At 39.9% G+C, this 72,089-nt stretch overlaps 1 long non-coding RNA gene across 1 annotated transcript; it reads left to right on the top strand.

The window, feature by feature from the left end:
* Nucleotides 1-35,956: 35,956 nt before the first annotated feature.
* On the top strand, nt 35,957-56,630 carry LOC142182668 (uncharacterized). Its single transcript, XR_012711553.1, has 2 exons — nt 35,957-36,459; nt 56,000-56,630. It is a non-coding gene; the product is annotated as an uncharacterized LOC142182668 (long non-coding RNA).
* The last annotated feature ends 15,459 nt before the right edge of the window (nt 56,631-72,089 follow it).

Here is a 72,089-nt window from a genome sequence, read left to right as displayed (position 1 = left end):
ATAGCGTTATATGTTTCCCAATCCTCTTGTAGCTCTGTTTTGAATGATTCCTTCTTGCATGTACCAGTGACGAACCCTAGCTTCCTCTTGGCTAATGTGATTCTCATCGACCTCCGTCATAACCTGTAGTTCTCGGATCTTGTCAATTGAACTGGAATCAATACGGAGCTCGGAGTATCTGATGGATGCACAAATAGCGGATGGGTATGATCTATTTTATGACCCACCATTGATAATCGCTTATTTGAGCTCTCAATTTCTCAATTTGAGAATACTGAACTGTGAGAAGAAGATGACGAAGAAATGGAACACTCCTGCTCTGATACCATGTCAAGTGGCTTCCATGGAAGCTTTATTGTTAAGCAATCAGTAAGAGAGAAATGATGTGAGAGGATGAAGCTTTCTTCTTCTTCATTAAGAAAGAAAAATATACATTGGTGTGTATTATACACAATTAATAACCGACCTGCAGTGTATCGAATTAACTAACTGTCTAATTACATAATTATCCCTCACTAACAACCTAACTAACTAACAGCTAAGTTGGACTATCATCAAATTACACCTTTAACAGTTTATTCATCTCTATCATGGAGTATGCCCACTTACAAGAATATAGTGATCGTCCTCTCCAAAATGAGAAAGAATTGTTCAATTTCCGCCGTTCATCATTGAGAACTGTTATTGAACGTGCTTTTATTGTTGTCGAAAGCCGGTTTCATGTGATTGATAATGAACCATTTTGGGACTCTTAAACATCAAGCGGAAATGGTGTTAGCATCATGCATTTTACATAATGGCATAGTTGATAGGAGGAAGAATAGGGCACTTTAGAATATTACGAAATAGATTTCTTATAAAACTGGTTGTAGTATTGGTTTTATTTCTCTGTGTTTCCATCTTGTGGTCTACCGATCTTATGGTGAAAATACTCAGTTCCAAAAGATTGATATTCCACATCGAGGATTAATTTCAAAGTGCACCAGATAACTTGTGTTTGCTGCAGCAGTACTTGAAAAAAGAATAGTCTTGTTGTTTTCTTAAAAAGTAGCTTCTGGCATAGCGTAGAAGGTAAACACAGCTCTACGAAAATTCGTTGATAAGTAAAATGTATCCCTTGCTTATGCTTTATGGCGGCAAAATGGACAAGAAAAACAATTATACATTCATATTATCCACTAAAAAATAGGTTGGATAATAAACTTTTAATAAATAGGTCAAATTTGGGTAAGATCCATGTTATCCACTTAAACAATGATAACCAATGAGTTTAACATTTATATTTGCAAAGACTCAAGTTAGGGAAAACTAGATATTCTCCCTAAAATAATCATATTCACAAGTCATTATCTGCCAGTTAACCAATTTTCTATCTCTATTAAATATGGTTCGGCTTGGATATTTTATTTACTTTTACATTATCCGTTTTCGACTCGCCCATATCCAACGTGACACGTCCATTTACCACCCTATATGGTATAGATCAGGGATTCGAGCCGCAGAAGCAGTCACTAATGCATGCATTAGGATAGACTTTTTACATCACGCTCATTCGAGTACTGCTCTTCTCCGGACCCTACGTGAACGCGTGATGCCTTTGTCCAAGACTATCTGTTTTTACATGATAGATTTTTTCTTGAGGTAAGGCTGATGAATTATTTTCATACTCTTGTTGTAGTCTGGTTTACCCTGCGGTATTTATAAAAGCTGTTTAGATGATCTTAGATCCATATTTCAATAACAACTTAAGATTAGAGAAAACGTATTTTCATTTATAGAACAACAACCAAATGTAGACTATATAATACAAGCATGATTAATAAGATAATCGATAAAATGACATAAAAATGCAAGTTCACTAAAACAAATCATCATTTGTTCCCAGTACAAAATTCCTCTAAATATTTCAGAAACACAAAAGCTAATTATGTAACCATTCAGCGTATTTGGTGAGATGAAGTTGACCAGTTGAATTAACATAACCCAAATAAATATCATCTTTCTGTACCTGCCACACACATTTGGTAGTTTCATCTGGAACATATTTATCCCCTCCATCTATGCAATTATTTGAGTTATTAAATACTTCAAATGCTTGTTCTTTAAAACCCCACCAAAAGTGACAAAAATATAAAGTTTTTGCAAACCAATTCTCACAAAATGACCAACTATAGTCCTTTCTCACGCCAGGATATTGATGTCCAAAATCATCATCTCCAGATGCGCAGTGAAGTTGTAATTGTGGTGAATTTCGAGGAAGATTATTGAAAATGTGCACTTCGTAAAATAAGCATTGACTTTCTGTAATGTTATAGGGCATGATAAGTAACAAGAAAAGGATTTTCACTAAGAAGGAAATCATGTTGAGAGAGTTTAAGTATGAAAAATATCGTTTCTTTTCACCTTAAGGATTTGACGGTATACTTTAGTTGAATATATATAAGACTGATTTCTGCCGCTACATATAATGAAAGAAATATATCTTTTATATTATTTTATTTCCATGATCACTAGTAATGGAAAGTGAATCAATCAGTTGATTTTTTTTTTTTTTTACATAATTTTATTATTACCAGAAATAATTTGGTTGGTTCGGAGGATTCTCTGCGGAGGTAATTGCCAGCCGAAATTGGTTTTTATAAAATGTCTTTTTAAGAACGTTAGATATATTACGGGAAGTGTATCCATAAAATGATAACAAAATCAAGCAGATTAAGATAAAAAATTATTTACAGTATTTATTAAGAAAATCATTAATTGTAATAATTTTAATTATGAAAAAATTCCAACAAGTTTAATAATTTAGAGATTAAAGGGATCCGTTGGATGAAAGGTATGCGAAGATAAAGACTATATAAAATGTTGTTCTCTTGCTTTAGCTCGATTAATTGCTGTGTACCAGATTAAAATTCGAATCATTTTCCTTTTTGCTGTTAAGTTATAGTAGTAGTACATTGGAAACATTGAACTTTGGTAAACGTATTCTTCTTCTTTTTCTTCAAAACTAAAGAGAAGAACTTGTTCATGCTTGCTGTCTATATTCTTTTTTCTTCTATTTGAAAACACCATTATTTTTATTTTGTTTTATAAAAACAAATATGCGGACAAAAGCAATTACACTGCCAAGGAACATCTACAATAAAATTTTACTACAACACAAAGGAATATGTGGAGGACAAGCCACGTAAAATTGATTTCAGGGCACATTCAAAAATTTAAGTCCCTTCCTAACAGAAAAAAAAAAACAAAATGAAAAGACAAAATTGTGAAGAGGAATAATTAACTAGAATCATTTAAAGAAAAGTAAACTTCCAAAGTACTGACCTAAGTTTTTGAACCTATATATAGAGCATTAGAAAAGAAGCATAATCCCGATTCGGAGTTTATGGGTTTTGAACTTGTGTCACGATCCAAAACCAACCGTCGTAATGGTGCCTATCGTGGAACTAGGCAAGCCACTACTCAACATCTCAACAAAGTAAAAAATTTTTGAAAATAAAGACGGAAGCGATTAATATTTAAGAAAAGCCTTTTTGAAACAGAAGTAATTCAAAATACGATACAATCTATCCCGAAATCGGAGTATCACAGAGTACATAAGCATCTATACCGGAGTACAGCCTACTAAAATGTCTAGGGAATAAAAACTGAAGTCCTGATAGAGATAATGAAGGAGAGTCAAGGCATGCGAACGCCATGCAGCTACCTCGATAGACTCCGAATCCTAACTCCTCGATCAGCAACCACCGTGACCCGAAGCACCTGGATCTGCACACGAGGTGAAAGGTGTAACGTGAGTACAACCAACTCAGTAAGTAACAAGTCCAACCTTTGGACTGAAAGGTAGTGACGAACTCAAACATCACAGTTGAAAATAAAAATAATAGTGCAGAAACGTAGGCATGCTTTCACGTTAAATAGATAGCTCAAAACAGTAAAATAGATCAAATCTGAATAATGTGAAGAATATAACTTTTCTACTTCTACATGCCAATGCTCATGTTGTATGTGATGCATTATGCTGATAGCCTCATGTACTCACACTCTCAAATGCTCAACCATTTGGTACTGTATATGGCCCATACGGCCCAGGGAAGATCTAACCCGGAATATATACACATCACTGACCATCAGTCACCCAGTACTGAGTAAGGCCAATCCAGTCCATGGAGAAGATCCATCTCCAGGTATATAATTCTTTGGACAAGATCCATGTCCAGGGAAGATCCATCCCTCAAAAATATCAACCGTGCTCACTGAGGGTGTGTACAGACTCCAGAGGGGCTCCTTCAGTCAAGTGTTATCATAAATTAGTATAACCGCTGCAGCATGCAGCCTGATCCCGTAACTGTCACTCATAATCGGGCTCTCGGCCTCACTCCTTCATCAATCTCTCCAGTCTCACTCACTGACTCACAATGTCATGAAACTAGCCCGAAAATAATAATATGATATATCAATAAATAATAACTGAGATTGAGATATGATATGAAATGAATGAATATGACTGATAACGAAATATCAATAAAATCAGTAAGATGACAGCAAGAAACGACCACTATGGATCCCAACAATACCGGCATAAAGCCTAAACATGATATCTAGTATGATTGACAACTCAATTACTTTATCACAATACGGATATCAACAAGATAGAACCATTATATAGTACTATGGAATCGACCAGGTCACAATTTTTATGGTGCACGCCTGCACGCCCGTCACTTGGCATGTGCATCACCTCAGTACCAATCATATAACACATAATTCGAGGTTTCAAACCCTCAGAACCAAGTTTGAAAGTGTTACTTACCTCAATTCGGGTAAAACTCTACTCCAAAGTACCTTTGCCTCTCAAATCAGTCTCCAAACGTCCGAATCTGGCCACAAGCAGTACAATACAATCAATATAGGCTAAAGGAATCAGTTCCACAAGGAAAATACGAAATTATAGCCAAAATCCAAAATCGGCTCCAACACGGCCCCCGAGCCCACGTCTTGAAATCCGACAAAAGTCACAAAACCCAAAATCCCATTCACTCACGTGTCTAACCATACTAAATTTACCAAAATCTAACACCAAATGATCATTCAAATCCCTAAAATTCATTCTCCAAATCCTTAGCCTCAAACCCCAAATTTTACCTCAAAACCACACAATCTACGTGGGAAAAATAATGGAGAAAGAAGATTATTAATCAAAAACGAGTACAAGAAGCTTATCTCAATAATCCCCTCGAAAATTCTCTCCAAAATCGCCTAAGTCCGAGTTCAAAATATTGAAATGAAGCCAAAATCACGAACCCTCATTTTTAAACATTTTGCCTAGGCCTTTCGCACTTGCGGCCATATTTTCGCACCTGCGGCACCGCTTCCGTGGTAAACTATCTGCATCTGCGGAAACCACTTAAGTTCCCAGCTACCGCACTTACGCTCCCCTATTCACTTCTGCGCAACAGGTCCGCTTTTTGTGGCCTCGCATGTGCGGAAAGGACCTCGCACCTGCAGCCACTGCCAAGCATCCTCTCTTTCGCTTCTGCGGGCACCTTCCCACTTTTGCAGGCTCGCATCTGTGGTGCCCACTCTGCAGGTGCGGTTACACAAGTAGCAACAACATTTCAGTCGTTTCACCAACTCAAAACCAAGTCCGTAAATCACCCAAAATCAACCCGAGGCTCCCAGGACCTCAACCAAACATACTAACAAGTCCTAAATCACGATACAAACTTAGTAGAACCTTCAAATCACCTCAAACAACATCAAAAATACGAATTACACATGGATTCAAGCTTAATGAACTTTGAAAATTCCAAATTCCACAAATGACGTCGAAACCCATCAAATCACGTCCGATTGACCTCAAATATTGCACACAAGTCACAAATGATCCCACGGACTTACTCCAACTTCCGGAAATCCAACCCAACCCCAATATCAAAAAGTCCACCCTCTGTCAAACTTTTCGAAATTCCAACTTTCGCCAATTCAAGCCTAATTCTACTACGGTAACTCCAAATCATAATCCAGACATGCTCCTAAGTCCAAAATCACTTCACTGATCTAACGAAACCATCAAAATTCAACTCCGAGGTCGTTTATACATAAGTCAACATTCGGTCAACTTTTCTAACTTAAGCTTTCAATTAAGATACTAAGTGTCTCAATTCACTCTAAAATCTCTCCAGACCCAAACCAACTAACTCGGTAAGTCATTTAATAACAGTAGAATACAGGAGGAGCAGTAAATAGGGGAACAGGGCTACAACAATCAAAACGACTGGCCGGGTCGTTACAACTTTCCATCAAACTTGTGGCTCGTCTTACTGACTAAGTTCGCAATTAAATATTTATACATATTTTTGATGAATACCCTAATATAAATATAAGATATAAGCAAAAGTTAGAAGATTTGTCAAAACCGTACCTAATGCTCTAACTCCAACTCTAATTAGCACGATTTAGGAGAAACAGAGTTTCCACATATGTGACCAGTGGTGGACCCAAGATTTAAAGGTCAAGGGTGTACGTTTGGATCTAACCAAAATCTGCTTTGTATATAGGGTGCTCGCTACTAATATATCACTATTTTCTGAAAACATATGCATGTATACGTAAAAAAAATTCCGAACTTTACGGGTGCCGGTGACCCCTCTCAGAATAACATAGGTCTGCCTCTGCCAGAGGAACACCGAGGATTTGAAGGTCTGGGGTGAACTTCTGGATTCAACCAAAATCTGCTTTGGATATATGGTGTCCACTACTAATATATCACTATTTTTTAAAGATATATACATATATACATGAAATTTTTGCCGAACTTTACAGGTGCCCGTGACCCCTCTCGATATAGCATAGGTCCGCCTCTAGAAATAAGTAGAAGAAAAAGAGATAAAAATCTTGAGCAGTGATGTGAGCGGAGCATATTACTTAACATGGGGTGAGGCATAAACTCCAAGACATGGGGCATAAGTCCCTTGGATCTTTAAAGTTTTTAAATTTATAAATTATTATAACCATAAAAATATATAAAATACATTAAAAGTTTAAAAAATTAAAATAACTTATATGAAATAAAATATCTAATAATTTCTTATAAATATAAATAATTCAATACTAATTACTATGAGATAAAAATCAACTATAACGTCGCATCTTTCGAACAAGTAAAAAATTATAAATTCTTAAAATATATTATCAAACTACACAGTTTACCTTTCTAAAAGCTAATAATTAACAAACTTCATTAGTACAATAATTTAAAATATTACTCCTTATGAATAAATATAAAATTAGTTGCAAATAGCAAAATAATAAAAGTCTGATAATTTTGAGAGACATAGAACTAAGTTATAAAGACCTACAGTAACTGAAGATGTAAATCTTTACTATCTATTTTCAGAAGAAATATTCAAATAATATGCACCATCGTGATGTTTTCAAATTAGTAATATCCAATATCATGACTTATTATTTTGAGTTAGCGTCAATCTTCATATTTCTATAGATGAATAGAATTTTAATTATTCATCTGTTAAAGAATTTTGAATGTCGGCACTGCTAATTAGGAATTTGATGCATGATTTGTGTTAAAAACTGTTAGACGAGCCCTGACTGTTGAGCATTAGACGTGTTTTGGGTGCAAATCGGGCGTTTAGGACGTACGTAAGTCTCACAGAACTAAGCCGCAAACCTGAGACTCACGGCCTTTTGATATTCTCCAGCCCAGGGGCGACCCGCGAGGCAATCCCAAGACAGCCTGTTAAAATACTGATCTGGAGTTGTATCTCATTTTGGAGAAGATATAGGCATTTATAATACCTCTAGGAATCTATTGGAATTAACAGAATCATCTTTTCACAACACATGCAACCTTTTGAAAATCAATAGTCACATATTTTGAAGGAGTTCGATTTTTTTTTTTTTTTTTTTTGGCGGTAGATATCTGCACTAAAAAATCTCATATTGAGATTATGACTGAAGTTTTCCTGAAAATATTTTATATTTCAAATTGAAGATGATTTAATTTAATATGTAACATATAGATGAAGAGGGTGTACACTTTTGGGTGAAAATAATTTATATCCACCAAGTTTGCTTTAAAAATCAAACTCCTCCTTTAAATTTGAACAATTATCATTTTTCTCCTCATATCAAAGTTCATTTTTCAAAATGCCTATTTTACTGCCTAAAATATTTATATCTTTTTTTGTTTCTTTAATATAATGATATTTTTTTCTTTATTTTAATCTATGCTGTGGACTTGCTTATATACAAATAAAGATTATTTTCGAAACAAAAAAGAGTGAGAAGCAAGAGTTATGCTTATGAGCTAATGACGACATTCAATAATGAAATAAATTAGAAAAACATATAAAATAGATAATTTGATCATACCAATAATTTTATTAATAACAACGAAAACTCAATCTATTTATAAGATTGAGAACTAAAGATAATGTAAATTATGCAATGCAGGTAATAAAAACAATAATACATGCACACGTGCGCGCACACACTGAGACAGAGAAAGAGAGAGGGAGAGACAGAGACGTGTTATATGTATGCTTACACGTAATATTAAAATAATAATAATAATAATATTGTAGTGGTAATTTTTGTAATTAAAGCAAATTACGATTATTCTATTTTTAATAGCAACATTTGTGATATACACGTAGTTTGACCCAAACGGTGTTATATATATATATATATATATATATATATATATATATATATATATATATATATATATATATATATATGATTGAAAATATCAAGGGTAAAGTAGGCTTTGCGTAGAATGGAAGGAGAAGAATGACAATTTCTCAAAGTTGGAGGATGATTTTGTTTTTTTAAAGTAAATTTGATGGATATAAATAACTTTCACCCTATAATTTGTTAAGAAACGCTCCACAGAAGGATAAATTTCTCGAGGTAATAAATTAGTCAACCAATAATTCACCAAGTTTTATTATCTTCCCATAAGTTCACAGATATAAATATCCATAAGTGATTCAGTGCTTTTAAAAATGTTACAGTTTCTGGAATCCAAAATTAAGATTTTGTTACTAGATCTGACTTCACTCCAAAAAAAAAAAAAAAAAAAACTCTCTAAATCTGCATCACCCCTCAAACCTTTTAACATCGATCCATATTTTCTCAAAATGAGTCACCCTTCTATCATCATCTTATTGTTGTTATTTATCTTTCCCCTTAACCTTATATCAGCTTGTTTTCTGTGTACGGTATAAATCGAGCTCGTCTACGACATGGTAGATCAGGATTGGATATGGTAGATCGGGCTTTGAACACGAGAGACTGAAGATCGACCCCGGTCCCCACCGGGCCAGAATCCGATATCATAATGTCCGTCCTCGAGAACATTGAGTTCGTGATCCCGGAATCGATCCTGACCCCGAACGAGCTCGAGGAAATATTGTCAGTATAACCTACAGAAGACCGAAATAACAGAAGGCCAAAATATCCGTGAACGATCGGATATTACAGCGGGAATCTCAGCACGTATCAATAAGGAACCAGAAAATCAGTGAATCAGGAGATTTTTATCTTTTATAGAATTGTACCTAAAGTAGGAGTCTCCTATTATACAAAGGAGGTTTGATCACTTGTAAAATACATTGTAACACGCATTCCGAAGCAATATATTATTTTACTCTTTAAGCTCTTATTCAACTGTCTTGTTATTGATCGAAGTTCATCCATTTCAAGGGTGGTCAATCTCCCAAGAAAGTAATCGTTCAATTCGTGTGGGTTGAACTTATTTTATCATTATTTATTTCAAGTGCAATTCAATTGCTTTGTGTCAAGTTAATCCACGTATTCCTAAAATCACTTACAAATTAAATTATTATTCGATTTTAAGAGTAAACAGTTTGTTGCCCACCGTGGGGCTAAGGATAATAGTGGTTATTTGATACAAATTTCATAACACACACTATTTTATACTTGTTTTTTGAAGCGTATCTGATTTCAGGTTAAAACTAAACATGCCAAACTCTTAATCAGCACCAATACATGTTGATAAGGAGTCTGACCACCATGGAGAAAATGACAATGTAGCACCCAGAAACGAGGTGCCCCGATTCGACCTCGGCAGAGTCCCGGCTGCAAACGCGATCAACGTTAGCTCACATATGGCCGTCAAGATAAATTTGCCCACCAATCCTAAGGACAGCGTCCGCAGAGATGTTCGATCGGTTGCATAAAGCATAAACATTGACGAAGATTGTGGAATCAACTTGCGGGTAATCTTCGAAATATTACAGGCTCAACAGGTGGCGATAGCCCAACTCCAGAACCAGAGCCGCGCGCCGAGTATGATTGCGTCCGAACCATCCCGGGAAGTTGTATCCAGAGATGAACCGGTCTCAGAAAGATTGAATGAGAAGGATTCTAGGACCAACCCGGTAATCATGAACATGCTCGAAGAACTAACGAAACGGATAGAGTTGGGGGAGAAGAAAATCGAGGCAAACGATACGAAGGTGGAAACCTACAATTCCAAGGTTGATTAAATCCCAGGAGCGCCACTTATATTGAAGGGCCTGGACTCCAAGAAATTTGTGCAAAAGCCTTTTCCTCCAAGTGCAGCTTCCAAAACGATCCCTAAGAAGTTTCGCATGCCCGAGATTCCTAAGTACAATAGAATGACCGACCCAAATGAGTATGTTACCTCTTACACATGCGCCATTAAATGGAATGACTTGGAAGATGATGAGATCGAATCTGTCTTGCTGAAGAAATTCGGAGAGACACTTTCAAAGGGAAGAAATTCGGAGAGACCCTTTCAAAGGGAGTTATGATATGGTACCACAACTTGCCTTCTAATTCTGTTGACTCATCCGTTATGCTTGCAGACTCTTTCGTGAAAGCGCACGCTGGGGCTATCAAGGTTGAGATCAGGAAGTCGGACCTTTTCAAAGTAAAACAGAAGGATAATGAAATGCTCTTAGAGTTCGTGTCCTAGATTAAAATGGAACAGATAGATCTACCACCGGTCACTGATGATTGGGCCGTTCAAACTTTCACCCAAGGACTCAATGTTCGAAGCTCAATGGCTTCACAACAGTTGAAGCAGAATCTGATAGAGTATCCGGCTGTTACTTGGGCCGATGTCCATAACCGATACTGATCGCAACAAACTCAACCTCACACAACGGTAGGAAGAGCGGGCGCTAAGAATTTTACCCGAATAGTGGTATCGGGGTCAATTTCCACAGGAAGCTTGGAATGGAGTTGCGTATTTGTTCAGACTAGGAATGTGTGCTTGCTCCTAATTGTACTTCTAAAAGTTTTTTGGGGTTTTTGTTTAATAACTACTATTATCAACTACAAATTTAGGCTAATTTATGCTAAAGAGAGATGTTTTAAGTTGTGATTAATATAGAGAAAGGCACTAGGGTCGTGGCATCACCTAGGTGGTTAACTAACGGGTAGAGACTACTAATAATAGATTGACATATTTGGGATCAATGTTATAACCGTTGCACAATTATACCCACTCTCACACCTCTCGGAAGAGAGAGCAATTTTGCCCAATTGACTCTCTCGAGACCAATTGGGTAGGCCAATTAGACCAAGCAATTAGGGTTCAAGTAGGGTGATTACTCTCTCGAGGTTTAACCCGTTAATTGGGACTACCATTTCTCATGGGTCCACCCCAATTCCTTGTTGGGTCATTTTGGGGTCATAGACTCTCTTTCTCAAGAAGAGTCAAGACCCACCAAGCTAGAATCAATGTTTGCAACCAACAATCCTTAATTAAACCATAAAATTAACCCAAATAACAAACACCCAATATCAATCTATCATTAAGAAGCTACACCCATTAATTACCCACACTAGGGTTGAGCCACAACCCTAGCTAATGGGTTTAGCTAGACATAATTAAAGAAGAAAATGAAGAAATAGAAGATGAAACAACCATATTAATTAATTGCTAATGTTAAACTACAATAATCTATGATGAAACTAAGCTAAAAATGCCCAAGATTGGCCAAAACATAAGTCTCACGAGTGCAGCAGCTATCAGATGTACCCCCTTTTTCCTAAAAATGGTAAAATGTTCTATTTATAGTGGGCTGGAAAAACTGGACAAAAATGCCCCTGCGGGGTTAGTGCGGACCGCACAAAGTTGGCACGCGGACGCACTGGGTTGCTTGACCTCTGAATCTTGCTCTCTGAAGATGGTGATGCGGACCACACAAAGATGGAATGCGGCCGTATGACAACTGGCGCGGACCGCACAAAGTTGTTGTGCAGCCGCATTAATAGTTTGGCAGCTTCTCTGAACTTCTTGGACGCGATCTCATAGCAAGATTGTGCGGCCGCATGAGTGGGACGCGGGCCGCATGAAGTGGGACGCGGCCGCATGAGCTTGACTTGTAGTGTCACAGTCTCTGAACTCCTATGGTGCGGCCGCATGACATTATGGTGCGGTCCGCATGAATTCTATACGAAATGAAAGGAGAAATGATCGAGGCTAGAGCACATGGGAGTCATGAACAAGAAAGATTTCGACAAGCCTATCGGACCTAAAGAAGCACTATGGTTATCGGAATATAATTTTAATATCGATGTTGCTGCTATCATATCAGCTATCGGACGCATCAAGGATACCAAATGGCCTCAACCTCTACAATCTGATCCAGCCCAAAGAGATCCTAACTAGATTTGCAAATATCATGGCACTCACGACCACATAATAGATGACTGCAACAGTTGAGAGATGAAGTAGCCATGTTATTCAACAATAGGCACCTTTGAGAATTTCTGTGCGACCGAGCCAAGAATCAATTCTGAATTAGGGATTCTAGCAAACAGATCGTACAAGAAGAACCTCAACACGTCAACAAATCGCACAAGAAGAAGCTCAACATGTTATTAACATGATCATCGGTGGAGTCGATGTCCCTCAAGGGCCGATGTTGAAGCGCACCAAAGCGTCAACCACAAGGGAAAACAGACTCGAAATTACATGCTATAAGGAACTTTGTCTTTCAATGACAAGGATGCAGAAGGGGTCGTGGAGCCCTACAATGATGCACTGGTAATATCTATACTCATAAATAAATCTCGAGTTAAGCGTATATTAATTGATCCAGGTAGCTCGGCCAACATCATCCGGTCAAGAGTCGTAGATCAACTCGGCCTACAGGATCAAATCGTGCCTGTTGTCCGGGTTCAGAATGAATTCAACAAGGCATGTGAAACCACTAAGTGGGAGATAACATTACCAGTGTATGTCGTTGGGATCATCCAGGAGGCCATGTTTTATGTGATCGAAGGAGACATGAGGTACGATGCGCCATGGATCCACAACATGAGGGCAGTGCCCTCGACTCTTCACCAAGTGCTGAAATTTCCAATGCTATGAGGGATTAAAATAATATACGAAGAACAACCAGCCACAAAAGAAATGTTTGCAGTCGAAGAGGTGATTTCGATATCAACACTCGCAATGTCAAAGGAACCGAGTTCGGTCACGAGGCAGGAGGCTAATTAGCAATTACCGATATCGACCATGACCTAATCGGAGAAACAAGGAACTGATGAAGACGATGATTACGAGGTTCCTAGAACTTTTATAGTCCCAGATGATTCTGACACCACTAAATCAATTATCGAGGAACTTTAACAGGTCATATTGATCGAGCATTGACCCGAGCGGAAGGTATACCTGGGCAGGGGGTTAAGTCCCGAGCTTAGGAAAAAACTCATTCAATTTCTTATAGCAAACATATATTGTTTTGCTTGGTCCCATCTTGATATGATAGGGATCCCACCAGAGATAACCACTCACAAGCTAAGCTTGGACCCAAAATTCCACTCGGTCAAGCAGAAGAGGAGACCTCAGTCCGAGGTCAAACATGATTTCATCAAGGATGAGGTACCTAAACTCCTTAAAATAGAGTTTATTCGGGAGTTTAAATACCCGAATTGGTTAGCAAACATAGTGGTAGTCCTTAAAAAGGGAATTAAATTAAGAATGTGTGTAGATTATAAAGATTTGAATAAGGCGTGTCCCAGGGACTCTTTCCCTTTTCCCAACATCGATCACATAATCGATGCCACGACCGGCCACGAGATCCTTAGTTTTCTCGATGCTTATTCTGGGTACAACCAAATACATATGAACCTGGAAGATTAGGAAAAAACCTCCTTCATCACTAAGTACGGCACATACTGCTATAGCGTGATGCCATTCGGATTAAAAATGTTGGTGCCACATATCAATGCCTAGTAAACCGGATGTTCGAGGAACAAATAGGAAAATCAATTGAAGTTTTCATTGACGATATGTTGGTTAAGTCCCTGGGAGCAGAGGACCATCAAAAGCATTTGCTGGAGACCTTCAACATATTGAAGAATTACAATATGAAGCTGAACCCAGAGAAATATGCATTACGAGTCGAATCAGTAAATTCCTCGAATTCATGATATCCAATCGGGGGATTGAGATCAACCCCAACAAGATCAAAGCCATTGAATATATCACAGTTGTGGTTAACGTGAAGGTCGTGCAAAGATTAATCGGACGCATAGCCGCCCTAGGGCGATTCATCTCGAGGTCCTCCAATAAGAGCCACCGATTTATCTTGCTATTGAATAAGAATAACAACTTCCAACAGGCCTGAGAGGAACTCAAGCGATATCTATCTATCCCACCACTGGTTCACACGTCGAAGGCAAACGAACAATTATACATGTACTTGGTAGTATGAGAGGTAGCAGTAAATGGAGTCCTAGTCCGAGAAGAGCAAGGCATGCAATTTCCAATTAACTTTGTTAGAACGACTCTATGTGAGGCCGAAACTAGGTACCCTTACCTAGAAAAAAATGGAGCTCGCTTTGTTAAGTGCCTCAAGGAAGTTGAAACCATATTTTCAGTGCCATCATATATGTGTTGTGACTACTTACCCATTGTGAAATGTAATGCACAAACCCGAACTCTCGGGATGATTGGCCAAATGGGCCGTGGAAATCAACGGTACGATATTGAATATCAACCCCAGACAGCCATTAAATCTCAAATTTTGGCAGATTTCATGGCCAACTTTATGCTAGCCCTAATACCCGAGGTCGAACGAGAGTTATTGGTAAACTCGAGGACGTCTTCGGTAATCTAGACCCTCTTTACAGACGGCGCCTCAAACGCTAAAGGATGTCGATGCCCCCTTTTTCTATGTGACCGTGGGGTCAGAAATCGGGTATACAACATTGGGAAGACAACTCTATTCCCTTTCGAGAATTGGGTTTAGAAGTTGAAGAGTCACCACCTAATGATTATAGTGCATTAGGACACTTTAAGAAGGGTTTGAGATGAAGAGACCAGAGATTAGGGTAAGGGCTAGAAATTATCCCGAGGGGAAGGTGTTAGGCACCCCTCAGGATCCACAAGTGTGGTTCCCGGCCATGCTACAATTGTGACTTTACAAGTAAATAATCAAGGCTCAAGTAAGGACTTGCATACAACATTGCAATTAGGTTGAAACTTATGAAAGTAAGTAGAAAGAGAGCAAGGATTTGAAAAGTTTAAACAACTCTAAAGGAAGCGAATAAATAAAGGGGTCCTAGGTTTGTGATTAATATGGATCACATCAATGTAATATCCAGTAATCACTCCTCAGAAGAGAGGTCGCACGTGATATTAGCGCACCGCTCATCATATCCATATTCTACCCTTCCCACCCCGTTAAGGTATTAAAGCACGAATTGTGTCGTTACTTATTGCATGCTAGTACCTGTCCCAGTCCTATCAGTCCCGGAGGCATTTAGGACTACTAATCCTAAAGGGAAAGGGATTTGGGGATTTTATGGTTTTAAAAGGATAAAATTCTAGAGCGACAAACAAAACACATAAAGCAGGTATGGGAAAACACATAACAGTTGAAAGGCTCAAATAAACCTCCTCAAGTAAGAAAAGCATAGAGTTTAGCATGTCTTACATGTACTGATTAGGTCTGCATTAAACTTAAAAAAAATGCGTGAGGCAGACTTGATTTATTACATACTTCAGATAAGAAATCCGAATCAGACATGCCTGCTGGTTGGAATCGTCAAAGACTGATGCACTTATGGCTTTTACCCTAAAGCTTTCCTAGGTGAAACCTATAGGCATGATATATAATAATGCAAAGTATACTGATGTTAAGGAAAAGCCTTACTGATTTTAGGAAAAGGGGATCTGCAAATTTTAATATGGGTTTTAGATTCGAAACGAGGCTAATTCAATTAACTGATCCTATAGGCATGGTTTCTAAGTGTCATTGATCTTAAACAGTTGCAAGAATCTATAGACATAATATCTAGGCGTTACTGATTTTAAACGTTTATCGAAGTGCAAAAGTCCTATAGGCCTGGTGTCTAAAATACTGATTGTTATTTAAACCTATATGCATGTTTGCCTAATGCTAGATGCATATGCAGAATACAGAAAGTCCTATAGGCATGGTGTCTATATGAGAATGCAGACAATCTTATGGACATGGTATCTATATGAGAATGCAGAGTTTCAATGATTTATAAAATGCAGAACTTTAAAACATAGTAATTCCTATGGGCATGATCTCTAGATGAGATGTAGAATTTTATAAATGATAACCCCTATAGGCATGATATCTACCCCTTGCATGCATAAAAGTAAACCCCCATCCCTTCTTTACTAAATCCCCATGAATTTAATACAAATTATTACAAACCAGTGAATTGAACTGAAATTAAAAGTACATCAGAAACTAACAGTTGCATCCGAGGAACCTAATTCAGACTTAATGTCTAACAATTGGGGATGAACCACTTCCGAGATCAAGGTTTCCAAAGCCTTCTCTTATCTAGGGTGTCTCAGAGATCCAAGGAATTTCAAAAATTCCAGGCAGTGCTTACACCCGAGATATTAATCAGAAAGAGTTATAGTGCAGTGTGAAAGAGCCAGCCCTCAGGTGTCCAAGTTCAGAGGGAGATCATGGATCCCAAAGCAAGGCTCACAATAGGGGGCGGAACTTAATGTTCTAAGAATGAGTGCAAGTGCAATAGAGGGGTTAGGGAGTGCCAAGGCAGGCTGGTAGTCATACCTAGTCATAAGGTAGACTGGCACACCCCTGACCAAGCCTGTTCAGCAAACAAATATGAGCACAGACCTGTTGAAGGTTAGGCTATGGTCCAGACAATGATTAGGACATTGTTAGACCATAGTCTTAAACTCAGAATACATATAAAGGGGAAGGGGAATGGGAATTGGAAAGAATTTAGAACTCAGGGAGTCCAGCCCCATACACATGAGCAACAATGTCAAGTGTTGTCATGCTTTCTGGACCACTCAACATACAAAGGGAATTGGGGGTGGGAATTAAGGTGAGCACAGAGAAAAGAAGTAAATAAACTTGCAGAAATTACAGCATCGAAACAGTAAGACAAACAGAGGAAAGGTTGAAGGATAAACATGTAGTGGAGAGGCAGAAACTAAACAAAGATAGACATACCAGATGCAGAAAAAGTAAGCAAAGAGAAAAGCAGGATTTCTTTCAGCCAAATCACAAGAAAGCTTCAAGCTTGTGATATTAGAGAACTCGAATGTTTAAGAAATTCTAAGTATATTTGAGAGAAGTAGTGACATGTTCTGTTAGAACTTCCTTTTGAAAGAGAAAAAGGTACAGGTATTTATAGCTTTGAAAACTAGTAGAAAACAAGGCAACGGATAAGGTTTCAACACAAACATGGAAATAATCACAGTCAAAATCAATTAATACAGCTTTTTCCCTTTAATCAAGGGATATCTGCTCAACGGATACTAACAAGATTAATATAAGGAAAGAAGATCAATTTGTAATCAGAATGATTGTTACCATAAAAGGAGGAGTAAAACCATATAGTAAGGGATTAAGTCTAAATACAGGAGTGTACTTATTTTGGAAAGGATCTGGTAAGGCCAAACAAAAAGAGAGAACCAATTAACCCTTAACAGGCGAGTAAAAATCAGAATTTCACAAGGAAAAGTTTTGAAAAATCAATCACGAGTTTGAAAATCAATCGCAGAAGGGACTCAGTATATAAACGAAGTACACAAGTAATAGACATGTGAGGCCAAGCTATGGCAAGATGAAACAGCATACGGTAATAGCATGATAGTCATTTAGGTCAAACTTCATTAGCTTAGTAATAGAGAAAAGATCAGAAGCATGCAAAAGTTAGGTGAAAACCTTTCTGAAAACATAGTTGAATTTGACAAATAGCAAGAGCTCAGAACAAAGGAATCACATAAAGAAGACGAGATGCTGCAGTAAAGGAACCAGACGGAGCGATTTCAAACAGGCGAGTTGCACAAACAAACTCAAGACCTCGAACAGACCCCAAAGAACTAGGGTTTTCGAAATCAGTAGAGTTTAGAGGCGATAAGCAAGTGAAACAAATAAACAGTCTCAGAATCTCAAGTAAAGCCTCCAAAAATTAGGGTTTTCAACACCAATCAAACTTAGAGATGATAAGCAGATGAATCGATCAAAACATTAACAAACAGACTCAGAAAACCTAGTTTGAAATCAAAATGTTTTGAAAAGGAAATTTGGGGAAAACGCTTAAAACATCACATATAGCACAGATCAAGCACATATCCAAACAAATAAACGAAAAAAACCTCGAATAGGCTAGGGTTTCTGAGAACCCTAGAAACGAGTAAGGCTTGGAAGAAACAAATCAGATCTGGAGTCGATAAGGTAAGAATCAGGCTCAGGAGGCTAAGACACACTGGACCAAGGCCGGAGATGGTTGAGAACCTCGAATCGACGAAGGTCTGAGTGAAGACCCTTGAAGTCTGGCCTCGAACCTTCAGGTATCAAGCATGTGAGAGTAGTAGGGGTTGAGTATAGGTCGTCCATGGTTAGAACAACCATGGATTCCGGTGGATTTGGGGTTGGAGGTAGCAGAGAGTCATTAGGGTTTCGAGAGAGTTCGAGACCGTTTGAGAGACGAGAGGTTTCAAAAGCGGCGGAACAAACGAAATGAAGGGATTAGGGTGTAGTTGGGGGATTAAAAAAGGTAAGGGACAATCCAGGTCGTTGATCCAAATGATCAATGGCCTGGATTGAAAGCAAGGTCGGGCGGGGTTTTCAGTTGGGTCGGGGGCCGGGTTAAAATGAAATTGGGCTGGTCCAATTGGGGTTAGGATTGGGTCAATTGAGGGCCAAAATTTAAATGTAAATAGGCCGTAATTGCAATGAAATGAGGCTAAATGTTAAATAGCCAGTTTTTCTTTTTATTTTATAAAAAATAGTAAAAAAAAGATTTTAAAAGCAAATTAAAAGTACTGAGCCAATTAATAATATATAAATATTAGTTTAAAAATGTTGGGCCTAATTTTACAATCATAAAAGGCTGTTAATCGTAAAGTAGGCTAAAATTGCAATTATATGCAATTTAGCTTTTCACATACCAAATAATTTTGTAAAACTATACAAAAATTATCTTAACTATATTTTGGTATAGATATGGGAATGAAATAAATTATTCACCAAAATTGATGATTTTGGGAATAATTATGGGTTTTGCACTGCTAAATAGACAATAAATTGATTTCAAAAATCTTTAAAAATTAGGGAAAAATACCAAAACTCTTAGGCGTACTTATGTATGCACATATATGCTATTTTGGAAGTATTTTGGGTACAAAAATACCTAGGAAAAAATTGGGTATCAACAACTGCCCCTCTTTACCTGAGGAGGATGAAAGAGTTGTCAGGTAAAGATAAGATGGCCAATTTTGACCGGAAGTGGCGATTTGAAAGGAGATTTGACCGAGCTCTAGTTTCTGAGCCGCCTACATATCCCTGGTCTTATAGGAATCAGGCCATATGTAGTTCAGGATCCATTGGCGGAATATGCCGATGGAGATTTGAAACGGACGATGTTTTAGATTGAGAGAAGCTTTCTGAAAAACCGATAGACTGCGGGAACCGGAGCGGGATCGCTCCTGCTGAGACGGTCGTTGCCAGCCGGTGTACCTGCAAGTGAGCAATACGAGTGCATATTGTGCGTAAATTTAAACGTGATGCAAATTCCCATTGGACCATGAATGTTGTCCTCGGACAGTTAGGATGACGTCCTCGAACCATGATGTCCTGGGCCATGAAGCGTATGGTAAAGGATTCGCCGGCTATGAAATGATGTTCTCGGGCTATGAGAATGATGCCTCCAAACTATGATGCCTTTGAATAATGATATGCAAAAGGTAAAATGGAGTCCTCAGGTCATGGCATGGCGTTCTTGGGCTATGCAAATGGTACCTTCGAACAATGACGCCTTTGGACAATTTGGCGATCTTTCAGCCCATGAAATGCAGAAGGCGGAGATCTTTTAGCCAATGCAAGACGTAAATAAAGGTGGCGGTATTTCAGCCGATGCAAAATAAAATGGCACTAATTCAGCCATGCAAGAGAGATAAAGTGGCAATATTTCAGCTATGTAGGATGGAGGTAGTGCTTAACCTCGGAAGGCAGAAAGGTAGCCTTATGCAAAATGCAGATAGAGACAGAGCTTAGTCTCGAAAGGCAGATAAGTAGCCTTATGCAGAATGCAGATAGAACCAGAGCTTAGTCTCGAAAGGAAGATAAGTAGCCTTATGCAAAATGCAGATGGAGACAGAGCTTAGTCTCGAAAGACAGATAAGGTAGCCTTAGGAAATGCAAAAATGTAGATGGAGGTAGAGCTTAACCTCAGAAGGCAGAAAAGTGGCCTTATGCAATGTAGAGAAATGTAGGATGGAGACAATGCTTAGTCTCGAAAGGCAGAAAGGTAGCCTTATGCGATGCAGAGAAATGCAGGATGGAGACAATGCTTAGTCTCGAAAGGTAGAAAGGTAGCCTTATGCGATGCAGAGAAATGCAGGATGGAGACAATGCTTAGTCTCGAAAGGCAAAAAGGTAGCCTTATGCAATGCAGATGGAGGTAGAGCTTAACCTCGGAAGGCAGAAAGGTAGCCTTATGCGATGTAGATGGAGGTATAGCTTAACCTCGGAAGGCAGAAAGGTAGCCTTATGCAATGTAGAGAAATGCGGATGGAGACAATGCTTAGTCTCGAAAGGCAGAAAGGTAGCCTTATGCGATGCAGATGGAGGTAGAGCTTAACCTCGGAAGGCAGAAAGGTAGCCTTATGCGATACAGATGGAGGTAGAGCTTAATCTCGGAAGGTAGAAAGGTAGCCTTATGCGGTGCAAGAATGTAAAATGATGATTAGTAGTAAGATCTCTTAGCTGATAGCCGATTATGACAATATGACTGCTGGGGAGATTGTATACGGATAGCAATTGCGGACAAGTAATGATTCTGAGAAGTTGCATTCTTGAGAGTGCATAAATATACCTAATGATATTGCGAATTGAGTGCCTGCATCCAAAGAAAAATCGTGAGTTCTGTAAGAGGAAAGGTTAGTTCGTCTTCACCGGGCCCTTGACATTGTGTGTTATTGGGGTAGCGTCGCTAAACAATAGCAATTCGGATAATAGTTATGCATGCTCTAGTAAATATATAATCAAAAATAGTTTTCTTTAGATGAACCAACGACTGCGGCGTGGTTCAAGACATTGCAACCTCTTTCTCTCCGGAATTTTGAGGGTCCTCCTCAAAATTCTGCCCCAGTTTACTGGGATGGCGCTTCTCGCGATGCATGAACTAAAATTAACTTCGGAATTTTGAGGGTCCTCCTCAAAATTCTACCCCAGTTCCAATAGCGGGGAAAATGGAATTTTTATTAAATTATGATCGAACCCATAGGGCTGCCTACGTATCCCCTTTTAAACGGGAATCATGTTAGGCGTAGTTCAAATTACATCATTAAGGGAATCATAAGTGGTCACACATAATATCATTTCACTGCATCTGAATTGATTGGCTTTGGCCAGACTTCTCCATCCATCTCTGCAAGAATAAGGGCTCCTCCAGTTAGAACCCGGTGAACCATGTACGGACCCTGCCAATTGGGAGAGAACTTCCCCTTGGCTTCGTCTTGATGTGGAAATATTTTCTTCAACACCAGCTGCCCTGGTGTAAACTTTCTTGGCTTAACCCTTTTGTTGAAGGCTCTGGACATTCTGTTCTGACACAACTGACCGTGGCAAACCGCATTCATCCTTTTCCATCTATAAGGGCTAACTGCTCGTAGCGACCTTTTACCCATTCTGCATCATCCAATTCTACTTCTTGTATGATCCTTAAGGAGGGAATTTCTACCTCGGCGGGGATGACCGCCTCTGTACCATACCAGCATGTAGGGAGTTACTCCGGTGGATGTGCGAACTGTAGTGCGGTATCCCAATAAGGCGAATGATAACTTCTTATGCCATTGCTTGTGCCTTTCGGCCATCTTCCTTAGTATCTTCTTGATATTCTTGTTGGCTGCTTCCACAGCTCCGTTCATCTGAGGCCTGTAGGTTGTAGAGTTCTTGTGTTTGATCTTGAAAATTTCACATATTGCTTTCATCAAGTTGCTGTTGAGATTGGAACCATTATCGGTAATGATTGACTTCGGAACTCCGAACCGACAAACAATGCGGTCGCGGACGAAACCCGCCACAACCTTCTTAGTGACCGCCTTGTATGATGATGCTTCAACCCATTTGGTAAAATAATCGATTGCTACTAAGATGAACCTGTGCCCATTTGATGCAGCAGGCTCGATAGGTCCGATAGCATCCATTCCCCAAGCGGCGAATGGCCATGGTGAGCTTGTTGTAGTAAGCTTGTTTGGAGGTGCCTTTATCATATCTGTGTGTATCTGACAGCGATGGCATTTGTGAACATACTGGATACAGTTTGTTTCCATAGTCATCCAAAAATACCCTGCTCGGAGAATTTTCTTTGCTAAGACAAATCGTTCATGTGCGGCCCACAGGTCCTTGCATGCACTTCGTCCAATAGCCTGGATGCTTCTTTTGCTTCGACACACCTTATTAAACCCAAATCGGAAGTCCTCCTGTACAGGATTCTTCCACTGTGAAAGAAGTTGCTGGATAACCTACGAAGTGTGCGCTTCTGAGTAGCGTTGGCAAGTTCTGGATATTCCCCTGTTGTCAAGTACTCTTTGATGTCATGGAACCATGGTTTTCCATCCGCTTCTTCCTCAACGTGGGCACAATAAGCTGGCTGATCATGAATCTTTACTGGGATGGGATCAATGAAATTTGTATCTGGATGTTGGATCATGGACGATAAAGTAGCTAATGCATCAGCAAACTCGTTCTGGACTCTGGGGACGTGCTGAAATCCTATATTTGGGAACCTTTTCCTCAACTCCTATATGTGATGCAAGTAGGGAAGTATCTTAGAGTTCTTGGTTGCCCACTCTCCTTGAACCTGATGTATGAGCAAGTCTGAATCCTCGATCACTAGCAATTCCTGAACGTTCATTTCAATGGCCATTTTGAGCCCCATGATGCAGGCTTCATATTCGGCTATATTATTGGTGCAAGGGAACCTGAGCTTGGCGGATACCGGGTAGTGATGGCCGGTTTCTGATACTAAGACTGCTCCTATGCCAACTCCTTTGAAATTTGCAGCTCCGTCGAAAAACAATCTCCAACCATCATAGGATTCTGCAATATCTTCTCCTATGAAAGATACCTCTACATCGGGAAAATACGTCTTTAGGGGCTCGTTTTCTCCGTCCACGGGATTCTCAGCGAGATGGTCCGCCAAGGCTTGCCCTTTGATTGCTTTCTGGGTCATGTAAACAATGTCGAATTCACTTAGCAGGATCTGCCACTTGGCGAGCTTGCCAGTGGGCATGGGCTTCTGGAAGATATACTTCAGAGGGTCCATTCTGGATATGAGATAAGTAGTGTAAGCACAGAAGTAATGCCTTAACTTCTACGTGACCCAAGTCAGAGCACAACAAGTGCATTTTAAAAGAGAATATCGGGCCTCGTACGGTGTGAACTTCTTACTGAGATAGTAGATGGCTTGATCCTTTCTCCCTGTTTCATCATGTTGTCCTAGAACACAACCGAATGCTCTATCCGATACCGCAAGGTAAAGCAATAGGGGTCTTCCTGGCTCAGGCGGAACCAAGACCGGCGGCGTTGACAGGTATTCCTTAATTCTGTCAAAAACTTTCTGGCAATCATTAGTCCATTTGGTAGCAACATCCTTCTTCAACATTTTGAAGATAGGTTCATAAATGACCGTGGATTGAGCTATGAACCGGCTGATATAGTTGAGTCTTCCCAGGAAACTCATCACGTCCTTCTTGTTCTTTGGCAGCGGCAATTCTTGGATCGCTTTGACCTTTGATGGATCCAATTTTATTCCTCAACGACTCACGATGAAACCCAATAATTTTCCAGTAGGGACCCCGAATGCACACTTGGCGGGATTCAGTTTCAGATTGTACCTCCTCAGCCTGTTGAAGAACTTTTTTAGGTCTTCCATGTGATCCCTGGCTTTCTTGGATTTGATGATGACATCATCCACATATACCTCGATCTCTTTGTGTATCATGTCATGAAAGATGGTAGTCATGGCTCTCATGTAGGTGGCACCAGCGTTCTTCAAACCGAACGACATCATTTTGTAACAGTACATTCCCCATGGCGTAATGAAAGCCGTTTTCTCTGCATCTTCCTCATCCATACATATTTGATGATACCCAGCGAAACAATCAACAAAATACTGCAACTCATGCTTGGCGCAGTTGTCGATAAGAATGTGTATGTTAGGCAAGGGGAAGTCATCTTTGGGACTGGCCCGATTAAGATCCCGGTAGTCAACACAAACTTTAACTTTCCCATCCTTTTTTGGCACTGGCACGATGTTGGATAACCATGTCGGATACTCTACTACCCTGAGAACCTTGGCTTTGACTTGCTTGGTAACCTCTTCTTTGATTTTCAAACTCATGTCGGGTTTGAATTTCCTGAGCTTCTGCTTTACCGGCGGGCATGTTGGATCTGTCGGCAGCTTGTGAGCTACAATGGATGTGCTGAGACCAGTCATATCATCATATGACCAGGCGAATATGTCTTCATATTCCTTCAGGAACTCCGTGTACTCTTTCTTTTGTGATGGTGACAGGTGAACACTAATGCGCGTTTCTTTGACATTCCCTGTATCTCCCAGATTGACGACCTCAGTTTCGGCCCAGTTAGACTTAGGCCTATTTTCAAAATTCTCAACTCCTCTGACGACCTCTTCTGGTATATCAACCTCTTCTAAGTCCGTATCCATTTGTTGCGTCGTCTCGTTGCAAGTCACAATCATTGGTTCATCATCAAGGCAAGTAATAGTAATGCTATGTGAAATAAAGTGAATGATAGAAAAAAATAATAAGAGTGAGATATATAATAAGCTGAAATGCTTCGATTAAATTTGTAATTATTTTGAGTATCATAGCTCTTTTCAGAATTAAAGACAATGCGGAAATAAAATCAGCTAGTAAAAAGTAAAATGTGATGCATGGTGCTTTTGTTCAGCCTTGCTACCCCGAAGGTTTCCGGGCCCCGGTGGTTCTGATCGACCAATTGCTGAGGCGCTCTCCTTGGTTCACAACTTGTATAGAAGGGCCTTCCTCCCCTTCCTCCTTGAAAATAACACAGCAGTACATATCATCATTCTCCAGGAACAGATTCTTCACGGCTGCCAATGCTTCCTCTTCCTCCGACCCATATAATATCTGCCGGCTGGAAAGTCTGCTCTAGATGAGGTATCAGATGCTCCAGTGGGTAGTAGGGTCCGAGCCATGGTGGTAACCAATGATTGAACTCCTCCCAAGTGTACTTATACCCCAAACCAAAGGTAGTGCCATGTTTCTTCAGCTTGATAGGTTTGGCGATTCCATGGAGGTTTTTGCCGAGTCCCTTTCCAGGTTCGTATCCACACCAATTCAGGATACTTTCAATCTTGTTATCCCACCATTTATCTTTGTCTACTGCATTGACTCTTTCAATGTGGTGGTATGTTTCTCCGCCTATTCTCCTTCTTCCTCCAATCATCGGGATGGTCTGGCGACTATATATGGGGTTGCTACCATCGCCATGAATGATCACCTCTTGATGATTCCATTCGAACTTCACTGCCTGATGCAGGGTCGATGCTACAGCTCCAGCGACATGGATCCATGGTCGTCCCAACAACAAATTGTAGGATGCTGGGACATCTATCACTTGAAAGTCAATGTCGAACCAGGTTGGCCCCATTTGCAAGCATAGGCTGATCTCTCCAATAGTAGACCGGGACCCATCGAAGGCTTTGACATTGATGGGCCCATCTTTGATCTCGTGCAGGCTCTTTCCCAATGTCCTGAGAGTTATCAACGGACAGATGTTGAGGCTGGAGCCTCCATCGATCAAGACTCTAGTGACGAAGTAATCCTCGCATTGCACGGTGATGTGTAGGGCCATGTTATGACTCAGTCCTTCCGGCGGTAGCTCATCTTCATGGAAGGTGATTTTGTGGCTTTCCAGTATTTGTCCTATCATATTTTCCATTTCGCCCCCAGTTATGTTGCTGGGCACATAAGCTTCGCTCAATATCTTCATCAAGGCATTTTTGTGTGCGTCAGAGCTCTGTAGAAGAGCTAGGATGGAGATCTGTGCTGGTGTTTTGTTCAACTGCTCAACGACCGAATACTCCTTAGCTTGTATTTTCCTCCAAAGATCATCGGGACCAGTTTCAGTAGTCCGTCCTAAGGCTTGCTTACTGGACTCAGCTAGGTTCTCTGGAGTGTAAACCCTGCCTGTTCTGGTCATACCCTGCGCAGCAATTGCTTCTCCCATCTTGGTCTTTCCTTTCCTCCTTGCTTCAGTTGTGTAATCCCATGGTATGGCATTTGAATGGAATGGTGTTATGTCTGACATTGCTGTAGGGATGGGTACCATCGGTGGTAACACAACAACTTCAAAGAATACAAGTGCCTTTGGAGCCCCAAACTCAACCTCAATTGGCCCGGCCACCTTCGCAGGAGAAGGTGCTTCAAATTCGAAAGGCATAGGCATGTTTACTTCATCGCCCCTAGAGGGCTAGTTTTGCACAATAATCGGGTTAAGTGTGACCGTTGGTTTCTTTGGCTCATCATCCTCAGCAATCAGTCCTATCGATCCCTCGGGGTCCAGTCATCTTCGATCTCGATCATGTGAATGTCCCCACCTCTGTGATCAGGCAGAGGGTTGTTGCGGACATTAGGAGCAGTCTACTTTGCTACAATAACCTTATTGTCGATCAAAGTTTGAATCTTGTCTTTCAACGAGCGACATTCGTCAATGGTGTGACCTTTCAGGCCGGAGTGGTACGCACAGGTCTTATTAGGGTTGACCCACTGGGAAGGATTTTTGGGAGTTATGGCAGGGATAGGGGAGACGTAACCAGCAGCTTTAAGTTTCTCATACAGCTGGTCAATTGGCTCAACGATGGCTGTATATTGTCTGGGAGGTCTGCGGTCAAAATTTGGTCTGGGTCTAGGGAAATTTTGGCGAGTGGGAGGTGATTAGTAGTGAGAGGGTTGGGCATTATAAGCTTGGTAAACAGGTGCAGGTTGAGAGTATCTGGGTGAAGTGGGTTGATATGTGGGAGGTGGAGATGATTGGTAAACGGGTGGTGGATTTTGGTAAGAGGGTGCGGGTGCTTGGTAATTCGGGATAGGCTGATATGTAAGTGGAGGTGACGGGTAAGTGTGGTATTTTAGTGGTGATTTGGCTCCCTGTGCGACCATCACGGCATTGACATCCTTCTTCTTGGACGTGCCACCAGACTGTAAAGCCTTGTTGGTGGCCTGCAATGCTTCAAGATTAGTAACCATACCATTCTTAATGCCTTCCTCAATTCTTTCTCCCAGCTTGATGATATCGGAGAATTTCTGGCCCTCGATCAGCATCAACCTCTCATAATATTGTGGGTCCTAAGCCCGGACGAAGAATCTGTTCATCTGTTCCTCTTCTAAGGCCGGCCTGACCTTAGCAGCCTCTGATCTCCAACGAGTAGCATACTCGCGGAATGTCTCGGTAGGCTTCTTCTTCAGATTCTGGATGTAGAATACATCCGGTGCATTCTCTGTATTGAATCGGAACCTATCCATGAAATCCGATGCCATACCTACCCAGCTTGTCCATTTCTTGGGGTCCTGACTGATGTACCAGGATAAAGCATCCCCCTTCAGGCTTCTCATGAAGAGTTTCATACGGATTTTCTCATTCCTTCCGACTCCGACCAGCTTATCACAATATGTCCTCAAATGGACTCTGGGATCTCCCGTGCCATCGAACATTTCGAACTTGGGAGGTTTGTATCCCTCCGGAAGTTCAACATCTGGCTGAATGCAGAGGTCCTCATAATTCAGCCCCTCTATGCCTTTGTTTCCTTCCATGCCCTGGACTCGGCTGGTCAATTTCTTGAGTTCTGCTGCCAAGTTTCTGATAAGAGAGTCCTTGTCATCAGACTCAGGTGCACTTGAGATTGGTTGAGTGTAGTGGGGTATGGTATCTACGTAGATGGGAGTGTTGTGGGGGTGGTCGTTTGTGGTGTTCAGTGGTTCAGGAATGGGTAGTGGAGTGTGGTATGTGTTGCAATGTTGAATATGAGTGGGTTGCATCTGTGGTTGTGGGGTGTTCTGTGGAGGTGCGGGATTTTGAGCATTTGAAAAGTTGACATCAGGAGCGGTGAGAGTGAATGATAAATTTGCCAAGTTCCGAACTTGATCCAGTTCTTCTTGGAACTTCAACAGTTTCTGCTCAAGTTGGGCAGCAGTTTCCTTAGCAACCGGGGTACCCTGAGGAATCTCAATTCTTTCAATTTCCTTTCTGGCGCTTGAATCTCCCATTCTACCTTTGTTCTTGTTCCGGATAGGACTCGGAGGAGGAGGAGGTGGAGGGCCCTTGGATCTCGTACTGTATGATGATGGTGCCAGAATGCACGAACTAACCTTTGGGGAGGGGAATAAAAATAAAGAAAAACAAAAAAGGTAACAAGTTAGTGCGGGTTATGAGAAGAAAATGTTGCAATATTTAAACACATTGTGCAAGAATATAAATCGTGTCTTAATTTGGGTACCTCGTTGTGCCTGAGGTAGGTCTAGCGACAAGTTAATTTGGAGAACTTATAATGCTAAATGCCTCGTCTTATTGATAAAAATAAGACGAATTCACAACGATGCTAAGAAAATAAAATGTCACTAGTGGCCATTGGCCTTATTACATCATTAAAAGCGAAATAAAAGACTCCTAACTACTTGGTCCCAGAAGGACCTTCTTCAGGTTGAATGTTCTCGTTGATCAAGTCCTCCAGCTCGCGCAGATTTTCCAGTAAAAATGCTATCGCCAGACGTTCTCCTTTGCCTTCCTCAGCATTTTGACAGTCGATGACTCTTTTCCTCACTTTCCCTTCCAATTCCAGCAAGTTGTACTCCAGGTATTCTAGCTTCTCACTAGCCTTGGTGACTCTCTCTTTCCATTCGTTGATTTGGTTGCTCGATGGGAGGTTTCTCCACCAAGTCTGCAAGAGTGAAGGTATGTTTACCATACCGAAGTCAGGAACTTTGTCATTCATTTTCTGCAAAACAAAAGGGTTAAGACCTCACCCCCACCGGACTCGACTATTTAATACCAATAATCAGCATAAAAAGCATTTAGTTCTCCAAATAAATGCACAGAACATGTAGGTGTCCGTTTGGGTTTCAGGGAAACCCGATGGACTTTGGACAAGGCTATCTTAATGAGTCATTATGCGGACAACATAACTGACTCGGCTAGGTTTGACCATGATGCATGTACAAGTTAAACAGAGTAAGATTTCTATTGGGGTATTAGACAGGTACCCTTGAGCGGACAACTCAAGAGGGAAAGGCACAGAACCGTCGACTGCACCGCTGATCGACTGGTTTTACCGCAAATACGCCTTTGCCGAATTTAAAGGGTGATAATATTGGAAGAGCGCAACCACTCATTAAAAGCGTTGCTATGGTATTTGTTTGGCACGAGTGGAATATGATGTTGAATATGCAGTTTACAAGAATGAAACAAATTGACATGTATTTCCACGTTCATAAGATAAATGATTACAATAATTGCAGTAATTACAACAGTATTGAAATAAAGCAGTAAAGGAAAGCAGTTAAAAGAAAGAAAAGACATGAAGAGCCAAGTCAGTTTCGTAGGGAAAGAATAAAAGACAGTAAATAAAGCAATTAATGAGATAGTAAAGTCACAAGCAACATGCAATGGTAAAAGCCTAAAGAATCCCCAGCAGAGTCGCCATGCTGTCGACGCCCCCTTTTCTCTAACCGTGGCCGTGGGGTCAGAAATCGGGTATACAACATTGGGAGGACAACTCTATTCCCTTTCGAGAATTGGGTTTAGAAGTTGAAGAGTCGCCACCTAATGATTATAGTGCATTAGGACACTTTAAGAAGGGTTTGAGATGAAGAGACCAGAGATTAGGGTAAGGGCTAGAAATTATCCCGAGGGAAGGTGTTAGGCACCCCTCAGGATCCACAAGTGTGGTTCCCGGCCATGCTACAATTGTGACTTTACAAGTAAACAATCAAGGCTCAAATAAGGACTTGCATACAACATTGCAATTAGGTTGAAACTTATGAAAGTAAGTAGAAAGAGAGCAAGGATTTGAAAAGTTTAAACAACTCTAAAGGAAGCGAATAAAGAAAAGGGGTCCTAGGTTTGTGATTAATATGGATCACATCAATGCAATATCCAGCAATCACTCCTCAGAAGAGGGGTCGCACGTGATATTAGCGCACCGGTCATCATATCCATATTCTACCCTTCCCACCCCGTTAAGGTATTAAAGCGCGGATGGTGTCGTTACTTATTGCATGCTAGTACCCGTCCCAGTCCTATCAGTCCCGGAGGCATTTAGGACTACTAATCCTAAAGGGAAAGGGATTTGGGGCTTTTATGGTTTTAAAAGGATAAAATTCTAGAGCGACAAACAAAACACATAAAGCAGGTATGGGAAAACACATAACAGTTGAAAGGCTCAAATAAACCTCCTCAAGTCAGAAAAGCATAGAGTTTAGCATGTCTTACATGTACTGATTAGGTCTGAATTAAACTTAAAAAAATGTGTGAGGCAGACTGAATTTATTACATACTTCAGATAAGAAATCCGAATCAGACCTGCCTGCTGGTTGGAATCGTCAAAGACTGATGCACTTATGGCTTTTACCCTAAAGCTTGCCTAGGTGAAACCTATAGGCATGATATCTAATAATGCAAAGTATATTGATTTTAAGGAAAAGCTTTACTGATTTTAGAAGAAGGGATCTGCAGATTTTAAGATGGGTTTTAGATTCGAAACGAGGCTGATTCAATTAACTGATCCTATAGGCATGGTTTCTAAGTGTCATTGATCTTAAACAGTTGCAAGAATCTATAGACATGATATCTAGGCGTTACTGATTTTAAACGTTTATAGAAGTGCAGAAGTCCTATAGGCCTGGTGTCTAAAATACTGATTGTTATTTAAACCTATATACACGTTTGCCTAATGATAGATGCATATGCAGAATACAGAAAGTCCTATAGGCATGGTGTCTATATGAGAATGCAGAAAATCTTATGGACATGGTATCTATGTGAGAATGCAGAGTTTCAATGATTTATAAAATGCAGAACTTTAAAACATAGTAATTCTTATGGGCATGATCTCTAGATGAGATGTAGAATTTTATAAATGATAACCCCTATAGGCATGATATCTACCCCTTGCATGCATAAAAGTAAACCCCCATCCCTTCTTTACTAAATCCCCATGAGTTTAATACAAATTATTACAAACCAGTGAATCGAACTGAAATTAAAAGTACATCAGAAACTAACAGCTGCATCCGAGGAACCTAATTCAGACTTAATGTCTAACAATTGGGGATGAACCACTTCCGAGATCAAGGTTTCCAAAGCCTTCTCTTATCTAGGGTGTCTCAGAGATCCAAGGAATTTCAAAAATTCCAGGCAGTGCTTACACCCGAGATATTAATCAGAAAGAGTTATAGTGCAGTGTGAAAGAGCCAGCCCTCAGGTGTCCAAGTTCAGAGGGAGATCATGGATCCCAAAGCAAGGCTCACAATAGGGGGCGGAACTTAATGTTCTAAGAATGAGTGCAAGTGCAATAGAGGGGTTAGGGAGTGCCAAGGCAGGCTGGTGGTCATACCTAGTCATAAGGTAGACTGGCACACCCCTGACCAAGCCTGTTCAGCCAACAAATATGAGCACAGACCTGTTGAAGGTCAGGCTATGGTCCAGACAATGATTAGGAAATTGTTAGACCATAGTCTTAAACTCATAATACATATAAACGGGAAGAGGAATGGGAATTGGAAAGAATTTAGGACTCAGGTAGTCCAGCCCCATACACATGAGCAACAATGTCAAGTGTTGTCATGCTTTTTGGACCATAACTCAACGTACAAAGGGAATTGGGGGTGGGAATTCAGGTGAGCACAGAGAAAAGAAGTAAATAAACTTGCAGAAATTACAGCATCGAAATAGTAAGACAAACAGAGGAAAGGTTGAAGGATAAACATGTAGTGGAGATGCAGAAACTAAACAAAGATAGACATACCAGATGCAGAAAAAGTAAGCAAAGAGAAAAGCAGGATTTCTTTCAGCCAAATCACAAGAAAGCTTCAAGCTTGTGAGATCAGAGAACTCGAATGTTTAAGAAATTCTAAGTATATTTGAGAGAAGTAGTGACATGTTCTGTTAGAACTTCCTTTTGAAAGAGAAAAAGGTACAGGTATTTATAGCTTTGAAAACGAGTAGAAAACAAGGCAATGAATAAGGTTTCAACACAAACATGGAAATAACACAGTCAAAATCAATTAATACAGCTTTTTCCCTTTAATCAAGGGATTACTGCTCAACGGACACTAACAAGATTAATATAAGGAAAGAAGATTAATTTGTAATCAGAATGATTGTTACCATAAAAGGAGCAGTAAAACCATGTAGTAAGGGATTAAGTCTAAATAAAGGAGTGTACTTATTTTGGAAAGGATCTGGTAAGGCCAAACAAAGAGAGAGAACCAATTAACCCTTAACGGGCGAGTAAAAATCAGAATTTCACAAGGAAAAGTTTTGAAAAATCAATCACGAGTTTGAAAATCAATTGCAGAAGGGACTCAGTATATAAACGAAGTACACAAGTAATAGACATGTGAGGCCAAGCAATGGCAAGAAGAAACAGCATACTGTAATAGCATGATAGTCATTTAGGTCAAACTTCATTAGCTTAGTAATAGAGAAAACATCAGAAGCATGCAAAAGCTAGGTGAAAACCTTTCTGAATACATAGTTGAATTTGACAAATAGCAAGAGCTCATAACAAAGGAATCACATAAAGAAGACGAAATGCTGCAGTAAAGGAACCAGACGGAGCGATTTCAACCAAGCGAGTTGCACAAACAAACTCAAGACCTCGAACAGACCCCAAAGAACTAGGGTTTTCGAAATCAGTAGAGTTCAGAGGCGATAAGCAAGTGAAACAAATAAACAGTCTCAGAATCTCAAGTAAAACCTCCAAAAATTAGGGTTTTCAACACCAATCAAACTTAGAGATGATAAGCAGATGAATCGATCAAAACATTAACAAACAGACTCAGAAAACCTAGTTTGAAATCAAAATGTTTTGAAAAGGAAATTTGGAGAAAACACTTAAAACATCACATATAGCACAGATCAAGCACAGATCCAAACAAATAAACGAAAAGAACCTCGAATAGGCTAGGGTTTCTGAGAACCCTAGAAACGAGTAAGGCTTGGAAGAAACAAGATCAGATCTGCAGTCGATAAGGTAAGAATCAGGTTCAGGAGGCTAAGACACACTGGACCAAGGCCGGAGATGGTTGAGAACCTCGAATCGACGAAAGTCTGAGCGAAGACCCTTGAAGTCTGGCCTCGAACCTTCAGGTATCAAGCATGTGAGAGTAGTAGGGGTTCAGTATAGGTCGTCCATGGTTAGAACAACCATGGATTCCGGTGGATTTGGGGTTGGAGGTGGCAGAGAGCGATTAGGGTTTCGAGAGAGTTCGAGACCGTTTGAGAGACGAGAGGTTTCAAAGGCGGCGGACCAAACGAAATGAAAGGATTAGGGTGTAGTTGGGGGATTAAAAAAGGAAAGGGACAATCCTGGCCGTTGATCCAAAAGATCAACGGCCTGGATTGAAAGCAAGGTCGGGCGGGGTTTTCAGTTGAGTCGGGGGCCGGGTTAAAATGAAATTGGGCTGGTCCAATTGGGGTTAGGATTGGGTCAATTGAGGGCCAAAATTTAAATGTAAATAGGCCGTAATTGCAATGAAATGAGGCTAAATGTTAAATAGGCAGTTTTCCCTTTTATTTTATAAAACATAGTAAAAAAAGATTTTAAAAGAAAATTAAAAGTACTGAGCCAATTATTAATATAGAAATATTAGTTTAAAAATGTTGGGCCTAATTTTACCATCATAAAAGGCTGTTAATCGTAAAGTAGGCTAAAATTGCAATTATATGCAATTTAGCTTTTAACATACCAAATAATTTTGTAAAACTATACAAAAATTACCTTAACTATATTTTGGTATAGATATGCGAATGAAATAAATTATTCACCAAAATTGATGATTTTGGGAATAATTATTGGTTTTGCACTGTAAAATAGACAATAAATTGATTTCAAAAATCTTTAAAAATTAGGGAAAAATACCAAAACTCTTGGGCGTACTTATGTATGCACATATATGCTATTTTAGAAGTATTTTGGGTATAAAAATACCTAGGAAAAAATTGGGTATCAACAAAGGGTCCGGACTTGGCATCATATTGAAGACACCAATAGGCAATGTAGTTAGACAATCTATTAGAACTATGAAATTGACTAACAATGACATCGAATATGAGGCCATAATTGCAGGTCTCGAACTAGCCAACGGCTTGGGGACAGAAGTGATTGAAGCTAAGTGTGACTCTCTCCTCGTGGTGAACCAAGTTAATGGGACTTTCGAGGTCAGAGAAGAACGAATGCAAATATACCTGGATAAAATGCAAGTAACATTACATCGGTTCAAGGAATGGACTTTACAACACGTTCCTCGGATCAAAACAACGAGGTCGATGCCCTTGCTAACTTAGGGTCGTCAGTCGAGGATGACAAGCTCAATACTGGGGCATTCGTACAACTCATGAGATCAATACTGGAAGAAGATCACATCGAAATAGACTCTACAAGCCTGATTTGGGATTGGAGAAACAAATATGTAGATTATCTGAAGATTGGAAAACTGCCCTCAGATCTGTGAGCATGTGATTTTCAGACTAAAATACTCCTACAAAATTCACAAATATTTTTTTTCTTAATTGTTTTTAATTTTCATAGAATTTATAGGAATTTTTGTTAATTAATTGTTTGCATTTAGTTGAATTTTTCATGCATTTTTAACATTTTAAAATCATAAAAAAATACCAAAAATGTCCAAATCTTCATTACATAGCATTGTTAGGTCTTAACTGCATTTAGAGTTTAATTGCATAAGTTAATTATATTATTAAATAAAAATCATAAAAATAATGGTCATTTTACATATGTAGCTTTTAGTTTTAAAAGTAATATTTGTCTTTCATTAGTTTAAGTTAATTAATTATTATGATGTCAAAAATAGACAATTAATTTAATTTTACAAAATATATTTGATTTAGGACTTAATTTAGAATTTTAATTAATTTTATTAGATTAAAAATCAAAGAAGGAAAGAAAAAGAGAAAAAAAAGAGGAAGAGAAGTTTAATCCCAAATTGGGCCAAAACCATTTTTGATTGGCCCAATTGCCCTAAAGTCTTTCTAATTTGCTCCTTGCCCAAGCCCAGACTTCCCAAAGATCCGGTTCAGCCTTTCCCCAGCCCAAAACGACGGCGTTTGGACTAAACTAATTCCTTTATTTTGATCTAGCGGACCGCAACTAACTACCCTTACCCCTTAAAAATATCGAAGAACCCCCCAAACCCTAGAGAACCAACCCCATTTCCCCCTTTCTCATCTCTTAACTCGTCTCTCTCACCTCCGTCATCCGCCACCAGCCAGAAATCGCCTACGGCGGCGGTGACACCATAAATCACCCCAAATTGACATCAAATAATCTCCAACACCCCCTAATCACTTCTCCATTTTCGGGTCTAAGAAGTCACAAAAAATCTAAATTTCCCCATTTCGAGTTTCCCCAAATTCCATCCTACCTGAGGTTTATACCAACATTAATTGAACACTCTTATCAAGAATTATCAATTGAAGTCAATTTTGGACCTATTCTAGGCCACCCGAACCTGGACACCACCATGAAAGTCCCATAAGTTGATTTCTTTTGCTGGCGTATGGCAAACATTGCTGCATATAGCATTGGCTATGCCCTCAATCTTGGTTAATGCTCATGTAGCGATACTGGCTATAGCTGAATATCTCTTTTCCCGGGCAGCTTTGTTCATTATTGGTAACCCTCTTTTTCACTTCTTTAATTACTACTTATATGATTTAATTGCTTGATATTTTCTGTTACATGTTATAGATAGCATGTATAGTTTAGATTCGAGTTGGTTAGATTGTCAATTGATAATTGTCTGAAGGTTGCATAAGTATGTGATTGTTAGCATGTTTTTTTCCGAAGGTTTAGCATGTTCTAGGTTAGTTAAGATTTCAAATTCATTGATTATGTGTAAGGATGGCAAATGAGGCGGTGCGGGTGCATGGCGGGGCGGGTTTAAGGCTATGCGGGGCGAAGCGGGTCTAAAGTTATGCGGTGCGGGACAATTGCGGGGCGGGTTGAAATGACTAATCTAATCTTATTCAACCTTAGATGGGAATTAGGGCGGGGCGGGGCGGTTGCGGGTTTTCGCAGGTTTGCACAAGTTTACTGGATTTGGCCTATTGTTTTACCCAGTAAGACATGACTCATGAGCAAAGTATGCGACAAAAATAGTAGAATATCTATTTTAATATTTGATACTTAATAAAAACAAACTAAATCATTTATAACTTCTTCTCTTTCAAGTACACCTTTTAATTAGTGAGATGTTAATTAATTTAGAAATTTTGAATAAAAGAAAAAAGCTAGACATTTAACGAAATATAAAATGTAGTTTAGACAAATATTTTTATGATTAATTTATTAACATTTATCACTTAATCATCTAATGAAAAGTTTGTTACACAAAAATTATTATTTTAATTTTTGTCACTTAAAAAATAATAACTTAATAATAGCAGCCTACTAAATAGTAACATATTCAACGCTGTTTAAGGTAAAGTTTACAAATCTTAAAACTTTCGTAAAGTAATAGCACTTGTTGTAAGATAGCAACATGCGCTGATTCATTTGTCAGTTTCAATTATTATTATTATTATTATTATTATTATTATTATTATTATTATTATTATTATTATTATTATTATTATTATTATTATTTTTAGCAAATCAGTTTAATTTGGAATCATTTAAATATGTAAATCAAATCTCATCTGGTTCGAGTAGTTTTAGTGAAAATTAATATACATGAAATTCCATAAATGACAGAAATTGCAAATGCGGTGCGGGGCGGGGCGGGTGAATGCGGGTGTAGATGTGGGGCAGGTGGATGCGGGTGCAAATGCTATGCGGGGCGGGGCGGGTTGAAATCTTTGCGAATTTATGCAGGTTTGCCCCGCAACCACACCACACCGCACCGTTTGCGATCCCTAATTCTGTGTAGGCCAAAATTTTAGATGCATAGTACGCAGTTTCAATTTGGTCAAAGTAATCTTGATTAGCTAATTGTAGGTTTGAATTCGTTTAATCACCTAAATAGGCTAAAGTTTGAATATTGCTTGTTGTGCTGTGATTTTTGATTTATCTGAGTTTTTTTCTGTTGTGATAGTTGTTTGTAATTACTGAAATTCAGCGGTCTAAAAGAAATGACAAAAATGGAGGAATCTGTTTTGTTCAATTGGAAATACATTAAAATGTGGAATAAATTTAAATGTTGGGGTAAGAATTGGAAGTTAAAAAATTTAAAAGGGTCTGGGAATAAAAGAAGCTTCTAGAAACAGGGACAAGTGTCCCAATCTGTTAAAGAAAGAGTTGAGAGTGAGAGGAAATATCCAAAAACTGGATAGCTATCCATTTTTCTGTTTCAGAAGATGCCAATTTCCTAATTTTAAGAGGATGCTGGCACATTCCCTCAACCTCTCTCATTCTATATCATTTTGCTCGAATTTTGATGGGATTTCTAGTTGGTTGCTATTTCTCTTGTTCTTGAATTGCTGGGATTCTTCTTTTGTTGGCCACACTTCATTTTGTCGATCTTTTGCTCCTGCTGGTTCCTGTTGCTGCATTTGTTTTTGTTGCTGCCTTTTTGCCAGTTTCAGAGATTTATTTTCTGTCTGTTTTGATTCTGCTGTAACCATGTATGAAGCCAAGCATCTGTTTCTTCCATGGTTGTATAAATGAAGTTTGGAAATAATTGTTGGATTCCATATTGATGCAGGAGTGTTTGTTTAAAACTTCTAATTCTGTGTTATTTGGTTTAGTTCCTAGTCGATATGTAATGTTAAACACTTTTTTTTTTAAATCTTCGAGTTGGTATAGTCAATTGGTAGATTTGAAGTGATTTGGAAAAATTGTTTATTACTTGTGAGTTTATGACTTGATTTGAACTAGAGTTTAACGCAGTTGTGCTGAAGGGTTCTGAATAGCAAATTTAACCATCAATGATGCTAGTTTTAGCTCCTTTTGTCATTATAGAAGGATTTGGTTAAAAAAAATGTTTTGTGACAACAATGGAGTAAGAGGATGTTTGGAAACTCAAACGTAGCCTAGAGATTAGCCATTCCATTTTGGCTTATTTGCTTGTTGGATATTCTATTGTTGTAATTGCTTAGTCATTTGTTTCACATGAACAATTGAAAGCGTTGGTGACAGACATAGAAGTCTGGTGATACACCCCATGTTTTCACATATGAGAGTATGTCATAAGTCAATTGATGTAAGCTCACAAATGAGATCATCTTTGAAAGTACATAAAGTAATTAAATCATGTTAACTTGGAGGTTACAAATATTTAAGATCATGGACTGCAAATACCAAAAGGTTGGAAGGCTTAGAAGCTAAATCAATTGAAGAAAATAAGTTTCGTCGAAAGTCGACAAGTTAGGAATGTTATAACATATACTTTGGGGGTGAGACTAGGGTGATCAAAATGATAAGGAGGTTATGTTATGAGTTATTTTTGTCTTATGATAGTCGTGTGTTATTTTTTGAAGTCAAGTGAATTATGGAACAAAAGTTGGCAAATTTCATCACAAGTTACATTTATAAATATGCTGAAATTTAGGCCAAATGTAGTTGAGATTTTCTCCCAATATACTTCGAATTAGGGGATGCTCTACCTACAAAATTAAAGATCTACGAGTCTCTTTTCTAACGCATAAAACCATTCATCGATACGATATATGAGTAGAGAGTATTTGCAGTTTCGCGAGACTGCACAGACTGCATAGGTATGTCGCTAAAGCTTTTTCAGCAATACATTTTATGTGTTACATGAGGTCTTTTTGGAAAATATTATATACCAAATTGAAGGTCTTGGAATTTAGTTTCTAATGCTCTTAACCATTTGTTCATTCGACATCCAGATAAAAATATATAAGCATCTGAAGAATAGCCAATAATAGGGTGTCAATCTAGCACCTCTTTGACTTTTCAAAAATTGGTATATATAGGCCTTATGTCATTTCTTTCTTCACTTTTTCACATACCACGACCAGAATAATACCTCTAAACTTATCCTCAAGCTCTCCATAAGAGTTTCCAATAATATTAATATCCCGGGTACGAAATCAAGAAGTAATAATACTAGAATGATCCCTACGATGTAAGTATCGCTATATCGCCTCTCCTTTTCTTTTTAATTTGTGTTTTGGAAGGTACTTCATAGTTAAGAAACTGTCTAGTTTCTGTACTTAAGTTTTAAGTATCAAGGAAAGTTGATAAATTCATTTCCTAATAGTTAGAACTTACAGGATAGTGATCGGAAGACATGAGTTTGAGTTATTCGACTTGTAGTGGATTGTTTTGTGAGTTGTTTCGTGTTGATTTTTGGCTGTATATTTTGCTAATGTTTTATGGAGTTTTGGAGGATAAAAGATGTGGAGAAACACCACATAATGACGGAATGGTGGGCTGGTCATTCGTCGTTACATTTTTTTTAGGTTGTTTAACACTATTTTTGTTGTCGTTTTATGTATGAAGTGATTAGGGTGTGTGGGTTGTTTTGTGATATATTGTGATGGAGATAAGGTTGGAAAATGATGCATACATGTTGTTAATGTTGTGTTCTTGGTGTTGTTGGTATATGGTATTGGAGGAGGGCCTTGTTACAAGGGAGATGCTACCCAAATTTACATAAACAAGCTACTTGTTTAAGTTGCAGACTTAGCCTTTACTCAACACTGATTTTGAATCTCCTTATGCAATGGTAGATTGAGTTGAGTTGTTTGAAGAATTACTTGGAAGGTATTAGGGACTCAATGAAGTTAAAGTATGTTAAGGCTAAACTTTATCTTCATTTTGGCATGATTTTGTAACTACAGGTGTTTGACAACGAGACATAAAGAGAAGTTCATATTCCTGAATTTATGTACATTGTCCTAGTCTATAAGTTAGAGCATTCTCCCTTATTGGGACTTCATATTCTGTTTAGTTTTGTCTTCTTTCAGCCAAGAGAGTAGAGAGTCTATATATACAGTATTACAGTATATTCACCACTATCGACCTATAATCGATGGGCATGCCTCTATTGGGCAACCTCCGATCAGATGGTAAGTTTTATACCGGGCCTACTAAGGCTGAGCGCTAATGAGCGAGCCTAGAATGGCAGAGATACAGAGCCTGTATGGCCGAGCACCTATGAGTGAGCCTACTAGGGCAGAGCAGTTACACATACCGAGCCTTATAAGGTCGGAGAGCTATTCCACTTACTATATTGAGAGAGTTGAGTCAGTATCAGCAGGTAACCATATCTTGAGATTATCTTTGACTCCAAGTTACTTTCAGTTATTATATTATCAGTTCAGTTTCTGTTTTAAGTTATTTTGTTGCCTTACATACTCGGTACATTATTTTGTACTGACGTCCCTGTTGTCGGGAATGCTGCATTTCATGCATGTAGGTCCTGATTCATATTTGGACAGACCCTCCCAGCAGACAGAGTCAAACATCAGCTTGGTTGGTAAGCTCCGCTTCCTCGGAGTTACCAGAAGACCTTGGAGTCAATTTTATATATATAGGTTTGATGGGTAGGTCGAGGCCCTATCCCTACCATGGTACAGTTTAGTTATCTCTAGAGGCTTGTAGGCGAGTCCTATATATTTGGTATATCAGTAGATATTCATGGGCGGTTTTGTCGGCCTGCACAGTTATATATATCAGCTTTTGGGTATGTTTAACCCACATATGAGAGAGAAATTATTTTTAGACGATTTAGAATATGGCCTCATCGGTCAACGAAATCTCACACACCGATAGGAGCATAAAACTTGGCGACCAACAGGAAGCCCAAAAAACTCCAGCCTGGGAAGAACAGAAAGTTAGTCTTCGTGTTATTTTTGAAATGTTGCAGGCACAACAGTTGGCTATCGCTCAAATGCAAAGCCATCCGAAGACTCCCAGCATAATAGCACCGGAAACTACTCCCCTGGCTGAATAGGTACCGGAGAGATCAAGCAACAATGGATCAGTAGCCGATCCTGCCATCGTGAAAATGCTGGAGGGCCTCACCAAAAGGATCGAGTCAGGCGAGAAAATAATAGTAGCCAATGACAAGAAGGTCGAAACCTATAACTTCAGAGTCGACCAAATCCCGGGCGCTCCCCCGGTGCTGAAGGGTGTAGATTCGAAGAAGTTCATACAACTGTCGTTCCTAGAGGAAGCGGCTCCGAAGCCCATTCCAAAGAAGTTAAGAAGGCCAGAACTCCTGAAATACAATGTACCTCAAATCCCAACGAACATGTCATTGCCTATATGTGCGCGGTAAAGGGCAATGACATAAAACACGACGAGATCGTGTCCGTCTTACCGAAGAAGTTTGGAGAAACGCTCTCGAAGGGGGACATGATGTGGTATCACAACCTAGCTCCCAACTCCATAGATTCATTTACCATGCTAGCAGATTCCTTCATAAAGGCGCACGTCGGTTCCATCAAAGTAGCAACAAAGAAGTCCAACGTATTGAAGATTAAGCAGAAGGAGAACGAAATGCTGCGAGAATTCGTATCTCATTTCCAAATAGAAAAAATGGAACTAACCCCGGTCTTTGACGACTGGGTGGTGCAGGCTTTCACTTAAGGCTTGAATGAGCGGAAGCTCGGTGGCCTTAAGACAGCTGAAAGAAAATCTAATCGAATATCCCGCCATAACCTGGTCGGACGTCAACAATCGGTACCAGTCAAAGATCAGGGTCGAGGACGACCAGCTGGGAGCCCCCTCGGGCACAGTATATCTGAGCAGTCTCCTGGCGAAGGAGTCAAAATCGAACAAACAGAGGTATAAGTCGTACTCCGAAGATAGGAGGAATCCCCCGAGACGCAATTCGCCTTGCAACGATCGATTGGTGAACCGAGGATAGAACCCTCGGGGACTCATCAATGGAGGAGGATTTGACGGGGACACAGGACCAATGGGGGCACCTCACCTATCAGAAAACAACTTCAACATCGATATTATCGGACATCGTGTTTGCTATCAGCAAAATCGGGGATGCCAAATGGCCTAGGCCTATTCATTCGGATCCTTCCTAGAGGAATCACAACTTGGTACGCGAACTTCGTAATACGTACGGCCATAGGACCAAATATTGTCACCAACTCCAAAAGGAAACAGCCAAACTACTCAATAAAAGTCATCGCCGAGAATTTTCGGGCAATCGGGCTCAAGTTCGATTCCGAGAAAGAAAGGTGGCCAAGAAGAACGAATCAAATGGGCCACAACATGTTATCACAATATTGGAGGTGCGTCGACACTCCCCGGGAACTTGCGGAGAGGAGGACAAAAATATCCATCACCGGAGAAAAACGAACCCGGGGATACATACCCGAAGATGCCCTCACATTCGGCGTAAAAGGCTTCTAAACCTTGCCCCAACTTCATAACAACGAACTGGTAACCTCTTTCTTCACTCCTTCACTTCGAATAAAACATGCGCTTGTGAATCCAGGTAGCTCGATCAACTCATGCCCGCCTCTCGAATCCTTGACGGATTCAGTACGACGATCGAAATAATGAAAGGAAAGGTCATCCTCTCAGTCAGAATGGCCGGCGCGGGACGGAACGCCAAATTCCTTGTCATCAAAGGAGACACGAGATATAACGCCTTATTCGAATGGCCACGGACACACCGCATGAAAGCGGTACCATCCCCTCTTCGCCAAATGATGAAATCCCTAGCAAAGGACGGAATTAAAACCGTATACGGGAACAACACGCGGCAAGGGAAGTGTTCGCGTTACGTAGCGTAGCGCCGACACCAATATCTCCATTCTCAAAAGAGTCAAAAGGTAATCAAACTACGTCTTTTGCTGAGCCTGATTAAACACAGCGGAAGACCGTACCGATTCCTCGCTCCAAACAATAGGGACGCATCGGGCCTCGGAATATCACCTACGCACCCTACGACGAGGTAAGACCACCTCCATCTTTCATTATTTTATATCAACCCATATGGAGGAACCCGGTCAGAGCTGTCGAAAATGTTAATCCAACCCGAATATCTCAAGGCCTTAATGACATCTGTTGTACTCTTTCCCTTCGATCGAGCTTTATTTCATCCCGAAGAGGGTTTCGCCGGCAAGGTTTTCAACGAGGCAACGTCCACGCGCTACCTAAGGAGGACCCAACAAGCTTACAAGACTTTCTTTTGCAATCAACCCCGAACACTGGAGGTCATCCACTCGGAGGAACCACAGAGCGACTGACTAAGTTCCAATAGGAAACAATGTACCGGGCCAAATGGTCAAATGAACCATGTCCGCATAAGTCGGGCTCATGGAAACAAAACAGCATGTACTTATGCCGAACAAGCAAAGAATATCTTTCACCAAAGCATCTCGTACTCCAAAGGAAATCCAGCATCCTCACAAGGATCCCTTCACCGAGAACGCCCCGAGATACTCGGAGACTAGCGTCAATAATCCGGCACCCGCATGGCATGAATCATACTTGTACCAAGTATCAACAAAACTATAAGACCTCAAAAGGCATGAAAAGTTTGTAAGACCTTACTACAGGCATAAACTCAATCCCGAAGCTTAGGCTATATGTCGCATTTGTAAGACTTCCGAAAGGGCATACCCTCGATGTAGACGCCTAAACTACTACACTCGGGATCAAAAAACGTTCCGGCCAAACACAAATGACTACGGTCATATGTCTGCACCAGCCGAATTTACGTGACTCAGGGATGCCCGACCGTCGCTATAAAATCATAGGCCATTACTTCGAACCTAATTCGAAAAGAACTGGTTAAATAGGCTACCCTCAACAGGCAAAAGAGCTTCGACCATATCAGCTCCAAATCATAAGGCTTCGAGCTACTCAGCCTACGAGCTTAACCTTTTAAGGTGATCGAACATCACCACAAACAACTTGAAATCGAGGTTCTTCCCGAACCGACGATGGGTCAGGCAAAATCATTTCAAAAACTCCTTAACGAGAGGAAAACAAAGCCTACATATGCCTAAGGGAAAATCGTAAGAGCCATTGTTACCAACCTAATAAGCCTTAGGGCCACACACTAAAAGGTCACATCGACCAAAAGCGTAAGAGCCATCATCACCAACTTAAGAATTTGAAAGCTTGAGGGTAAAAGTGAGCTCGAGTTGTAACCCGATTCAGAGACCGGATTCAAAATAGTTAACTACACATGCCTAAGGGCATAGCGTAAGAGCCATCGTTGCCAGCTTCATAAGCCTCAGGGCCATATACATAAAAGGTTGCTTCGACCCAAGGCGTGAGAGCCGTTGTCACCAGCCCATGAAAATACAGAACTTGAGGGTCAATTGTACTCGAGTCGAAACCCAACTCGGAGACTGAACCCAAAATAGTTAAAATACAAATGCCCAAAGGCAAGGCGTAAGGGTCATTGTCGCCCACCCATGCAGACACGAAAGCCTGAGGGTCGAATGGGCTCGAGTAGAAGTCCGACTCAGAGACTAAACCTTAAACAATTGAGCAAAATCTTAAGAGCTCTAATGCTAGCTTACACTAAAGGCTGCATCAACCAAAAGCGTAAGAGCCCCCGGGCCTGCCTGATGAGCCCCGAAGCCGTATCACAAATCTAAGGATTCTCACCAACTCCGAAACTAGTCCACCTGGTCAGAGACAAAGCAGAAAGGGGTACATAAGCAATAAAGCTTCAAGTTCTCTTCTATTTTACATACATGAAAAGGTGCATCCTCCATCTACGAACGCTCTCTGGCAATATCACATACAAAATGACAAAATCTATGCCCCGCCCCTGAGGGCTACGGCCTATCGGCCTCGTCTTCGCTCTTCTCAGTGTCGTACATGAGTGACCAAGCATCATGCTCGTCCGCCCTCGCTCGCGCCAGCTTTTCCGGGAGAACAAAACCCTTGGCACCGATCTCATCAAGTAACTTTCTTCGAGATCTGCAATGAGCATATTCTTCGATCCTCTCTTCACGATTGAGGACCCTCTTCAACTCAGCTTGGGCAGCGGTAGCATCCTTCAAATGAATTTCCATCTCCTGATCAACCTTTGTCCGGCTTAGTGCTGCTTCAGCCCGAGCATCAAGGATCTCAGCCCTAACCTTTGAAAGTTCGAACTCAAGTTTTGTGATCATATCCGCTTGAACTAAAGTATTGTCACAAGCTAAGCAGAGTTGGGCCTCGAAAGCAGGAACTTTAGCCAAGGCACCCTTCGCTTCTAAAGCTTGATCCTGCACCTGAGCTCTTAGCTCGGCATAGTCATTCCTGACTCGGTCGGTTTCACCCCTAAGGCGCTCCAGAGCCTCCGTCTTTTTCTGCAACTGGGATAGGCAAAAAGTTAACCCAAAGGGTTAAAAGCTGAGACACATACCCTCCCGGGATGAGAAGTTACCTACGCCATCAAATATCTCTCGTAATTCGAGCTCCGGTATGCCTCATATCGCTAGTGTGTTAACTCAACTTCCTCCTCCTCGCAAAGGAGCCTAAGGGACCTACCCTCATCCAGAGCTTTCCGGAGCCTAGCCCCGTGATGGAGCTGCTCAGACCTAAGCCTGTCAAAGTCCTACAGAAAAAAAACTCGATAAGGAAGGGAAGTCGCGAGATGCGGAAGGCCTGTGCTAAAACTCACCTCAAAATGAAGCCGGCGGACTTTCTCGAAGGCCGAGCACACTTCTATTGATCCAGCCCCCTCGGCCCTGGAAGAACCAACCTCGGTCGAAGCATGATCAATCGGAGAAACCACCTCTCCAGAACCAAAAACTTTGGGTGCAGCAGGCTTAGGTGATGTTTTCTCCTCAAAGACTAGGCCCCATTTTTCCCTACTGCGAGCTCATCCTACTGCAAATGCATATCCCGATTATCATTATCGTCCTTCAGCTCAGAAGCTGGCAGTTCCTCCCCCTCTCCGGAGGAACACAGCCTTGTCCTTGGGGACCCTTCGATACCTACTACGCCAAGATTAGTGCATAAAAGGGGGAAAGGTCTTCCCAAACGTATGAAGGATAAGGTAAAAGTAGTTATGCACATACCGTGGTATTTTGCTTCCCATATGCTCTGGGACACAGTTCGCCACCTATGCTCGTCACAAGTCGAATGGGTCGTCAACTTCTAAACCCAGCCAGGAAGATCAGGAACTTTGCCTTGTGCCCATGAAATTGCTCTAGAAAAGAAGGAAACACGATTACTAAACTAGCTTTCACCATGAGTGAATCTGAGAAGGCACGAGATGCTCCATTCACGTGTGTAATTCCATTCCTCGGGGAATGGCATATGTTCCAAGGGAATTACGTCAGTCGTCTGGACTCTGACGAATAAACTGACCCACTCTTGATCTCCATCTTCCTCATTATCAACAAAAAAGGGCGTGGACGAACGGCACCGCAAAGTTAGCAGACATTGATGATGAAAGGGCTGGTACAGGCGTCGTGACTGAGCATGAATTCAAGCCCTGCTTTCTCCGCGAAGAACCTTATCATCAGCACTATTTTCCAAAATGACGGATGTATCTGCACCGAAGTAACCTGATACTTTAAACAGAAATCGAGCATGACCCTATCAAGGGGGCCTAGTGCGAAAGGGTACAAGTACACATTGTGAGGTCCGTGATACCCTTATTCGGGGGGAAGCGCCTGCAGCACTACCCCCTCGCCCCATCCATAGTCTCTCCTCACTATCTCCAGATGCTCCTCTCTTATCGAAGACATAGTCTTCATAGTAAACTCCCGTGGATCCTGAGCACTAGGAGTGGAACTCTCCCCTCTCTGTCGGGCAGACCCTGAAGTAGCAGTCATGGCTATAGTGGAACTAGCAAACTGAGGCAGGAACCTACATGAACGCTTTGGCGCTAAGGTAACGAAGGACTTGATGCCAAAATGGAAGGATAGCTATCTAAAAAATGGGATCTTCCAAGAAGCGGGTGCAACCCCATATATATGTGGGGAAACAACAACGATTTGCCTACCCAAGTTAGGCCCCAGGAGGCCAACGGCTTTGGTACGGGTTCCAAGGTGGTACTCAACCTTGAGGTTTCCTCTCAAGGAGAAAATTAAGCACTTCAGGCTCCGTCTATGAGGGCTCAACCTCAGGAAGTCGCCTAAAAATGAGTAACCCCTCCTCAGAGACCTGCCTACAACACCGAAAAAGGTTATCGACATCAAGTTCAAAGTAAATATCCGAGTACCCGAAGTTAACTTTCGCTCAAAGGCCGTCTCAAAAATTAAAGGTTCGGTGCTCTATATCCACAAGGCTCGAGGGTCCCGATGACCCGAGTTTAACAAACCGCTTCAAGCTTGATCTGAAAAAAAATGATGAGCTTGGAAAGGAGTCATTCTATCAACCAGAGGCCGGAAAGAATGCTCGCACCCGAGTTGAATATTGACGATCGTCAATAGAGACATACATTCGAAATCCCCGCAAAATACACAAGAATATGGCAAATATCAAAAACAGAAGTAAAGAAGATGTCTTTTTATTTCATAAATAATGGCTAACAACGGCCCTCAAGGGGTCCTTACGTACAATTACAAAAGCCCGCAAGGGGTACTTACGCAGGAACAAAGAAGCAAAGGGATGCATACCCGTGGTAAAAGCCTAGAGCCTAGTCCATCCTCGAAGGTTCATCTCCAGTATCAGCATCTCCGAGCGCTGCCTCCTCGAGCTCGCATCCTCGAAGGCAACTTCTTTGATCGCCATCTCCTCTAGGTTCCCAGCTTAATCCCGCAGAATGTCCTCGCTGTGGGAGAAGATGGAGAAGAGGAAAAGGGGGGGGCACGCAGAAGATACAGAGAAAGAGACATAGCCCGCCGAAGCCAAAGGTTGAAGATTCAGTGGGCCCCAGCCTCAACGGCCAGTTGTGCCATTTTATCCCCCGAGAAAGAAAAAAACCCAAGGGATGAAGTGGCACACCAGTCCAGGGTAGGAGATTGAGCAGCGGTATATAGTCCGAATAATTTTCTAAAGCGAGGAAAGTTGATCCCCGTATATCATCATCTTGAGCCAATAAGGATAGCAACAGCAGGTGTAACAATAACAACAGCAGCGACAGAACGGTATAACCGTGCTCGACAAAGGGGAGCTCAAGCAAAAGGCCACAACATGGCCTATGGGAACGCTGCCAAACAAACTTAAGGCCGTGAACTCCGAACATGGTGATCAACAATAGAGGAAGATGGTGAGGAGAAAGGGATGAATGAGCAAATAAAGACACTTGAATAGAAAAATAACGCCATAACGCTCCTATTTATAGGAGATAATGACACGGTTATCGAGGCCTTTGGAAGACTGACCGGCGGGCGCAATTACTGCGTCCTTAAAGAACTGAATCGATGGTGGTACTGCCATTTGAAGAACAAGAATCGATAGCGCATTGAATGGCATCGAAAAGACAAGTCCATGGAATGTCCCGCTTATCGTGAAAATTCACGCCATTGCATCATCGACATGATGTCGTCACGAGAAGCCCGGGGAGTAAGGTATCAGAATCATTTCCCATCGCTTTGTTCTAGGAAATGCGGAGACTACCTGTATGTGGCGAAATTAGAGGGTCTAATTTATTGCTATTAAGTCATTTCGGAGGAACACCTCGAGGCCTCGAGGATGCGAGGCTATGACCGAGTTCCCTCCCTCAAAGCTCGTCAGGGCCCGACCTAAAGAGAATATTGATCGAGGCTAGAGTAAAATAGGGGATTCCCAAGGCACACAGCTAAGTCTGACAGAGTCGGCCTACCTAGAGTCTGTATCGAATTGTCACATCTAGTCGTCCCCTCTCCATGCCTTTACAATTAATGTATTTTATACTATGATGAGATTCCCCTCCTATATAAAGGGGATCTTTATCACTTTGTAAGGGGCTGTTGTTGCTCCAACTATTCTACACAAGATCAATAACATCTCTCTCTCTCTCTTTCTCTCTCTCTCTTTCTCTCTAGCTTACTCGCTCGAGACTACCTCTTTCATTTATTGCTTTCATATTTGTTCTCTATTTATTGCTTGATATTAGCCATAAAGAGCCTCCTTTAATTATACTCTAACTGTTAGTTCCTTCCCGGTCATCCCGATAGCTCAAGCCCGAGTGTAGGCATCAACCTCGAGGTCCTTATCGGTTAGTCTGAGGCCCGGACAGCAAGCCCCTCGGTTTGATTACAGCTCTATTCTAATTTGCGTTTTTATCCTTTATCTTCATATATCTAGCATCAACTACTCTAACAACTAGCATAAAAATAGATCACGTATTTTTAGAGTCTCATCAACAAATTTAATTGTTATTACCATTTTAACAGTAAACAGATGGAATATTAGGATTCAGCTTGGGTTAGATTAACCCAAAATGGTCAGGGGAGCTAAAATAGTGAAACAATATTTTGTTGAGATTTATAGAATAAGGTAATAAACAGAGATATTAGCAGGAGAATAAGACAGGATGACATAGTCTATAGTCAAGTAAAGGAAAAGACAAGAGGTGACATGTCTTGAGACTATAAAAGAGTATAAGCCACAAAGTCATATCCTCATATCGAGGAAATGAGTTGCCGACTCCAATGTAATTACCAGAAGGCAAAGTTAGACCCCCCCAGAGTAATAGAAATCAACATACGCTAGCAATCAATAAAAAATATCGAATATGATTTAGGGACCAAAATATTCGATAATAGTCGGTATTGTAAGAATTTCAGAAATCGTGTTCCGGTAATGGTAGAATGGACAACGGAAGAATCACATTTAAAGTTCATTAAGGAAGACGTTTCCCTAAAGCAAGCAATGTGAGTAGAGTTATACTTAAGGGACTAAGTATGCCAGTTCCACTAGGTGTCCCCCTCGCGCGAATGAAACTCAGTTATCCCTGGTATAGAAGGGTTACCGCAAGGCGAGTAAGAGTTAATGAAGATGTGAAAATATGCCAAAGATGAAGAGGTAAACCATATATAGGTAAATCTTCATAGAATTAAATGCTAGTACTCTCCTAAGGGAGGGAAGACGATGTGATATGGTAGTAAGTCGGAGTTATGTAGTTCAAGTAACTATGGAACAGTAAAGAATGAATGCGGTAAAAAGGCAAAAGGAATGAGATTGCATTTATTCAGAATCTATAGATATGTTACAACTCCAAAACATTATTAAAGCACGATGTCGGGAGAGGCAACAAGGGTTCCCTCCCAGGATGTTATTGATAACTAAGTGCGAATGAGCACTTGATAGATAAGGAGCTAGTGCGAGAGGTAAGTTAAGACAAAGGAAACAACCCAATAGAGATTATGCAGAATATAGATATGAGAATGGACTTACGAGTAGTTAGTAGCTGACTCAGGAAGATCCTAGTTATGACTAGACAAGAGGATACAGATAAATCAGTAGATCGTGCAAGATAAACCTAGTGAACCCTGGCATAGGGAATTCAGTCTCGCAGACACGACATCGTAATTCTTGAGAAATATTCAGATAGGAGTTGATGTAGTTATAGTTGCCGTAAAAGTGTTACGGAAATAAAAGAGAGTTCCACGGGGGAGAAAAAAAATTGAGTTCTGAAGTAACCCTACGAGAACAAGGGCATGGAGGTATATAACTAAGGATATTTATAGGTGAGTAAGAACATCAAAAATTATGTCAGGTATATGATGGGATAAGCTCACAGCTTTACAAGAGTTAGAGAGTCTTCCCTAAATGCTACAACGAAAGACTAGCTGAATAAATAAGGAAGTAGGCTTCAAACTAAGCATAGTGACCTAAAGAGGAAATTATCTTCTAACAACAGTCTCACTACGACATTGTATGCACTCCAAAACAAAGTGACACCTATCGAAACTAAGGAACGGGAAGTAAAATCCAAAGTAATATTCGAGATCATATGAGTTGCACAAAATTCCAATATGTGGGCACTAAGATAAGCCGAGTATTCATGCAACAAGTGGCAGAACAACCAAGAAAGGTAATTGCTTACTTTTAACAAAAGCTGAGAAGGCACGAAAGGAATATCTATGACCCAAAATTAGTTACGTTATGAATGCACATAAGATTTCAGAGTGTTATCCATACAGCATATATGTTGACAATGATACATCTATAGGAGACTCCAGCATAAGTTAAAAGAAAGAATTTAGTCCATGTCATAGATAAAAGCTTGAATTACTAGAAGGTTATAATGGATGTTCCATAGCTTCCACGAGGGGCTAAGGTAATAACTAATAACCTAAGCCACAAATTTGAAGATAGCTTACGCCTACACAAAGGATGAGAGAGAAGAGGAAGCTCGAGAGTTACAATAGATAAGTAAATCAGGAGTTTGATTATTAGACCTAGATGATTATACAAATCGTGACTCAAAACATTGTAGAATCACTCTAAATATCTGAGGTACAAAAGAGATAGTACAACGGCCATATTCTATAATGGCTCTACGATAAATCAAGTTAGAACAGTACCAACCTCATAAGAAGTCAGTATAAAGCTTTCACCGGACTGTGTATGCACATGGTGTGCAAGTATTATAGTAGATCTTTAAGGTGTGGATGTAAATTTCACCTATGTGGAAGGGAAGTTATGAAAGAGGTAGAAGATACGATACAAGATTTAAAGGTAATTAAGGTAAATGTGAAGAAGGTATGAGATGACCAAGTACAGAAGGTTACGAATAATTCAGATATCAGATAGAGGGCTGGAAGCATCGTAATTCAATATCAATAAATGATAATGGTGTCGTCAGTGGCATATTTTCCAGCCTGTGGTTTCCAGATACAGAGAGGTCTAGTTAAGAGAGTAAATAAAAGTTAGAGACGATATGATGTCTCGTTTGAGGTTCTAGATAACATAAGGAAATATATGGTGCTAGCAAGTCAAAGGAAGGTTGCGAGTAGTATAAATATATATATGTAGGTCGCAAGCTAAAGTATGGTAGATCGACAAGGTTTTAGCTAGATAGGGGAAAGGATAAGAATAGGTGAATGAGAAGGTGACGAGAATAGGTAAGTCCTCGGGATTAAACCTATCACAACAAGAGAGCTGATGGTTTCTATAAGTTATAAAAAGCTTAGCAAACCATGAGTGAACTCAAAGGAGTTTAAGACTAGGAGAATTTAGAAGGGATGGAATGCTGCCCTAGTGGTAGAATAACGGTGTAATTGTGATCGATAAGAGGATGACTTTTAGGCCTTGGATTGGGCAACGATTCAAAGAAAAGGGATTTTATGAATTGTACATGATTAAAATACCTCCATAAGTTGAATCACATTGGGATGCTATGAAATATGGTTAATGAAGTATTGTATTGTTCCTAGGTGGATCAGGCAAATAACTTCAGATGTTCCCCGATGCGACATGAGCCCTAATGACAATGTATTACGTAACAAGTGCCAAGTTATCAGTGGTAGATTATAGATCAACACAAGGTGAACCAACAATAGGTGGATAAAAATTCCAAAGTATGCGATGAGATTAGGCCATCATTCTTAAGATGGACAGTAATGAGGAAGAACTAAAGGACTTAGATTTATACATATAGGATCAACAACAAGATAGTAACCTGGAGTTGGGTAGCAAACCTCGGTAATAATAAACCAAAGTAAGTGTTATGGTATAGTATAACCTACCTAGATATAGTAAAGCCATAAGGATAGATATACAAGGCTATGAAACAAGACATAGAAATAGTGGTAAGTTCAACAAAGTACCAAGCGAAGGACTTCAGTACACCTACAGATGTCTAGAGGGACAACTTGCCATAGTTTTCTATATATTCACAAAGTGGGCCTAGAGATTGGTTAAAAGCTGGAGGAAATATGAGAGAAGAGTTTCATAGGTGCTCGTACAAGGACACAATCGTACAGGCTGCATGGCAGAAGGTAGTAATAGTTACGAGATCAGAAGAATTCGACCATAGGTCGTGGTGTGAGAAAGAGGTCTAAAGGGAGGAATGCCCTGTCCTTTGGATTTGTTCATAGAGCAGTGGCCTAGAGGGAAAGGACAATACTAAGATATCCATAAAATATATAAGTTATGAGACTGATAAGCACGTTAGTCAACATTCGAGGACAAATGTTCCAAAGGGGGAATAATGTTATACCCCATATTTTCATACGTGAGATTATGTCATAAGTCAATTGATGTAAGCTCACAAATGAGATCATCTTTAAAATTACATAAAGTAATTTAATCATGTTAAATTAGAGGTTACAAATATTTAAGATCATGGACTGAAAATACCAAGAGGTTGGAAGGCTTAGAAGATAAACCAATTGAAGAAAATAAGTTTCGTTGAAAGTCGACAAGTTGGAAATGTTATAACATATACTTTTGGGGTGAGACTAGGGTGCTCAAAATGATAATGAGTTTATGTTATTAGTTATTTTTGTCTTATGAAAGTCGGTTTTGAAGTCAAGTGAGTTGTGTAACAAAAGTTAGCAAAGATCATCACAAGTTACATTCATAAATATGCTGAAATTTAGGTCAAATATAGCTAAGCTATTCTCCCAATATACTTGGAATTGTGGCATGATATACCTACAACATTGAAGATCTATGAGACTCTTTTCTAACGCATTAAACCATTCATCGATACGATATAGTAGTGGAGTGATATTTGCAGTTTCATGAGACTGCGCAGACTGCATAGGTGGCAAGTAGGTGTGTCACTAACGATTTTTGAGCAATACGTTTTATGCGTTATATGAGGTCTTTTGGGACATATTATATACCAAATTGAAGGTATTTGAATTTAGTTTCTAACGCTCTTAACTGTTTGTTAATACAACATCCAAATAAAAAAGATATAAGCGTCTGAAAAAGAGCCAATAATAGGGTGCCAAGCTAGCACCTCTTTGACTTTTCAAAAATGGATATATATAGGCCTTATGTCGTCTCTTTCTTCACTTTTCCACATACCACGACTAGAATAAGACCCCTAATATTATCCTCAAGCTCTCCACAAGGGTTTCCATTAATATTAACATCTTGGGTATGAAATTAAGAAGTGATAACACTAGAACGATCCCTACGATGTAAGTATCGCTATATCGCCTCTATTTTTCTTTGTAGTTTGAGTTTTGGAAGGTATTTCATAGTTAATAAAACTTCTAGTTTTTATACTTAAGATTTAAATTTCAAGGAAGGTTGATAAAATTCGTTTTCTAATAGTTAGAACTCACGGGATGGTGATCGGAAGCCTTGAGTTTGAGTTATTTGTCTTGTAGTGGACTGTTTTGTGGGTTGTTTCGTGTTTATTTTGGGCTGTATATTCTGCTGATGTCTTATGGAGTTTTGGAGGATAAAAGGTATGGAAAAACACCACATAATGACGGAATGGTGGGCTAGTCATTCGTCGTTACATTTTTTTTTTTGGTAGTTTGACGCAACTTTTTTTGTCGTTTTATGTATGAAGTGATTAGGGTGTATGGGCTATTTTGTGATATATTGTGGAGATAAGGTAAAACAATGATGCATACATATTTTTATTGTTTTGTTCTTGGTGTTGTTGGTATATGGTATTGGAGGAGGGCCTTGTTACAGGGGAGATGCTGCCTAAATTTACATAAACGAGCTACTAGTTTAAGTTGTAGACTTAGCCTTTACTCAACATTGATTTTGAATCTCCTTATATTATGGTAGATTGAGTTGAGTTGTTTGAAGAATTTCTTGGAAGATATTAATGACTCAATGGAGTTAAGATATGTTAAGGCTAAACCTTTCCTTCATTTTGGCGTGATCTTGTAACTACAAGTGTTTGACAACGATACATAAAGAGAAGTTCATATTCCTGAATTTATGTACATTGTCATAGTCTCATAAGTTACAACATTCTCCCTTATCTGGACTTCATATTCAGTTTAGTTTTATCTTCTTTCAGCCAAGAGAGCAGAGAGTCTATATATATACAGTATTACAATATTTTCACCACCATCGAGCTATAATCGATGAGCAGACCCCTATTGGACAACCTTTGATCATATGTTAAGTTATATACCGAGCCTACTGTGGTCGAGCGCCAATGAGTGAGCCCAAAATGGCAGAGATACAGAGCCTAGTATGGCCAAGCGCCTAGGAGCGAGACTACTACGGTAGAGCAGTTACACATACCGAACCTTATAAGGCCGAACATCTATTTTACTTACTATATTGAGAGAGTTGAGTTAGTATCAGCAGGTAAGTATATCTTCAGATTATCTTTGTATCCCAGTAACTTTCAGTTATTATATTATCAGTTCAGTTTCTGTTTTAAGTTATTCTGTTGCCTTACATATTCGGTACATTATTTTGCATTGGCGTCCCTTTTGTCGGGGACGTTGCATTTCAGGACTGCAGGTCCTGATCGACATTTGGACAGACCTTCCCAGCAGACAGAGTCAAACATCAGCTTGGTTGGTAAGCTCCATTTCCTTGGAGTTACTAGGCCTAGACCTTGGAGTCAATTATATATATGCAAGTTTGATGGGTAGGTCGAGGCCCTATCCCGACCATGATACAGTTCACTTATCTCTAAGGTTTGTAGACGGGTCCTATATATTTTGTATATCAGTTGATATTATATATATCAGCTTTTGGGTATATTTACCGCATATATGAGAGACGTTATTTTCAGATGATTCAGAATATGGCCTCATCGGCCTAAGTTGAGGGTTACCCTCCAGAGTTTACAGTTACAGAACGCTCGAGCTGAGTATGGAACCAGGTGCCAGTCACTCCTCTTCAGGTTCAGGGCGTGACATCTGGCCAGTGCTTGGCTTGATTTTTAAGTTCCAATACTTGAAAGTGGTCATTTATGTAATAGTTTAATTTGTGTAATAATTTGTTTCATCAATGGTGGATGCAGTTGTATAAATTGAAAAAGGATCGATAGCTATTATTCAGGAGTATAAATTTCCAATCATGGAATGCTGTCATATAGCAATTTGGTGTGAATTTATCGTTTAAATCTTTTGGAATGTTTTGATTGTGGTAATTCAGTATGAATATCATTCTTCATGTCATTATGTCAATCATTGTGTAAGTTAAGCACATGCTGAATTTTGTGGAAAGTTGGTTTATTTTCAGCAGTAATTACTTTATAAGTTTGGGCCTTGACCTGAGGCCCATCCCTACGTTCATTAAGGGTCAAAAGAGACCCATTTTGAGTAGAGACTTTTTCTTTTCTATACCATATATGAAAACTTATTATCAAGAATGTGCATAGTTTCATATTTACCCGCTATGTTCACAGTTTTTCTACAATTATTATACCATTCATTAAATACTAATTATTAGGAGCTAATTCCTTCCTAATTAGGCGCGCTAAAAATTAGGAACAGAATATTCTAATTGATTTAGCGACCTTCAGATCAAATTTGAAACGCAAATCCTATATCTTCAATTTAAAATCAAATAACATAGACTCTTTTTTGCAAAAACTCTGTTCTTCGATATTTTTCCTTAAGCCACAAATCAAAAAAAGACAAAATCGTCAACAAATTCGAATCAAATTGTAGAAATTAGTTTTGCAAAAGCTCAGTTCGTCGACATTCTCTCTACATCTCTCTCTATTTGTCAATCGCAAATTTCAGTAGTACAAAACAAATGAAAAGAGAGCAGCAATTCCACATGACAACCATTAAAAAGCTTGAAAACTTTGAATTCAAATTTGGTTTTCAAAAATCATTATTTGTTTGGATTGAGTGTTGTTGAAAATAACTGGGAATATGGTTTGGAGTTTATATCTCAATTTTGAGGAGTTTGGTGAAGATTAGACTTGGTTTTGACTGAATTTCAGATTGAAACTCGAAGAAGAAGAAGAAGAAGAAGAAGAAGAAGACATATTGCAGAAATTGTAGATAAATTGTAGATTATTTGTATTCTGATTGTAGATGCTTTATTTTCTGTTTTCACATAAAAAACGGCTAAAACTTCTACAAATCTTCTGAAAAAATGCAATTATGTCAAAAATCTCAATTATGCTACAATTGAATGGGAATTGGGATATAAAAATTCAATATACCCAGTTTGTAGATATTTTGTAGATAAATTGTAGATTATTTGTTTATGTTAGATACATTATTTTCTGTTTTCGCAAATCCAAAACGACTAAAACTTCTACAAAATCTTCTGCAAAAAATGCAATTATGTCGAAAATACCAATTAAGCTACAATTGAATGGGAATTGGGATATTAAAATTCAATGTACCCAATTTGTAGATAAATTGTAGATTATTTGTATTCTGATTGTAGATGCATTATTTTCTGTTTTCACAAATCCAAAACGACTAAAACTTCTACAAAATCTTCTGCAAAAAACGCAATTACGTCGAAAATATCAATTAAGCTACAATTGAATGGGAATTGAGATATTAAAATTCAATATACCCAGTTTGTAGATATTTTATAGATAAATTGTAGATTATTTGTATTCTGATTGTAGATGCTCTGTTCTCACGGCGCAGGTAGTATGTTTATCTTTTACTTTTAACTTATCCATGATCCGGCAGTTACTTGTTTATTCCCTTTATCTAATCTAATGTATGCTACTTGCTTTCATTAGCGTGCAAATATGAAAGAGTTAGCCAGGCAACGTGCCTTACAGCTACAGAAAGAAGAGGAAGAACGAAGTAAACAACAGAAAGCCAAAGCTCTTGCTAAATTGGAGGAATTGAATCGCCGTATGCAGGCAGGTGATGCTTTGTCTCAGAAGGCTATAAAGGATTCGTCACCTGATGTTATGAGACAAGATTTGGAAGGCTCCTCACCTCCTAAACCAGTGGTGCCTAGTATTAGTACATAAACGTGAGTGAGGGTGAGGTTTTGGGAGAGAGAAACGTGGAAGGGGTGGGATATACGGTACCTTGAATTAAGGAGGGATATACGCTGCATTAATTGTACCCTTAAAATATACTATGGTATAAAATTGATAATTTGGTATACTAAGTGTAATTAAGTCAAACCTTAAACATTGAGGGTAATAAGGTTTCCTATGTGGCATAGAAATGTAAAAATTCCATTAAAAATAGTGTTCAACATTAACTTGTAGAAATTTGTATAGGGAATCCTTAATTGCTTTTATGTTTAGTCTTGCCATCTCTATATATACATAAAAGAGGGAAAATAAATGCTGACATGGCATATCTCTTAAGCTAGCATTGATATTTATCTTTTTTGTCAAATTTTTGGCATTTTTCTCTTATTTTCACCTTAAGATATTGCTTAAAATTATATAAAGACCCTCTATTGATTTCTTCCATAAGTTTCTACCGTTAGCTTCTTTATTATTAGAATTTACTTATATGTATGGACGTTACATTATAGCACAGCCGAAGAGGCAAAAGCTTGGTGAATTTGTTCTTATATTTGAAGACCAGGTTTATGTCTTTGCACTCAGTAAGTACTATTTTTTCTTTAGTTTCTTATTCATACTCTTATGCAATTGTTATTTGTGTTCCCTTGGGTGTATTGCAGAGGCCTGCAAGATTCAACGTATCTGTTATATCGCAAAGGGAATTAAATTTCAAAGCGAAGCACCTGATCTGACAAGTACGTTGCAAACTCTCTTCGTATTTATTTTGCATCATGTCTTTTTGTAATCTAAGCCTCTTTTTGATAATATTAAAAGTGCTCCAAGTGATACTCGCAAACAGGTTAGCCATCGACAAATTTTTTATATCTCATGGAATTGCATCTTTTTCATATCCTTTAATTTCTCTAATTTAAATGTTTATCCGAGTAATATTGCAGTCATATAAAAAAACGTAAAAGAGAATTTCAAGAATCACAAGAGTTCTCAAGGCATATATGGCCTAAGGAAAAGATCTAGAATGCAATTTTATTATAACACATGAGTTTGGCTATTCAAAAAACTATTTCGTTATAATTTTCATTCTCAGCATTTTCACTATGGTGAAGAGCACATTTTATCTGCTCTTCAAACCATGCTATGTTATCCAAAGCTGCGAAAGAGTATTGTTGTTTGTGCCGGTTCACTTATGAGGGATCTCTACAGGTATAGTTAATTCTTTCGTTATTACTTCTATATAAATTTATATGCTTAATAACACTATTTTATTTTCTCCTATAACGATTACTAGATGAATCACATCATGGTGTGTGCACGAGTGGTGACGGTACCTGCTACTTGTTTCCTAGTAATTCAAGTACATAAGTGTTAGATAACGTTCCAATGAATCAATAGCTTGAAATCGTATCTAAGCTCCTGGTTCGAATCACGTTTCAAAGATTTAATCTGTATGAAAAGAACCTAAATCTCAACTCCAACAGTTCCTTTGCCATATTACTTGACCTTACAATAAATCCCAAATGTAGGATAAATAATTCAAACGCAATAGTTGCTTTAGGTACGACTAATAATAAATTATCACGGCTATAGGTATGGTTCCCGTGGCATGGTCGTGATACATAATCCTCAATTCGGGTGTGCATTTCATATGTACTCGACCATAACTTCAAACAATAATTAAAATAGACATATTATAAATCGCGAGTGCATTTCATGTGAGGCAATTCGCAATATGTTCAAAAACAATAAGTGCGCGACATCGCGACTTATTTAAATAAACTCCATAAATATTAAAAACGGTTAAAGAGCTTAAAAAAGCAAAATAGGTTATAAATATGTTATAAGTTAGATAATTAGGCCAATTAATAATAGTTGAGCGACTGTGCTTAAATTATGGAACCCTGGAGTGCCTCACACCTTCTCTCGAGTTAACAGAATTTCTTACCCGGTCTTTTGTGTTCGCGAACCATAAATGAGAGTCAATTATCTCGATTTGGGATTTTAAAATAAATCGGTGACTTGGGACACCATAATAATTATCCCAAGTGGTGACTCTGAATTAAATAAATAATCTCATTTCTATTAATGCCACTTTAATTAAAAAAACTCCCTATCCCCTCGGGAAAAAGGAGGTGTGACAGCTTTGGCGACTTTGCTGAGGACAAGAACCTAGAACTTCTGGTTCAAGGTTCAAGAATTCGAGCTTAGAATAACTGCTATAGTTGTCTTTTGTTTATTATCTGATTTTTTACGTGTTGAGAGTAATGTGCTAAATGCCGCTTTTTACCACTTTGATATTGTTTGTATTGTATATAAAACTGTTACGAAACCTTTCTTCTCTCCGAGTCTTCTAAATCTTCTGGGAAGCGTACGCTTCGCGTGGCTTCTTTTCTGTTATAGTCATATTTTAATTTTAGAATGAGGTTCGGACAAGTTGTAAAGTCGGTGAAGCTTCTGCATTCCCGGTACGCTGCCCCCCTCCCCCGGCTCGTGCCGTCCGCTCGGGTAAGCCAGGTCTAGAACAATACACCCAGATTTTTAAACCTAGAATAACATAGCCTCATAACGGATCCCTAGTAGGAACGCTTGTTTGCATCACATGCATTTGACTTTGAGGACTCAACATAGGGGTTGAGTCTGTCTAGGACAGGTGTACCCAAAAAATTAAAAGATCATCCTAATGCATTTTACGTGCTACTTGTATATTTATTTGCTTCGGCTTGCATGTTAACCGGGTTCAAGAATATGGAAGAAAAATCAAGAAAAACCAAGATTGAGATAGGAGAGAGAAAATAGCCCGTTCCAGAAAACCCCGGTATTCAAAATATCCCGAAACTCTGCCGAAATTTTGAAAAAAATAATGAAGAAAAGTTATTTCAAAATAAATCATATTTTCATGTTGCGTCAAAACATATTAAACTACGCGGGTTTGATTCCCATCAGACGTGGGATACGTAGGCAACCCTCATCGGGTCTAGCCCCGCTTTTGCAAAAATAACCAAAAATATGAAAATGTCGTCATTTTGTCATGAATAAAATTAGGTGATGTCATTTTTGTCCAAATAGCCAGAAATGTCCTAATCGGACACTGAAAGGTCATTTTGCAAGAATAGCCGCCTATGGTCCTTTTTTCTAGGTTTGGCCATTTAACAAACACAGCCCTAAAATCATGCCCTCCGAAGTGCTGAAGGGCCGTATTTGCAAAAGTAGTCGTGATTTGTTTTAAGTTGAATTCTACAAAAAATAATCCTTTCTGGTTAGCTTTCAAACGAAATTCACATGTTTTAACCAATCACCCTTAATTTAAAAATGTGCAGAATTAGCACCATTGAGAACTTACCTTTTTGAGTCGCAGATGATATTCCACTAGGACTCCACATGCGGTGGAACGACCTGGGGGAGGTCAGCATGTTCTGTGACAAAGGCTTTAGGTGGGCTCACCGGTCTTCTGAAAATTAAACCAAGGGTCTATATAATTGACTATTTGATACCGTTTTGGGACTTGGCACACAATGTTTTCCACTTCTCTGATTTTGAGTTGACCCCAACGTTAGAGGAGATGGCAGGTTATGTTGGTCTTGATGGAATCTCAGGAACCGATATCTAGTAGCACCAAGAACTATTACCCCTTATAAGTTTTTGGACCTTCTGAGCATTAGCCGGCAGTAAGATGGAAATTTGGATGGAGGATTCTGCATATTCCATTTCTTATACAGCAGGTATGGGGACCCTGGCGGTTTTGAGGCTCTAGACTCTGGTTTTAGTCATCAGGGAAATAAAAACAAATGGGAAGCACACAAAGGTTTAACCTTTGTAGTTGCATTTTTAGGCATTCTGTTATGCCCAAGGAGTAACGGACATATAGAACTGGGACTAGCAGGAATGGCAGACTTTATGTTCAAAACGGCCAACGACACTCTTGTACCGATGATTCTCGCAGAAATTTATCGAGCTTTAATAGTTTGTCGAGATGGGACAAAGTTCTTTTAGGGTTTCAACTTGCTTTTGCAAATGTGGTTGGTGGAACATCTTTGCCATCGCCCGAGGTACATGAACTACGGTCTGACCGGACTCAATTGCATTGATGAATATGGAAACCGGGTAAACAATCATGAGTTGCTGGAACGTACTGAGGCATGGTTCGCATATTTGGGTTCTTTGACCACACTGAATTTAGTGGACTTTTGGTTGGCTCTCGGTCAACGAGGTTATTTACATGTCTGCCGGAGTGTGCTTTCTTTTACTGATAGGTTTTTGGAGTATTCAGCCATATGCTCTGCATCGGGTCCTACACAAATTGGGAAGGTATCAAACGGTCCCCCATGATGAAGATCTGATTCCACAGATTATTGAACTATGCCCAAAGGCTGCATTCCCAGAAGAAAAGGTTCACCAGATTTGACACCAATGTAGGTTTCTAGAGCCACAAACTCAAGTGCTGGATTTATCCTCGGGTGAAGTAGAATCCAACTACACTGCATGGTGTGGTAAGAGAGTTCAGGTTGATCAAGAGCCAGAATAGCCCGCCGAAAAGCCACATGTCCAACAATTCACCGATGGAGCACAATAACATTGGGTTTGGTTAGCTAAATATAAGAATTACAGGACCACCATCTAGAGGATCAAATCAGAAACCTCAAAATTGATAGTAGTTTGAGAGCTGTCGAGCATGAAGGGGAAAAGAAAAAATTGGCTCAGGAAAACGAAGCCCTCCAGGCTCTGATTCAGAGAATGAAAATAGCCATTGAAAACCAGGTAAGAAGAGAAAAAGACGAAAAACTCATAAGCAATTTGAGGCGAAAAGTGCATGATTATGGGTTTGATTTGGCAAAGGTCGAGGATGAATTGGAAAAAGCCCGGGCAAAGTTGGCAAAGAGTGCAGAAGAACGGACAGGGTTTTTTCAGAGCAAAAGTATGACAGAGGAGTCACAATCTTAAAGAAAAAGTTGACTACTCTTGAAAATGAAATGGTCCAGCAAGCAAAGGATTTCAAAACGGAAAGAGAGCATTGCTATACATTGATTTCTCGATTGGAAGAAGACATACAACAATTGCAAGACCAAAACCATACAGCCACGCAGGTGTTGGAGGCTCGGTCTCAGCAAATTGGATGCCCACTTTAAGAAAAGGGTGTAATTATAATGAGGATTAAAGAAATATCTGATTATATTATAATGAAGTGCTATGAATGTAAAGATATGATCAGGTCCATGCTCTTTGCTGCTATGATGACCTTTGTCCATCAGGTGATGGCTAATGTAGAGTACCTTCAAGAAGAGATTGCACGAAAGCCTGCATCGAGATCGACTGATGTCCCGCGAGCCCCCGGAGTAGCATTGGAGGCTCTTATGTATTCCTAATTTTTGGTTTTGAGTCTGTATTTTACCTTTTCGAGTCTGTTTATCTTTTTCAAGTCTGTTTGTTTTTTCTGTTTTGAGTCTGTATGTTTTTTAATCGTTAGTATTTCCAAGCCTTTGTAAAAGAAAAACCCAAAAAGATTTTATTTAATGAAATATTTGAAACACCCGAAAAGTTTCTTTTCTTTTATTCCACATTTATTCCCTGAACTACGTAATGATCTGATTCATGCGGCGTCGTGATATGTAGACAATCTACCATTGGATTCATGTCATAGCTATAGATAATATGAGTGAAAAATAAACCGAAAAGGATTAAAAAAAGAGAGAGAAAGAAAAGAAAAATTGAGTGAAAAAGAAAGAAAAAAGTGAAAAACAGCAAAATAGAAAGAAAAAAAATCAGGATTTGGAATCTGAGAAAAGAGATAGCAAAGCCAGGATGAAACACACAGTCATTGCAAAAACATTTAGAAACATTTAACAGTTTAGGTGCATTGCATCCCCAATATGCGATTCTTTATCTATTAAATTTCTCAAATTAAACGGTTTATTGTGTGTGCAATTAAGATAGGTCCCGTTTCAGGTGGTTGGTTTTGTAGTAATCTGGCTTCCTATCCTTACTTCATAGGATTCAAAGGCAGTGTTCCTATGGCTTTCGAAAGTCACCTACCAATTATTGAGCCTAAGAATAGCCCGGTATCGGTTATCCCATAGTCAGAATCAGCAACTGCTGAAGAAAATAGAAAGTTGCGTTGCCGTATGCTAGAGATGTGGGACACTTGGTCTAGTGGCAAACAATCGCCCAATACAATCCCAGGATTTCCTAAACTACTTCCCAGGACGAGTGGAACCACCAACGTCCCTATCCCCATAACTAACCCATTCGTCCAGTTTGGGTACCCCACTATATTAGCCAATTTTATCGGTATGCCTTCTGAGGTTCGCCCCCAGGCACCTCTCCCATGAGTACCTTCTACAGTATTCACCGCACCACCAGTCTCTACTACGGCATAGCCAACCGTACCTAGACCATACTTCGAGTCTCCATTTTTCATTTTTTAATTCCCACAATTTTAGCTAGACATAGCTCATGTCACCCACAACTCCTACCCTCAGTACCCGCAATACAAATCTCCAATGGAATAGGAAAGAATGGCAAGAAACCCCGAGAAAGAAGAAATGGCTCGGAAGATGAAAAGCCTCAAACAAAGTCTTAACACCATACAAGGCCTGAGTGACCAAAAGAGTGTCTCATACTCCGATCTGTGCATGTCTCCTCATGTTCATTTGCCCATTGGCTTTAAAACGCCAAAATTCTAAAAGTACGATGGGCACGGAGACCTGATCACTCATTTGAAAAGATGTTGCAATTAGCTGAGAGGGGGCGGGTGGAAAAGAAGAACTTTTGATGGCCTATTTCGGGGAGAGCTTGACAGGAACTGTGTCACAATGGTACATGGACTAGGACATCTCCCATTGGCATATATGGGACGACTTGGCCCGAGATTTCGTCAGGCAATTTCCATATAATGTTGATATAGCTCCAGATAGGAATTCCCTGGCCAATTTCAAGAAGAAAGCCATGGAAAGCTTCCGTGAATATGCTATCAAATGGCGTGAGCAAGCAGCCAAGGTGAAACCACCAATGGATGAGACAAAAATGGTCAATGTTCTCATGCATGTGCAAGAAGCCGATTACTTTCAAAACATGATGTCTGCCATGGGCAAACCTTTTGCAGAGGCTATAGAAATTGGAGAAATGGTAGAAAATGGCCTGAAAATTGGTCAAATCATAAGTCAATCTGCTTTGAGGCCACCTCCCAAGCCATCCAGAATGGTTCAGGAGGTTGAGCAAATCGAAAGAAGAGGGAAGAAGGAGCCATGATGGCTTCAAGTTCGAGAGGCTCCCATCGATCACATGATCATTCCTACCTGCCTCCCAGAACCCCATAACACTACTACCTCCATCAAGATGTAGGATATGCTGTGGCACTACCTCCCTATGTGGTGATAAATGCCCAACCCTATACACGGCCAAAACATCACACAACCAAAACCGAGCTCCACCTCCCAGAAATAACAATCCTCACCAAGCTCCATATAACCCCTGTCCACCACAAAACAATTACCAACATAATACATGCCCCTGTGAGCCTCCTAGGAGAAACGACTTTACCCCTATTGGTGAGTCCTACTCTAGCCTGTTTCCAAAATTAATCCAGATTAGTCTATTGCAACCTGTGCCTCCAAACCGGCAAAATCCGAAATCGCTATCATACCGGCTCGGTACCATGTGTGTCTACCATTCGGGAGCAGAGGGTCATGATACGGAGGATTGTTGGACTCTTAAGTGGGCAGTTGAGAATATGATAGAACAAAAATGAGTTGTGCTGAGGGACAAGGAAGTCCCTGATGTAACTAACAATTCATTACCGGCTCACAACAATGGGCCGGTCATTGGAATTATTTGTAATGATAAAAAGTTTGATCCAGCCTTAAAAGTCATCATTGCCATTGCCGATTTAAAGGCAAAACCCAAAGCGGCGGCGAATCAAGCCAGAAATGAGAAGAAAATCACTCGAATCCTTCAAGTTGTAGAAAAAGCTGTAGAAACAAATACCGGCGCAGCACCTGCTAAGGACACAATTCTCTATGTTCCTAGGGCCCCAAGAAAAGAACAGCTCATGTTGAACACTCCCAAAAGATTTGAGCAAAGGTAAGCCACGCTGAATGTGCCAAAGTTATATGTACCAAAAGGGACTTATGTGGCGCGGTTCCGCCAAGGTTGACTGAGCCCGTGGTTATCAATCGCGCACCACAAAACCCCATGAGAGAGCCCACTGCAATCTCTTGGAATTATAACAAAACAGTAGTTACTTACAAGGGGAAAGAGATTATGGAAGAGGTGAACAAAATGAACCAATTTGGGAAGTACCACAACCTAGAAGAGCTAAAGAAGTTAAAACTAAACAAGGATAAACGGCTTCCACCCAAGAAGCCTATGAGCGCTGAGGAATCATAAGAGTTTTTACGAAAAATGAAAACTACGGAATATGCCATAATTGATCAACTTAGGAAGACTCCTTCACACGTTTCTCTTTTATCCTTGTTGTTGAGCTCAAATAAACATCATAAGGTACACTTGAAAACATTGATTGAGGCATATGTCCCGGTTGAAACTTCAGTCAAACAATTGGAGAGAATGGCTGAACGATTCTTCGAAGTCAACAGAATTTCTTTTAGCCGCGATGACTTGCCCTTAGATGGAGCCGCCCACAACAAAGCCCTTCACTTGACTGTCAAATGCGAAGGTTATTATATGAAGAGGGTCATGCTAGATGGGGGGTCCTGGGTCGATATTTGCCCTCTCTCAATGCTCTAGAGGATGGAAATTGGAACAGAAAGAATTTGACCAAACAATTTCTGTGTGCGCGCTTTTGTTAGCATCAAGCGAGACAATAGGGGAAATAGATTTGATTTTGACCATCGGCCCCGTGGATTTCGAAGTGACTTTCCAGGTTCTTTACATGGATACGTCATATAATTTTCTCCTAGGAAGACCATGGATTCACATTGCAGGGGCTGTGCCCTCCACTCTCCATCAAATGGTCAAATTTGAGTATTAAAACCAAGAAATTATTGTACATGGGGAGGATGAGAAGTTCATTTACAGGGACCCTTCAGTCCCGTGTCTCTGAGCTTGGGAGGGAAGTGAGCACATTGTTTATCAAGACTTCGAAATTATGGTTGCTGACCAATGCGAAGAAGGGGCCTCGTTCCCTCAACCTTGCTTATCTAATGCATCAGTCATGGTCGCTAGTGAAATGATTAAACATGGGTACAAGATAGGAAAGAGGCCCAGGGTATCTCTACAAGGCATCGCAGAGCCCATCACTTCGACCGCCAATGAGAAGTTCATTGGCGTAGGTTTCCAAGTTACAAATGCCGATATAAGATGGGATGATGAGCGCAAGAAAAATGGATGGGTCCTTCCCCAGCCCGTTCTGCATCTTGCCAAGTCATTTGTTAAACCCAAGTATGTAGAAGAAGAGGAAGAAAAGGCCTTCACGGCCGAGGAGATTGAGGATATTTGTGAAGCCATGAAGCAAATGATGTATTAGTCCCACATGGTCCAGCTGGGGGAAGGCCCGAGCACTGCTGAGGTGTTGTACATGGGACCAAATGCCAAGATTCAGAATTGGAAGGCTACCCCATTCCCTATCACGCGAGAATCCCGGTAGTCTAGTATTGCATATTTTCTACATTATGAGTTATTTCAGGATGTAACTCGAATGTTTTTATTTTATTGTCTTTTGATTTCGATGTAAACCCTCCTTTCTTCAATTTAATGAAAGGAAATCAATATTTCATCGTCAATAGATATCTCTTTTTTTCTTTATTCTAATTTTTCTATTTTTCTTATCTTTCTTTTTTCAGTTCTAATAATGCAGACTTAAATAACATGACATGTTTGCGGACTTCATGCTCAGATCCTAAAATACTGTCTAATTGTGAAATAATGAATCGAGAACCAGAATATGATGAAGATGAGGTTTTCAGGGAAATAAATTGAGAACTGGAATAATTTGAGAATAATCCTAAGCCAAACTTAAATGAAACCGAGCCAGTTAATTTGGGTAGTGCAGAAGTGGTCCAGGAAACCATGATAAGCATTCACACCGATGAAAGAACTAAAGATGCATTGATCCAACTTTTGTTTGAATTCAAAGCCATGTTTGCATGGTCCTATGATGATATGCCAGGACTAAGTGTTGATTTGATAGTGCATAAATTGCCAGCTTATCCCGGTTATCCACTTGTCCAACAAAAGTAGAGAAAGTTTTAGATGGACATCAGTGATAAGATCAAAGAAGAAGTCACCAAACAATTAAAAGCTGTTGTGATCCGAGTGGTCCGATACACCACATGGTTGGCTAATATGGTCCCAGTGCCAAAGAAAGGCGGGAAAACCCAAGCGTGTGTTGATTATCGGGATTTGAACAAAGCAAGCCCCAAGGACAACTTTCCATTGCCAAACATCCACATTCTTGTTGACAACTGTGTCAAACATGAGATATAGTCTTTCGTAGATTGTTATGCTGGGTATCACCAGGTTCTGATAGATGAAGAAGACATAGAAAAGACGGCTTTCACCACACCTTGGGGCACTTAATGTTACAGGGTCATGCCATTTGGTCTGAAAAATGTCGAGGCAACCTACATGAGAGCCATGACTGCCATTTTTGACGACATGATGCACCAAGAAATTGAGGTATATGTGGATGATGTGATCATTACTCCAGAATGCAGGAAGGCCATGTGCGGGATTTGAGAATGTTCTTTGAGCGTCTACACAGGCATAACTTGAAATTGAATCCAGCTAAATGTGCATTCGGAGTTCCATCTAGGAAACTTCTGGGTTTATAGTTAGCTGGAGGGGTATCGAGTTGGATCCAACAAACATAAAGTCTATTCGGGATTTACCACCTCTAAGGACCAAGAAAGAGGTCATGAGTCTACTGGGAAGATTGAATTACATCAGCAGGTTCATTGCTCAGCTTACTACCACGTGTGAGCCCATATTTAAGTTGTTGAAGAAAGATGCGGCGATCAAATGGACGGATGAATGTCAAGAGGCTTTTGATAAAATCAAAGAATATTTGTCAAATCTGCCAGTATTGGTTTCACCTGAGACAGGAAGACCTTTGTTCTTGTACTTGACACTCTTTGAAAATTCCTTCGGTTGTGTCCTGAGGCAACATGATGTGACCGGGAAGAGAGAATAAGCCATATACTACTTGAGCAAGATGTTCACTATTTATGAAGCCAAATATACTCTGTTAGAAAGAACTTGTTGCGCCCTAAGTTGGGTCGCCCAGAATCTCAAACATTATATTTTGGCTTACACCACATATCGCATAGCTAGAATGGATCCTCTGGAATACATATTCCAGAAACCAATGCCCATGGGAAGGTTAGCAAAATGACAAATCCTGCTCACTGAGTTCGACATTGTTTATGTCACCCGCATGGCGATGAAAGCTCAAGCCTTGGTGGATCATCTAGCTGAGAACACAGTTGATGATGAATACCAACCCCTAAGTACTTACTTTCCGGACGAGGAAGTGAACTCAGTTAAAGTGATTCTAGAGGACACAAATGCTTGGAAAATGTTCTTTGATGGAGCTGTAAATGCAAAAGGTGTCGGGATTGGAACAATTCTGATTTCTCTCACTAGTCCGCACTATCCGGCCAGAGCCCGGCTTCGGTTCTTCTATACCAACAATACCGCTGAGTATGAAGCTTGCATTATGGGCATGAATATGGCAGTAGATTTGGATGTGGAGGAATTATTAATCATAGGAGATTCTGATTAGATCATTCGGTAAGCCCAATGTGAATGGGAAACTCGAGACATCAAACTTATCCCATACAGGCAACATGTAGAAGATCTTAGCAAATGGTTCAAGTCTGTTGAATTCAGGTATATACCTCGATTCTACAATGAGCTAGCTAACGCACTAGCTGTTTTGGCCTCAATGCTTCCATATCTGGGCAATATCTATATTGACCTATTGGAAATCCAAATTCGAGAGAGGCATGGTTATTGTAATACAATTGAAATAGAACCATATGTTAAGCCATGGTATCATGATGTCAAAAGGTTTTTGAAAACAAAGGAATATCCTGACCAGGCCAGTGGAGATCAAAAGAGAACTATTAGAAAGCTTGCCAGCAGTTTCTTTTTGAGTGGAGAGGTCTTGTACAAAAGAACTCAAAATTTAAATCTTTTGAGCAGTATAGATGACAAGAAGCTGAAAAGATCATGAATTCGGGAGTATGTGGGCCCCACATGAAAGGATATGTCCTTACGAAGAAAATCCTGCCAGCAGGTTATTACTGGATGACCATGGAAAAGGATTGCTTTAGTTTTGTCCGGAAGTGCCATCAGTGTCAGATACACAGTGACCTGATTCATGCACCGCCTTCATAGTTGCATCCAATGTCAGCACGTTGGCCATTCGTCGCCTGGTGTATGGATGTCATTGGGCCAATCGAGTTGAAAGCTTCAAATAGGCACATATTCATCTTGGTTGCCATTGATTATTTTACAAAGTAGGTTGAAGCAGTCACTTTCAAAGTCGTCACCAAGAAAGCGGTGGTGGACTTCGTGCATTCCAACATTATATGTCGTTTTGGTATTCCTAAATCTATCATTACTGATAATGTTGCAAATCTGAACAACCACTTGATGAGGGAGGTATGCAAAAATGTTTACGCATCGTAATGCTACCCCTTATCGGCCCAAAGCTAATGGCGCCATTGAAGCTGCAAACAAGAATATCAAGAAGATCCTCATGAAAATGATTCAAAGTTCTAGATAGTGGTATAAAAAGTTGCCTTTTGCACTACAGGGATATCTCACAACCGTGCGCACATTAGGTGGGGCCATACCCTATTTATTGGTTTATGGTACTGAAGCCGTAATACCTGTAGAAATTGAGATTCCCTCTCTTTGAATCATTGTTGAAACTGAGATCGAGGATGATGAATGGGTCAAGACCCGGTTGGAACAATTAGCTATGATAGATGAAAAGTGGATGATCACAGTTTGCCACAGGCAGTTGTACCAACAAAGAATGGCCCGTGCCTACAACAAGAAAGTGCGGCCCAGGAAATTCGAAGTGGGGCAACTTTTTCTTAGACGTATTCTCCCGCATCATGAAGAAGCAAAAGGAAAATTTACTCCAAATTGGAAAGGTCCGTACATTATAAGAAGAGTGTTGCCGAGAGGAGCGTTGTACTTCGGAGACATTGAAAGAAATGACCCTGAAATAGTTGTTAATGCAGATGCAGTCAAGAGGAATTATGTTTAACCCTTTTCGCAACTTTAATACTCTCCGATTGGGATAACGAAGGCTTTCATTCCAGCTACCCAAACACTACCAACCCTTGCAAACCTTTTGAGCCGGTTCCTTTTTTCTTTGATTACCCTCTTTGAAACCTGAAAGTTGTGTTAAAAAAGATGAAAAAAATGATGAAAAGAAAGAAACAAAAGAAATCAAAAACAAAAGTTCTTTGAACTATGTTCGACTTGATTCCGAAAGGATAGGTAGGCAGCCTCTCTCTGGGGTTTAGCCACACCAAAATAAAAATCCACATTTCCCCAAAGTTGAAATAGGGGCAAAAGCTACAATCATTCGGCAATGATTTCGCCAAAAAGTTTCCAAAGTTGTAATTCAATCCAAATTTCTTTTTCACCCAAATCCTTT

The sequence above is a fragment of the Nicotiana tabacum genome, chromosome 7 (genome assembly GCF_000715075.1).
Source record: "Nicotiana tabacum cultivar K326 chromosome 7, ASM71507v2, whole genome shotgun sequence".
In the NCBI taxonomy this organism is placed as follows: Eukaryota; Viridiplantae; Streptophyta; class Magnoliopsida; order Solanales; family Solanaceae; genus Nicotiana; species Nicotiana tabacum.
The sequence above is the reverse complement of the archived record's forward strand: the minus strand, read 5'-3'. Positions and strand labels throughout refer to the sequence as shown.